Source organism: Mytilus trossulus, chromosome 4, assembly GCF_036588685.1.
Source record: "Mytilus trossulus isolate FHL-02 chromosome 4, PNRI_Mtr1.1.1.hap1, whole genome shotgun sequence".
In the NCBI taxonomy this organism is placed as follows: domain Eukaryota; kingdom Metazoa; phylum Mollusca; class Bivalvia; order Mytilida; family Mytilidae; genus Mytilus; species Mytilus trossulus.
Window position 1 is genome coordinate 24,176,670 of NC_086376.1, and position 56,475 is coordinate 24,233,144.

The window sequence follows — 56,475 nt, forward strand, 5'->3', positions numbered from 1 at the left end:
TTTAAAATTATTGATAAAGTAAATTTTCAAATTATTATTCCAAAATTAACAAGAGAGAAAGAAGTACTACTCTTCAAATTAAGAACAGGATATATTGGTCTAAATAAGCACCTGAATAAAATCGGAGTAGTAACCTCTAATCTATGTACAAACTGTTACCAGATCGAAAGTGTAGAGCATTATATGTTAAATTGTAAATTATTCAATTTAGAAAGAAAAATTTTATTTGAAAAACTAAAAAAATCAAACGTTACTGATTTTTCACTTAAAAATCTACTAAAAAGTTATATTTTGCACCCATTTATGAATATGTGTTGAGTACCAAAAGACTACATTATGTCAACAATACGTAACAATTTTATTTTTTTTCCCCTATTTTTTTAGATTTTATTAGTTTTTATCTGAACTAAAATCAAATGCTGTATTTTGTTTTACCTTTTACATATACATGTAATTCAAATAAAAAAATAGGGGTCTACCTATATTAGGGAGAATTTATTTTCTCCCCCAGGATAAAAATTGTTAAATTTGTTAAATACTTTTAATAGTTAAAGACTTTTTATCATGCTATATTCACCTACATCAAAACACCAGAATAGCTACCTTCCCTATATATCTTCAAACTTTCAACTCGACCTCGATTAAGAATTCACTACTTACGTAGCACTACATAGTTAATTTTCATTTCATTCATTTTCATATTTAAGCTGCTCAATTTATTACACCTTTTTTCATTATAATTCATGATAAGTCATCGACACAACATATATACAAGTAGATTAGCGGTGCCAACCAGTGTTCACCCCCTGACATGGTAGTCGTGATATACAGGGTATGAAATTATGTAAAATATTTAACCAGATTGTCGTGTATGTAGCTTGTTTAACAATGGCGTCAGCACAAGTACTTCGCATGTACTTACTGGAAAAACAAGCAAGTACAATTCAAACTGGAATCCTTGAGCATCCTAGTATATTAATATAGAAGCATATAAAGTCCAGTATTTTATTATAGAAATAAGTTAACATATTTTTCTTTTTATATATATATATATATATATACAGTGCAGGCGATTTGGTGTCACGATATCACAGAAGCATGGGTTCGAATCCCGGCGAGGGAAGAACCAAAAATTTGCGAAAGCAAATTTACAGATCTAACATTGTTGGGTTGATGTTTAGACGAGTTGTATATACATTATGTACACAGCCATGTATCACCATCATTAATGGCGATCCGATGGATACATCTGTTGTAGGGTTGTCACTGACTCAGACGTACTTATGAATATAATTATTTTCTGTGACTGTATCTTACATTAATTTGTAGGATCCTTTACTATAGATAATTTAGCTGATCTGTAACAATAACATTTTCATGCCTTATATATCATGTACTGTAGTACGCCGCTAGATTAAAACTGACGTGGAAAGGTAACACATGCCCACCAAAAGCTCTTTTTTTGAGAGCCCAGGTGGTCGTGTGGTCTAGCGGGACGGCTGCAGTGCAGGCGATTTGGTGTCACGATATCACAGAAGCATGGGTTCGAATCCCGGCGAGGGAAGAACCAAAAATTTGCGAAAGCAAATTTACAGATCTAACATTGTTGGGTTGATGTTTAGACGAGTTATATATATACATGTATATATACAATTTGGCATTTTTGGGGGGGTATATCATGAAATAGTATTTTTGCATTTTGGGGTCTGGACAGTGGCGTGTCCTCTGCCTGACTGATCATCAGACAGAGAACAGGTCAATGTCTGGTTCCAGTTTGCAACTAACCTACACTACCATGGTTAGTACCTCCGTGAGATAGTGCGTATACTCGATTCTCACGGGACCACAAAAGAAAAAAAAAAACAAACATTAAGTACATTCTTTTTTTTGTTTTGTCAAAAACAACATTAGGAACATGTAGGGCGCAATTAATTATTTCCAGTAGGAAAGCCGCCCTTAAAACCCCCACATATAATAATAATAAGTTTTCGATCCGAGTTAACAAAGTAGATTTTTTTTTATCCGAAAAAGACGGATTTTCTACATGTTCTACAATAAATTTGTACAACGATTGAATATTGCTTAATGCATCAAATTGTCCAGGTCTAGATCGAACTTGCTTTGCTTCGTCGAAAGTACGAATATAGAAAAATCACAGATTTATATTAAAACTAGAACGTTCAAGAACAGTTTAAGAAATCATCATAGTTATTTTGTACAAATATAACTATAATGCGAACCCGAACTTGTAAAATAGCACGTGAAATCGCAACTAAGCGTGAATTCTTTGGAAAAGCGACGGAATACCAATTGTCAATTTCAAGTTCTGTTTCGACATCATTGTAATATATGTCACTGGACGTTAAAATTCAATCCTTAATTTCGTCTTCGTCAAATAGTGCTGTTCGTTTCTTTTTATTATTATTACATACTAGTATACATGAATACACCCCAAGTTATTCCCATGTAAAGTCATTTACTATATATTTAGTGCAAAGTAAATTTTAAAGAGAAAGTCGTATTAGGTCGATAATGCTTCAAAATAAATATAAACTGAGGATACTTGTATAACTGCCATATTCCGAATTCCCGACATTCATTTATGTAAATGAAGAAAAGATAACTATGATCGGTATCTGTGTGAATCTACGTCTCAATCAAGCTTCATACAGAATATGAATTTTCTTGAATATGATTGCCAATGGAATAAACCATGCAGGAGATTAAACTAGCCCAATTTATTTGTGTGTGAACTATAACAACTGAAATCGTAATTATGCTGTAGTGTACGCTGGTGGTTTCTGTAATATGAAGGCGTATGGCAACCATACTACCATACTTAGTTCAAAAGTACACCACAACCCTTTTCTTTGTCCATAATACGCTCAGGAACATACATCTTACTATTGTGCATGGAATTGGTAGTAAATGTAACTTTTTAACTGTAGTCCATTTGAAATCAAAGTATCATACTACTACGGAGGCTCTCGTGCAATACCCCAATTCCGCATTCTTAATAGTTTAAACATACATAATTTAAATTTTAGAACCTTCCTTTGTGGTTTAGTTCAACCTGCAACACACTTTATTTGATGTTGTCAATGGTAAACATGTAAAATGAAACAATAACTTACTGTAATACTAATATAAATATGTTGTATGGTCATACAAACCGAAATCACTACTAGAATAGCTAGGTGTTGACACGCTCAAATTAACAAAATTGTGTTTCAAAAAACCAATGCACCAAATTGATTTCATAGGATTTAGTCAGTTAACATTTAAACCAGTTCAAGGAATGTATTACTTGACAAGAACAATTAAAATGTAGGACAAATTCGGCTTACAACACGAACTTTGTTCAAATAATAATACCAAACATGTGACAAAATGACGGGTATGTAACAGAAGTATCGCAATCACTGATGGATTGGTGGATAGCTACTGTTTGTTCAACGTTCAGTGACAAGTACCTCATGTGCATATTACAATACCAAATTAAAGTCATAAGAAAAGAGTGACCGGTGAAAAACAATGTTCTTCCAATTCTTGAACCAATGCATACAAACATCATAAACTTAGTCTTCTGTGCTCGAATTTATCATTTTTTTCGTGTAAATTTCGTATAATTGTTTTTTTTTTTTTAATCGGTCAGTGTTGTTGTGAAAATATGGCAGGTAATTAAAGTTCGTGTTTTGACGCCGAAGTTTAACGATTGTCACCTGTTTGTCAACAATTGACGAAAAATAAACAAAAAATCATGGAAATAGAGCACGTGTTAAACATGTAAATTCAGATAATAGTTTATTTAAAGGACATCTATGCGTATTGTGGTCACCGGATTTTTACGAGATGGGTCACACTGAGGTCACCTTGCATACGGAAAATATGTCGGGGGAATTGCTTGCTGGAAGGAAGCTATTCAAATAAAGTAAACTTCTTCTAAATATGAATAAATCAAAGAATTTTCTTCAGAAAAAAGTATATATACATAAGTTTTATAATGAAAACTATCCATTGAGTTATATAGATTTGAGGTTTCTTATGACTTTAAACTAACTTGAGCAGACGACAAAAGCGAAATTGTGACAAATTTTATTTCCTAGTGTTATTTAGGAAGTCAAACATGTATATGGAAAGTAAATTTTACTATTTTTTATTGAACAAGATAAGAAGATTACTATTATTTATTGAACAAAACAAGAAGTTCAAAACCGGTAAAAGAAATTAAACCCGGTGAATGACACTCCTTATTGCTGAATTTGGGTTTGGCTGACCTTTATTTCTATTACGTTTTAAAACAATTATTCAAATTAAATATACAATTATTTTACTACTACTTTTTTTTGGGGGGGGGGGGGGGGGGGGGGAGTCATTGACCCTAAAAAAAATAACAACAATACAGGCCTATAGCATTTTGAAGCATTTTTTGAAGTATTCAAATAAAATGAAACTTCTTATATTTTTTACAAATACAAGGAAAAAGCAAGCCTGTCCAAAAAGGATTGATATTTCAGAAAAATGTATAGTGTATTCTTTGTAAACGTAAACCAGAATGCATATAGTTGTCTATACTTATTACACGTAACAGTCACAACCCATGTCTAGAAATAAAAATCAGCAGTTTACCATCCATGCAATCATATTTTGTCGACAGTGATCGAGATAACTTTATCAGATAATTCAAATTATCGGACACTTAATTTTTTTCAGAACATTTTATTGTTAATATCCGAGCCATAAAATACATGTATTATATCTGGCATAGTCCCAGATTATATTCTCTGGTAATATACATCCTTCATTTAAAGTCTTGTTTTTCTTAAACACTTTATATCAGGGGCACTGCCGAAAATAATCTTTCAAAAAGCAAATTCAAGTTGTAACCTTTAGAACTTGTATGTCTGATAATTTGCTCACATGACAAGAAATTGTACAATAAACATTGGTCACGCACGATAGATTCTGATGTAAGACATGTGCCGTTACAAAAGCCAGTTTGACGCATCAGCGCACACATGTTTGTCGAATAGGCCAGTTGATTGGAGGAAAGTTACCGAAAACCACGCCTACCTTTAACTAATATCCAATCAAACGCCTTTAACATAAACATAAATAATACATGGGTAAAATTACAGAGATTTTGTTGCGTATTCAATATTTGAAAAAAAATAAACTCTTTATAGTTCAAACTTAAAATTATAGAATATGCTCGTAATGCATTTTCGCAATTTACAATAGTTTTACATTTAATGCTATAAGATAAGATATTTTATTTCCAATTATGGGCCCCAAAGGGCATAAACATTACAACATCAATAAAAAAAATTTTCATAATACAATACAAACAATGAGATGAAAAAAAAAAAAAAAGTTAAACGAGAACTATTTAAGTTCTTAAAGAATACGTAGATAAAGAATCTATAGTATGTTGTCTTTTTTAATACTAATGCATTTTATTGCAAGTGTGGTTAATTGATATAGATAACAAACAAGCAGCCCACAAAGAAAAAAAGAAAAATACATAATTTCACATATAATACAAGAGATTGGCAACTCGTAGTAGAGTCTATAAAACGGCCAAGGAAATCACTTGGCCACCGGAAGTGCTTTGGATTATGATGTGACCTGGGATGAAGGAGGATCGAGATGAGAAAATTTCGCCATTGTTGTAAAGAGAGACGATACGCTTACAGATTTGATTTCTCGTTTATGTCAATTGCTTTCACAGCTTAAGCATGTAAGTATATTCAAAAGATACATCTAACTAGTTCCACCGATTTTTTTATACTATAATGTCCTGAGATGATGATAATAATCCAATGCAGACCTATTTAAATTCGGTCCATTCAGCTTCCCCTCTTTCAATGCTGTCGAACCGGTGTGGCCCACCATTTTATTTTCATAAAACTTAGAAATTTACGATAATATATGCAATTTTATAGTGTTATTCTACTCCCGATTGTTATCCCGTTAAAATGATACTATTTTCGTTTATTTTGATCAAATAGTGTTTTCATAAAATACCATCAGAGGTGTTTATTTATTTTTCACATTAATACTCAAATCCAGCTATGCGAGAACTATCTTTTTTTCATAAAACTTAGAAATTTACGATTATACATGCAATTCCATAGTGTTATTCTTTTCTCGATTGTTATCTTGTTAAAATGATACTATTTTCGTATACTTTGATTAAATAGTGTTTTTCTAAAATACCTTCAAAGGTGATTTATTTTGTTCACATTGATACCCAAACCCGGCTATGCGGGACTTACCTTTTTTCATAAAACTTAGAAATTATAGAATAAATATGCATTTAAATGAGCCTGTATTTATTCCAAATGTTTTCTTGTTAAAATAAGATCAGCGGGGCATATATTTGTATAACCATGGACATGTAGACATTCCCAATTTATTTCTCTTTTCTTTGTTAATTTTCCCAATCATTCTCTATTCTTTATTTATTTTAGCACCCCATCATTATCCAATCTTGATATTTTGATAAGATGTTTCCTCTTGTCCTTACTTCTCTGATTTCAAATATGCAGTTATTCCGATACTCTTTTGTATGAATGAAGGACACTGCCAGAAAGCCACAGGACAAAATGTCACAATTAATCCCTTTTTTATTATTTTCCTTGAACAAAAAACACTTAGTTCTATTCTTGAACTATTGTATACAAAAATTATCACAACATATCAAAGATGATCAAATGATTGTAACCAAAAACAAAATGTCAAACTGGTTTGGCACTTAAATGGCTTCATGGTGCCAATAAGTCTTTCTTTTGTATTATCAAAATTTAATAAATCTTCATTTTTGAAATATAATAACACATTTCGTAACTTTAATATGAATATATGTTTTAAAGATATTTCTCTTATATATATACAAACAATTATCAAAAGATTATTTGGGATTTTTTTGTCTTGTGACTTTTTGTTCTACTAAATTTGTGACTTCATGTCCTTTCAACTTTCAGTCCGTTATGCTTTTGTAAACCCCTTCTAGACCCTCATGAGACCTACAAAATATGTAGAAGCAGAGACTAAGTAAAGTTAAAGTTGATGTCAGCAACTTACATTGTATGTTCACGGTACCATGTTTAACAATTGACAAACATGATCAATAATGTGTACCTATAGCAAGCTTGAAAGGTCTATACATGACAAAATGAAATTTAAAATAGATTTAGCCAGAGACATATAATACAATATTTGTCTCTGATTTATAGTCTATTCAACTCTATCTTTTTTTTTTAAATTTAGAATGCCAAAGAGGAAAAGATGTAGAAATTAACAAATGGAGTTAAAAAGAGAGTAATCCTCGACCATGAACAGCTATTGGTACCAGTATGGAGGAGACATCTGTTCCAGTTGCAATCCACACTGAAGATGGAAAGAGAATGAAAAAACATGAACGCTTAAATTTGATTGTCATGCTGTTTCTTTTTCTAGCACCAGTGAAAGGCACAGAGCAACTGATTGCACAAGAAATTGAGATATTTGCAGTGAATGAGACACACAATAAAGATGAAGAATCTTGCCATTTGCCTTTCACTGTATACAATTTATTACAAGTTACCATCGCTGATACATGTATATATCCTTAGCTGTACAGATACCGAAATTTGCATAGTTGAACTGTACCAGATCAGTTGCAGGGAAATGATCATAAAACTCTTAGTTATCATTGACAGTAACATTATGAATAAATGTTTGATAATAAAAATATTATTTATACTTGGAATTGTTTTTGTCCTCTCACATTTTGGTTTAGTTATTGAAAAAGGATGGAATAATGTGTAGTGATATTCTAGATATATGGTATACATAAATACATGTACATGTTCTGATTCTCAGTCTGACTGGTCCTTTTCATTTCAGAATACTGTGATGTATGTAGGTGTTTTTTTTTACAGATGTAATTTGGTTTATTCAAACGCCACATCACATTGATTGGTTTATAGGTTTTATTAATATGATTACTGTGGGGGAAAAAACAACAAACAAGAACATAAAATTGTACGGCTTGTGATTATGGTTAAATCTGTTATCATGCCTTTATTATGTATGTGCTTTCCCAAAGTAAGGAGCCTGTAATTCACTGGTGTGTTGCTGTATATATCATATTTGGATTTTTTTCTTAATTTGTTCATAAATAAGACAGTGAGTTTTCTTGTTTGATGTGTTAAACCTTTTTCTTAAATCGACCTTGTATAGTTGACAGTGCAATATGAATTTTACGCATTGCTTAGAGCCTTTTGGTAACCTTAAAATGTTGATGTCTGTATCATTTGGTTTCTTGTGGAGAGTTCACCATTATATTGCATATACTGTACAGAAAAAAATGAATGTCATACACTCGCACATCAATATGTAAAAAAGAATATGAAATAGTTGCCACTTGACGTTAAGCAACCATCAATTAAATCAACCTGATCAACAACAACAAAAATGAAATATTTGCCACTGGACGTTAAGCAAACATCAATTAAATCAGCCTGATCAACAACAAAGGAAGACACATTTTCGTGCAGTTTGTATAAAGTAAAACAAAAAAGGGTTTTAACTAACAATCAAGTCAAAATGTTGTTTAACTATTCACACATGTCCATGTCTGTTTCAAAATTAAAAGGAGATTTTAACTAGTCTAAAAGTTAAAAAAAAGAAGGGAAACATGTACATTACGCTTACAATATGGTTAATCCCTTTATATTCGAGGTCAAACGTGAGACTTATATTGCAATTTTCTATTAAATGATCATTAAATGTAATTAGTCCTAACTAAATACACAATCCGTGAAAAGGAGAAACCATAAATTTACCGACAATCATAAAAACAACTGAATGCAAGCTCATAATATTTCGAAAAACACAATTAGAAAACAATTTACAGATAATCATAAAAAAATCAACCCAATACAAGCCAAATTAATAATGAACCCAGAAAGTAATCATTTTTTAATGATCTATACAAATCATAAATATAAGACAAAGTCGATCATGATAAACGATATTTTTCAAACAAATTAATTTTTTTTTCTACACTTCATTTAATTTTATAATTTGTAAATAATATTTTCGGAAGGAGTGTGTACACCTGTGGTGTAACTACTTCGTGTGTACCAGGTGTCAAATAAAACTCATTTTAACAGGTTGTGATTTACCTGACCATCGGATAATTCAAGCTGAATATACATGTCACACTGTGACATTATGTCTCCGAGACAGGTGTATATTTAATAGAAACCCATTATGAAACAATCAAATAAAATTAACTCTGATACAAGACATACAATTTATTTCGTATTAATTATTTAATATCGTATTTTTAATACAATATCAAATAATGTCTCTTTTTCAATAATACAAATATCCAAAATTAAAATGACATTGAAATACATAATTGCGTATGAACTAAAATTATTCAATTAATTATCATGTTAAATTTAACACTGAAACAGTTAATTCATGCTTCAACTTTACCATTTCTTCGAGTACCTTTAATACTTTGATAAAGACTCTATTTACCACAGAAATCTCGCGAGATTTAAATCTGGCCGAGTGAAATCACGGGATTTCGCCGAGTTGCCAATCTCTTGTATTATATGTCTCTGATTTCACCTACCTAGTGAGGAAAAATTACATATAAAAATTGCAAATTACAACCAGGTTCAATGTTCAGTGTTAAGTATTTCATATATGCGCAGGTCCTGAGGCAGAAAATCGAATTATTCATTCACTTATATGATCTTCAAAAATAACGATTGCGGGATATTGGACAGGAAGACTTCAAACGTAAGAGTGTGAACTATAGCTGTCAGTAACTTAAGTACTCTTATAGCTAGTGTCTTTTTGTTGTTCTGGTAAGGGACAGTGGCGGATCCAGAGGGGGGGGGGGGGGGGGGGGTCCGGGGGTTCGCACCCCCCTTTATTTTGGCCGATCAATGCATTTGTATCGGGACATATGTTTTGCACCCCCCTTTGCCCTGGGATAGCACCCCCTTGGAAAATTCCTGCATCCGCCCCTGAGGGACGACATCAAAAGTTCAATGAAGGATACAAAACTGAATTCACATAGGTTTTTTACTGACCTCCACCCCCCTCTTAACTTAATTTGGTACTTGACCAATAGGGATATATGTAAAATCGATTTTAGATTAACAAAACTTGCAGCAAAGTTGATCCCCCCCCCCAAAAAAACTATTTGATTTAAGTTTTTTTTTTTTATCCTACATCGATCTTTTGATGTCATCCCGAAACAAGTGAATCTTTCATTGTTGAAGACACTTTAGGGAATATAAAGATGAACAGGAATAAAAAAGCTGACCATTGATTATTTGTATTTTTGTTAAGCATTGACTTTGTGTGCGATTACTGGTCCCGTGTACGTTTACTCCTTTCGTTCCTGACGTTATCGAATAACGTTCACACATACAAGCCAATGCAGCAGGTTCTGCAATCACAAAGTGATTAAATAATAAACAAAAATATTTTTGGAAACTATTTAAGAAATAATTCCTTCATGTCATGCTCTATGCTCATTTTAACATGGGTAGGCATTATATTTGTCTATATTTTACACTGAGCGTAAGACAAAACGACTGAGAGAGCATTAACATAGTTGCCTTTCTAGGCCATGAGGGACATATTGCTCATAATATACCCTCATTGTCCAGTGTCAGTCCAAATTTTTCTCAAATATCTTCCCGGATCGGCTCTATTACAAAACCTACCTAGTATTGTATTCAAGTTAGTGTTAACTTGTTCTCGTCCTGAACATGCATGCAATACTTGCCACTGGACGTTAAGCAACCAACAATCAATCCTACAATTTACACCCGTCACTTGAAACTTTAGTTGTTAAAATTTAAATCATTGCCTCTAATTTTTTCAAAGAAATCGACAAATTTTACGAACGTTTAGACAAAAAGAAATATATACGTTACCGCTTGCTAATTATGAAAATGGGGTTACATGAGACTTTATTTATAAAAAGTACAAGTACTAATAAAATAAAATATATATATATGTAACATGTTATTTGTACACCAGTCTGCTGTTAGAATGACGAATAGAGATATGGGATATGCAATTTATAAGATAGCTACTGTTGGACATTTAACTGCATCAAAACCAAATACACCAAGCAAATTGTGACTAATGCTAATTGGACGAGTAGCTTTTTAATTCTAATTTGCATGTAGTCAGTTTACTAAACGACGGTTCCCTTAAAAGGAAAGTATAATTATCACAGTAACATTTCAGTCTCCTAGTACATATTTGTTTAAGTCCTAACACTTTTGTTCTTCTGGAGAAAATTCCAACCATAATGAAATAAGGAGGTGCCAATTAATCAACTTTCTACCAAATACAAAATGACGGAAATGTTAGCTTGCTTACATTGCTACTTCATTTTATATCTCAAAATTACCATTCCATTATATGAACTGCATATTCAAAAATATGTTTTGTCACCAATATCCTAAAAGAGCACGTATCTTCATACTGTTTCATCCGTGTCCGTTCTAACGTCAATCGCGCACTTGGTGTATACATATAGGGTTTATACGGCTTATTATTAAGGAATGAGTGCTTTCTTTTTGCTTCAAGTTTAAATTATGTACCTGGTGTTACTAAAGTGTACTCATATTAAAGGTGCGCATATCGTCTTGGATTCCTTTATTTTTTTTTCATGACAGGTTGCTGGATTATACGTTTTGATAAAATATAAAAGACACGCAGACTCCTACATGTCGAATTTCAAACTGGACCTTTTACATTTCGCATTTGCAGTTTGGTTTACTTAAAGAATGCATGTATGATCTCATGATTTGTTTCGTAAATAATTTTCCACAAATGACACGGTTGAACTTTGTGTGAAATTTTGCATACAATTTGCAATGTTTGTCCGACTTGCTGAGCTTGTATTGTATCGTCCCGAATATGCATGCACTATTTGCCACTGACCGTAAAACAACCATCGAAAACCGAGCAATTATAAAACTTTTTACTGAATCATATTTTTAAAGTACTCTATTTCTGCATGGATGAAGCAACGACACCACCATTGCCTTAAATGATGGAGTAAAAAACTCAGTAATTCAAATGAATCACACGTGAAATTTTTCATGTTATTTTCACGTGAACTTTGCAAAAATATGAAGGTATTTTTAATGATTTCAATTAAATTTTAGAAAAAAGATATTATTTTAATAATGTAATTTTTAAAAATTACGTGCATTTTACGTGTACCAAATTCCGGTGATTTATGCATGAACTATTATCATAAGATAAATGTGGAACCAACCAGTATAGTAAGCAAGTTTAAAGTATTTCAAATGACAATTAACACTAAGACTATAGTCATACAGTAGGACAGTAAATGAAGAAAAGACAAATAAATCAGAAACATGCATGGATCACGCAAAAACATGCAGGGGCGACACTGAAGTAATGGGAGTTTGCTTCTTGCAAGAAATTCGCCGTGAAAACAATTTGATATGAAGACAAGCCTGTTTCAACTTTGTTTTAAAATTTCCAACATAAGGCTGTTACGGCCCAGGTCAATGCTCTTAAAAATCACACATTTTTCTTTCATCTTATTGTTAGCTTTCTTAAATAAATATTTACATATTATAGGCTATATTTTTTATTATTTCTTTTTAGTTCAATTTCAGTTTAAAATTCTTTTTATTATTATTATTATTATTGATGTTTTGGGAGGCGGCTTTCCTGCTATGGAACTTGCGCCCTAATTTCACTTATCGTTACTGTTTTTAAAGAAAAAAAGAAATCGTTCAAACTTTTGTTTCGTTGCATGGCTAATTACATAGATTGCTTTGATTTGTATGGTAGTAGTAGCTAATTAATATACATGAGTGTATAAAATGAATCTGAATGTCCATCGCTGAAGATAGAGATTAGATAATGCTTCCCGATAGCCCGGTGTTAATTATTTAATGAAAAATTGACAAATATATGTATGCGCCAGGTAAAAAAAGACTGTCGCATACTTATGTCACCTACTTTGGGATTAATAAAAGAATTAAATAAAAAATAATTATATGTTAAATCCCCTAGATACCAATTAAAGAGACCAGTTTGAGTCATGGTCCCCTTGTTCAGTGAGGATTGTCGTGGTCTGTGTATTGACCCCGACTGCCCTCACTGACCATGAGACCACCGAATAATCAATCTGGTAATTAAATTTTGAACTGTAACCCACTATTGACACCGTGACTACGGGAACTACTACTACCATACTGTTTGGACCCAGAGATTGGCGTCCTGTGGCCAATGAGGCATAGTGTGTGCAACTTTGCAGTATAATGTATAATGAAAGATACATGTGCGACCAGCAGTATTATTTTCATTTGTTATGCAGCATTTTAATTTTAAAATCTAAAATAAGTTTAACAAACATTTTATCCATTAACAAATTTTCTTTGTTGTTTTTTGTTTTTTGTTTTTTTTGTGGGGACAGATCTCAATGAGTTCTTCCTAATATAGGTAGACCCAAATTATTTTATGTAAAAGATAAAATCCATTTCCTGTACAAGTATTATAAAAGTAATACTTTTAGAGTATCATTCTATTCGTGCTCTTTACGTATGTATCAATTGGTAAAAAATATATCCTGTTAGGATATTTTTTAATTGAAAGTTCTGTATTTGTAACTTTCTTAAACTGTCAAATAAAATAGATCGTTCTGCGTTATATAATTTGCAGTGTAATAAGAAATGTTCTACTGTTTCTTCAACACGACACTCCTCACACAATTTAGTGTCAGATATGCATATTTTATAAAGATGTTTGTTCAATGGTATATAACCAGTTCTTAATTTAAAAAACAGTCTTTCTTTGTATCTGGACATTTTTGGTATTTTTATGTCAAAATTAATTTTTGGACTTATTTGATACAATGCTCCATCTTTCTCTTTATCCCATTCTTCTTGCCACATTTTTTTCACTAAATTTTTACACAATGTTTTAAAATCATCTTTGAACAACGGTACAAAGATATAGATATTTTGAAAACTTAATGCCTGTTTAGCATGAAAATCAGCCAACTCATTGCCTTGTATTCCTACATGACTTGGTATCCATTCAAAAATTATATTTGTACCTGAATGATACAATGATCTTAGTAAAAAATGAATGTCAAGTAAGAATTGATTTCTTATCTTGTTTAAAGGTATTTTCAGTGCTTGAAGCGCTGATAGAGAGTCTACAAAAATCACAACGTTAAAAGGTAGAAAGTCTTGTAACCATGATATACATAAATAAATTGCTGTCAATTCACACATAAAAATAGAAAGGTGATTGTTCAACTTAAATCCCTTATTGATTTTTAACTCTGGAATGACAAAGGCACAACCAGCATTGCTATTTGGATCTTTTGACCCGTCAGTGAATACTTTTAAATGGTGTTTATATTGAATATCTATCATAATATTGGCTTCACTTTTAATTAAATGTGGTAAATCCTTTTTAGAAATGTAATCTTTTAAATACATGTTTACTATAGGTACTGTAAAATGCCATGGGGGGATTGGACTTTCTCTATATATAACTACATTATTTTCTGAAAAATCATTTCCTTTTAGAGTATCTTTTGCAATTAATGTAAATGGTTTACGTTTAACAGTTTTACTATAAAATTCAAAAGTAGCAGTATCTTGAATTGATTTTTTGGCTGGCTGGTTGTTTTCGAAAGTAGAAATATTTAAATATGATTTTGTTATTAACGCTTTTCTTCTGATTTCGTAAGGAGGGTCTCCCATTTCCACATGAAGTGCTTTTAATGATGCTGACTTCATGGAACCTGTACATAGACGTAAAGATTGTGTTTGTACCTTATCTAAAATTTTCTTAATAGATGCAGAGGCTGTATTGTAAACCTCACAACCATAGTCAATTTTTGATCTTATTAAAGCAATATAAATTTTTCTTAGAGTATAACTTGTTGCTCCCCATTTCGTTCCCGTTAAAAGTTTCATACAGTTTAAAATTTTTGTACATCTTGTATTAATATACTGAACATGACTATTCCATGTAAGATATCTATCAAAAATAATTCCAAGAAATTTAACTTCTTTAACAACTTCTAAAATGTGATTTCCTATTTTTTAATATAATATTATTACAATTTGATTTCCTAGAAAAAATAACTGTGACTGTTTTTGAAGGTTGAAGTAAAAAAACCCAATTTGAGCACCATTTGCTTATACTATTCAAGTCTTCTTGAATTTTTTTCTGTAAAAATTTTAATGATGGTCCAGATTTCCAAATTGCCCCATCATCTGCAAATTGTGACATTTCACAATTTTTTAAACAGTCTGACATGTCATTAACCATAATATTAAAAAGTGTTGGACTTATACAACTTCCCTGGGGGGTACCATTTTCTAAAACAAAAATATCTGAAAAAGTGTTGTTTATCTTAACCTGCAATACTCTATCTGAGAGAAAATTATTAACATAAGCAAGCATGTTGCCTTTAAGACCCATTTTTTTCATTTTTTTTAATAAACCATGTTTCCATAGCATATCGAAAGCTTTTTGGAAATCAATAAATATTCCAACTAATATGTGTTTTTTAGCAAAAGATTTCTGTATTGCATTTTCTAGGCGTATACATTGCTGTATCGTACTTTTATTTTTTCTATAACCGTTTTGATTCGGGTTAAATATATTATTTTTTTCCAGAAACCATGTTAATCTATTGTTAACCATTTTTTCCATAATCTTATTAAAATTAGAAGTTAATGCAATAGGTCTATATGATGATGGATCACCGGGATCTTTACCATGTTTAAAACTAGGAATAATTGTTGAATGTTTCCATTCCTTTGGAAGTTCTTGTAACATCCAAATTTTATTAATAAATATTAAAAATATGCTTAAGGTTTTATTAGATAAATGTCGAAACATACTATAAGTTGTTCTATCTTTTCCCGGCGAGCTATCATTAGTATCAGCTATTGCATCTTTAAATTCTTGCAATGTAAATTTTTCATTAAAACAATCTGTATTAATTTTGTAATATTCAATAAAATCACTTATCTCTTCTTTTTCAGTTTTAGTCTTAAATTCTTTGAAGTCGTTATTGTAATTTGATGTACTACTGACTTTGCAGTAATTTTCTGCAAATACGTTTGCTTTTTCTTTCGTATCTGTAATAAATCTATTAAAATATTTCAGAATAGGAATGTTTGTCCTAGTACTTATCTTCCCTAACATCTTTTTTACATTATGCCATAGATCTAAAATATTATTATTACAATTGAGACTAGTACAGTAATTTGACCAATGGTTGTCCTGTGTATCTTTTAATACTTTTTTACAAAATCTTTCTTTATCTTTATAAATTTTAAAATCATTGCCATTTCCAGTATGTCTTGCTCTATTTCTAGCTTTGTTTCTAGCTTTTATAGCTGAAGTACATTCCTTTGTCCACCAAGGAACACAAGGTTTGTTTGTTTTATGAAATTTCTTAATAGGAATATGGGTACATGCTATATTAATCAATTCAGTGGTTAAAGTATTGTTAGTTTGCTGTATATCATCTGTAATTAAATTCTCTGTAAATTTAATGTCACATTCTTTCGTGAAGCTTTTCCAATTTGCCCTCTTAAAATTCCATTTAGGGGAGAAATCACTGTTGTAATCACCAATATATATATTAGAATCAATGTACACACAAAAATGATCACTTCCAAAGGTGGAATGTTGATCTACCAACCAATTAATTTTTTGTCCAATATTAGGACTACAAAAAGTCAGGTCTAAACATGATGTTTCTAAATTAATCGGATTCAGTCTAGTTCCTGATCCTTCGTTTAAAAGACATATATTATTATCTTGAATACACTTAAAAAGTTCTCTACCTTTAGTATCGATTCTTTTCCCCCATAATGTATGGTGAGCATTAAAGTCACCACATAATATGTATTCTGTTGTAATTTGACTAAGAAGAGTATCATAGTCTTCATATTTAGTGTCTAATTTAGGGTCATATAAATTAAGTATCAGTAATTTCTTACTATTATGTATAATATAAATTGCAGAAGTTTCAAATGTACTCTGAAAATCAACTGTACTATAGTTAATATATTGTTTAACATAAATGGCTGTTCCACCTCTGTTAACACCTCGACTTGAGAGTGTTGCGAGTGTGTAACCTGGTATTTCAGGGTAATCTTTTTCGAGATTACAAAAAGTTTCTTGAAAACATAAAATATTTGGCGTATCTTTAATATTGTTTAAGTGCCATATAAACTCTGGTATGTGTGACCGAATTCCCTGACAGTTCCAATGTGCCAAACTAAGTTGTAAAGCCATGAATATGATTAAAGTATACATTATAATTGACATGAATGTAAATAATATATTTTTCATTATTAAATACAAGTATAAATAAAAACTTAGTTTATTAATGTAAGTTTATCTAGTATATATTCTTGGTTAACGTGTACACCAAGCAATTCTAATACCATGTCAGCTACAACACTGACTTTTTGTTCATTATCAGATAATGTTGGAACCTGTATTGCTGTCATAATTATTAAGAGAATAAAATTGTCAAACTCTGTGAGCTGTTGAAATAAGCCCTTTGTTAGAGAAATCTTTTCATGCTCTTTAGGAAGTTTTTCCTTTTCACCCTGTAAAGGATGTTGTTTTGACTCTTTAAGAACATGTGTTCTTGCTTCTTTAACTGATCATTTTTCTTTACACACTCTTTTTATTATTTTTTCATTTTGTATTTCTTTGGGCAATCTTTACTCGTAGCTGGGTGGTCACCGTTGCAATTTGCACATTTAGCCTTAACTTTACACTCCCTATCTTTATGGTCTTCCCCACACCTTACACATTTTACACTATTTCTACATTCTCTTTGCATATGTCCAAAACCCTGACTTTTAAAACATTGAGTTGGTTTTGGAACAAAGAGTTTTGTTTTGTGACTCTTAAAACCTATCAACACTCTGGGTGGTAACTCTGTTGTGTTAAAAAACAGTTTTAGAGTTTTTGACGGAACCCTAGTTTTAGTATTAATGTCATAATATGTTAGTCTCTGAAATCGACTGACCTGTTGTTTCTCTAGAATGTCCTGTAAATCTGATTCTTCTATATCAAGTGAAACATTGTAAATACAACCTATAGTAGTGTTCAGCGATTTAGGCTGAAACACATTTACTGACCATTGTCCTAGATGTGTAAGTTTGGACAATTGATTGAACTGGTGTTTATCAAAACAAACAACCATTAAATGACCAGTTCTTGTTGCCACGAGCTCTTTTACCATACCTACAGAAGAACTCATTAGTTTTTGTATTTGTATTGGATTTTTTAATCCAAGTTTTTCGTCTCTATTAGAAACTATTAACACATATTTTTTAGGCTGTTTTGGACTATTAATTAGTCTTTTAACGGGGGCCCTTTTTACAGTATCCTGTAACACACTACTATAAGAGTCGTGCTGTTGACTGTTAACACGTTTCCTTTTACTTTTTTGATATCGCCATATTGGACTTCTTAATGAGTATTGAATTGAAACACGAACGCGGACCTCGATGAGAACACCAGTTCAGTTCAGTTCAGTTTCTTGTATATTCCTCCATTAAATGTGGAGCACTACCCAAAGGGTATAGTTTGAGCAACTATTTACATCTTAAAACATAGGGAAACAATTAATTAAATTATATACAGATGACTGAATTAGGTTATAATGATCACTAAATAATAGATATCATAATTAATTCATAGGATTGTCATCATAAAGTTTTTAAAAAATATATAATAATTTATATGTGCTAGGGTGTAGGAAAGTGTTAAAAGAAACAACAACTGCATATACATGTATTTACAAGAATTAAAATGGATTGAAAGTTTGCAAATGTTCCGACCAATGAAATTCGTTTTACTATGTAACGCGAACTTCAACGAAAGCACCTAGATGAAATATTGTGTATTGAATTGAAAAATGAACGCGGACCTCGATGAGAACACCTGGATTGAAAGTTTGCAAACGTTCCGACCAATGACATTCATTTTGATATGTAACGCGAACTTCAACGAAAGCACCTCGATAAATTATTTTATGTACGACAATTAGTTTTTAATTTGAACATTACCGCTAAAATATAGTTAATAAAAATTATATCAGAGCAACAGTGCATAATTGTTTCTTTTCCATTCTTGTTTATTTTAATAATGTTTATGTTGATTTCAATTTGGTAGGAAGACTTATATAATATGCCCTAAACGTAAATAAAATGCATAAGACGTAAGAGAATGTCGACTTAGAGCAAGTCAAGGTCGTAAAACTTAAATCAACCAACCCATCGTTATCGCAGACTAAAATTTATCTCATATATACAGAATATATGTTTTTTTATAGCAAGACTTTTTTGTACGTCACGGTGAATGACAGCACACTAATCCCTTTACAGAATCGGAACCACAATTCACAATTACCGTAATGTGCTGCTTGTCTGCAATTAACGCCCGTTTCGCGTCAGTGACCGATATTACAATTTGACACAGTTTTAAAAGTTTATTGAGCTGTTCCTTTATTTACAATGTTGTGCAAGACTTAACTGTTTATTAAATTCAACAAATGTTAACATTATGTTCATTCATTTTATTATTTAACACAACATTGTTTTTATTACAAGCTATTTCATATATCAATATACAGCTAGGGAATATTTGTTGTTGACCGAAAATATAAGATACATCGATTTAAACTATGTGAGAAATAAATATTTTTTGTAATTTAATTTCCCAGTCTTTATTTAATTAACGAGTACACTATAGTAAGACAGAAAAAGAGAAACGAAAATATACAGGAATACCTAAAATTGCAATGGACCATACGTTACTTACATTCACAAGTTTTCATAGCACTCAGCCAGTTTTGAAACGAATATGTGAGATAAAGATCTACTGCATTCGGGCAAATTAAAAATATGTTAAACATCTAACTATTTTATTTTTAACAGATTCACAAGTTTTGAATTTTTTAAACCGTGCACAAATATTATTTTTTTTATTTAAATTCCATATATGTTACGTGTATTGATCATTCATTTGTTTAAATTGTGAAGTATATTACTTTAATAAGAATACACGCATTTATATATATAAGTCGATAAAGTTTGAAACAAATAAACGAAAGATACATCGATGTTGTTTTGCTTGAGTGATTTACCTGTTAAAAGCTCGGGTCGCAACACGGTTTAAAACGAATTGATACCAGTTTGAAATAGTTTAACGGGGGCGTGGCCTATTTGTTTGACGTAACTTACCGCCAACTTGAATTAAATTGAACGACTGCAAGCGAAGCTATTTGACTGGCATTAAAATGATTTGATATGCATTGAAATAAATTAAAAATGATTTTTAATTTTTGTCAATCTTTATCAAATGACGATTAATTTCATTTAAACAGGATTAATGCGTTTTTGTCCGATCAAGTTAAATTCGGTATACTAGTGAAAATATGTCTGAACATAACAGTGACCCATGTGGTCGAATGGGATCAGACTGTTTAGCTTTTAAATGGTGCTCATCATGCCAGGAACTCCTATGTGCACGTTGTTATAACTACCATAGAGTACTCGGTGTAACTAAATACCATACTTTTATTACCGTTGACGAGTATGAAGCAATACTACCGTTTATAGCATCAGTTCAAATGAAATGTGGAGAACATTCAAATAAAGAATACAAGTATTATTGCAAGACACACGATTGTTCTTGTTGTGCAATATGCAAACGAAAGTATCACTTTGAATGCAATAATATTCAGAAAATAGATGAAATCATTGAAGACATAAATACACAAGAATCATTTCATGGGTTTAATAATAGGAGTCAACAAATAGAACAAAAATTAAAAAAACTAACATATATTACCGATACGAACATTTCAATATTGGATAAAAAAAGGAAAGAACTTTTTACGCAGCTACATGCCAATCGTTTGAAAATCAATAATGCGTTTGATAGTTTTGAAGTAGAAATAAAGCGCGAACTAAACCAGAATTTTGACTCAGAGAGAAAGAGACTTTTGGAAAGACGAAACGAATATTTACAGAAAATGGACGAGCTTAAGAAAGAAAAACACATCATTGGTAACGTGGCAAGTATTGAAATCAAATCAAACAAACAATTGTTTCTACTTCAAGAACAAATGAATGATGAGCTGAAATTGAAAGAAAGTGCAGTCAAAGATTTGATCTCTTCACTTGAAGATGTTAGTTCAGAATGCAATGTTGATTTTGACATTGATAAGCACTCAGGTTGCCTAATGTTGACGAGAACAGTCGCGTTTCACAGAAGTCCATCTGAAATAGATTTAGAAGTATTGCATATTGAGAGTGAAACTGAAACGATAGAAGTTATGGAAGAAGATGAAATGCAATAGTGTTGATGGGACAATTGTCGATCTTGAATTAAGTAAACTTATGATACTTGTATTTATAAGGTAGATTAAGAGAGGGAAAACAAATTCACAAAAATGTAAACTTGAACAGTAAAGTCATTGAAAGTCGTCATGAAAACTTTATTTCTTCAATCAAAATTTGTCTGGACTTATGTCAGCTTGATATATGACCCTAAGATCAAGTCTATTTGGTAAGACTGTTAACTCTAGATGTCTGTTGATGTTTTGGGGTTGCTGTCATATTAACACATTCCCTTAAACAAAAATACTTATTCTTACCTGTCATACGTTGAATTCATGAAGTACTAAGTATATTTACAACATTTGCTTTCTTGAAACAGGATCTGCCTAATTTTCCAAAGCACCTGCGATCGCCCCCATTTTGTGGTGGAGTTCGTGTTACTTAGTCTTTAGTTTTCTACCATGTGACGTTTGTACCAAATATTTGTCTGTTTGTCTTTTTCTTTTTTTCGCCATGGCTCTGTATGTTAATTTTTCTAGTTTGAATGTCCCTCATATCTTTTGCCACTGTTATGGCTATCTTCTCTATAAACCTGTTTGTTGAACATACCAGGGATCAAATAAAGAAGTAGAATGCACCTCCTATGTAATAACTGTTCAAAGTAAATAAAACATTAATTGTATCTTATAGAAACAACAGGAATCATTGTAACAGATCCAGAAGCTATTTATTTGTAAAAATGTATATGCAGCAGTTGCAATATTTAATGTTACGAAGGTAAAATAAAAGAAACACTGGGAAAAAAGTCAGTTATTATTTATCTAGTGGGAGAACACATCAATAAGGCTTATGATTCGACAACTGTCTCCACATGTATCTTTTTAGTTACATGTAGCTATAAAACGAGGTATAATTCACCATTTTATACTTGAGAAAATGTTTGTACCAATTAAGGAATATGACAGTTGTTGTTCTTTTGCTTGATGTGTTAGACCTTTTGGTTATGCCATTTGATTAGGGACTTTCTTTTTTTTAATTTCCCTCGGAGTGTAGTATTTTTGTAATTTTATTTTTACGACATAAAGGCCGAATTATGTCTCAGATAGTTTCTTTTTTATTTGCACACATCTGTGTTATGTTATATATATGCATATATATATATATATCCATTTCCTTTTCTGAATATTATCATATTAATTCTTTCAAAATAGAAACCCATTTGTAGATAAAGCTCATTATATTGGTGAAAACCCTTTAAGTTGTTGAAATTGTATTAAATCATATTTATTATCCATGCAGCACCCAAACTTATAAATAACACGGATTTTAAGATGGAGCCTTTGCTCACATCGAACAGCAAGCTATAAAGGGTACCCTCATTATGAGTGTAAAACAATTCAAACAGGAGCACCAACGGTCGAAGAAATATAAACAAAAAGAAACTGCAAAGACTTATAAACCACATCAACAAACGACAATCATTTACCAACAGGCTCCTGACTTCAGACAGGTGCATGCTTAAAAACGCAGCGGGTTTTAACGTTAGATTAAAACTAGAACAGGATCCAACCTTTATCATTACCTGTGGCAATAGTGTAACATTACATCATAAAGAACACGCTATAAAGTATAAATTGAATTGGCTAAACTAGATCAAAAAGACGTTTGAATAATAACTAGTAAACATACATTGAACGAATAAGTTTGATCTATGACCCACTACAATAGATAATATTAGTTTGATTAACATGCGGGGAAATCCGTTTTATGTTGGTGCATTTTAAGCACCCGACTATTCGGTATGATTTTTTCTTATTATTCATTTTAATAACATATGGTTGAAATTGAGAAAGGAAATGGGGAATGTGTCAAAGCGACAACAACCCGACCACAAAGCAGACAACAGCCGAAGGGCACCAATGGGTCTTCAATGTAATGAGAAACTCCCGCACCCGGAGGAGTCCTTCAGCTGGCCCCTTAAAAATATGTATACTGGTAAAGTGATAATAGACGTCATACTAAACTCCGAATTATTCTCAAGAGACTAAAATTAAAAATCATACAAGACTAACAAAGGGCAGAGGCTTCTAACTTGGGAAAGGAGCAACATTGCGGCGGGGTTAAACATGTTGATCTCAACCCCCAATACCTCTAGCCAATGTAGAAAAGTAAACGCATAACAATACGCACATTAAAATTCAGTTCAAGAGAAGTCCGAGTCCGATGTCAGAAGATGTAACAAAAAAAAAACAAAAAATGACAATGAAAAACATAAATAACAACAGACTACTAGCAGTTAACTGACATGCCAGCTACAGACCTCAATTAAACTGATTGAAAGATTATGTCTTCATCATATGAATATCAGGCACAATCCCCCCGTTAAGGGTTTAGTATCATACTACCATACAATATATGAGAAGAACATAACCCGTGTCATGCCAACAACAGTTTTTTTTTAATAAATGTGTTTAGTTCCGATGCAAAGGCAAAGACCCTATAAGTGAATCAATATTAAAGCCAAACTATGCAATCTTTAATGACCTGACAACAAAATCGTAACTATATCCCTTCTTAATAAGTCTGTTAAAAGGTTTTGTAAGCTTTTGATATGAATTCTGGCATTTTTGTGCTTGGTAAAGAATATTACCATAAAAGATTGTATGTGAAATACCTGAATGTATAAGATGTCTGCATGTTGAGTTACATTTACGAATTATTTTTGGTTGCCTATAATTGCTTACATCCACTTCATTTGTAGTTTGGTGGACTTTTATCTCATTGGCAATCATATCCCATCTGTAATCTGTAATCTGTATAATAAATTCTACCAGTCAAGGCACACCTACAATTATAGCTGGAGTGATATCCACCACCACCAGGAATATATATAATTATCACTCAAATACTAGTTCCATCCACCAGAATATTATATTCACAAACTGTCAGTTTATAATATACGCAATAGGTTAGTTTGATTCTTCTTATTTTTATGTTATTCATGCAAACAAAATACATATATTAAACATGTAATGCATTAACATAATTATATTTGTATTCATTCTTTAAAAAGCATAATAATGACAATTGTATATTATAGTCATCTGTATTAATTTATAAATAACAAGGAAATTTTGTTAAACACAATTCGAATAATAGATAATAGTTCAATGACGTTATAGTTATTTATGATTATGTTTCATGGTTATTATATAGTTTGTTTAAATACACGAATAATTTAGCAATACAGATATCATGACCTCAAAATAAAATGTTCACCCTTTATACAAATGCAAACAATTTAATCAATAATGAATGACGTAAAAAGCATGCATTTAACTTCCCGTGATAACATTTTTGTTGAATTGAATAATCTTAGATGGTAAGTTTTAAATCCATATTTGATATTTATATATTTCCGACTGGAACTTGTTTCTATACCGATAACAAAAAAAGATAAAGATAAACAATCAACGGCAGCAAATAAAAATCCATAATTATGGTTTTTTTATATATACTCTATAACATATCACGTAATATATCCGGGTAAATAATTGTTAAGAATAAAGCAGAAAGGTAAAGAAACATGTGCACAAATCACAGAAGTATGCAGGACCGTGTGCATCCTTTAAAAAATTTGCAAATAATCGCCAGCAAAAAAAAACCGTAAACATCATCACAAAAAGCAAACACTCACATGTAGAAATTCGACATTATAGCCAAAATTCTAACGGTAAGTTTAAGAAGATAAGATACCTTTGAACCAATGGTCCTTCGTTAGATAAACTACTTTACTTCAGTGAAAGAAAGAATTGTTAGACTGATTATAGCGAAAGGGGCACTGCAATATGGTTGATTGTTTTTTGATATACGTAAAGTTGCAGATAAATTGGGCATATGCAGGACGAGATTAGATAATAAAAGTCAACCACGTGGACTGTACATTATATACTGAGCCAAAAAAGTAAACTGACAAAATGTGAAATTTTATTTTATTACAAAATCATAACAACATAAAATTTTGATAATAGCACCGAGTGCACACACTGAAATGACTCGCCTACTTTACTAATCGATGATATTATGTGGATAGTCCTAAATATAAAGCTTTATTACAAATGTAACATTAACTTAACATTAATCGAGATAACTAAACAAAGGCAAATGAACAATGAACATGAGGTCAAGGTCAGATGAACAATGCCAGGCAGACATGTTCAGCTAACAATGATTCCATACAACAAATATAGTTGACCTATTGCTTATAGTTTAAGAAAAATAGACCAAAACGCAAAATTTATCACTGAGCAATGAACCGTGAAAATGAGGTCAAGGTCAAATAAAACCTGCATGACTGACAAATACCGGTAGATCATAAAATATTTCCATACATCAAATATAGTTGACCTATGGCATATAGTATATTAAGAAAAATAGACCAAAACTCAAAAACTTAACCTTGACCACTGAACCATAAAAATGAGGTCAAGGTCAGATGACACCTGCTAGTTGGACATATACACCTTACAGTCCTTCCATACACCGAATATACTAGACATATTACTTATAGTAACTGAGATATGAACTTGACCACCAAAACTTAACCTTGTTCACTGATTCATGAAATGAGGTCGAGGTCAAGTGAAAACTATCTGACGGGCATGAGGACCTTGCAAGGTACACACACACCAAATATAATTATCCTATTACTTATAAGAGAGAATTCAACATTATAAAAAAATGAAAATATCCAACGTAAGTGGTCACAGAACCATGAAAATGAGATCAAGGACAGTGGACATGCTACTGACGGAAACTTCGAAACATGAGACATCTATATACAAAGTATTCAACATCCAGGTCTTCTACCTTCTAAAATATAAAGCTTTTAAGAAGTTAACTAACGCCGCCGCTGGATCACTATCCTAATGTCGAGATTTCAGACTCGACAAAAATAGAATTATGACATGTCAGAAGCAACATGAATGTTTATCACTCACATTCATTAGGATTTTCTTTGTATGGAACGTGGAGGGTCAAAGTGCGGAATTGAATATAGTGTTATTCAAAACCAATTTCTCGGCTATGCCCTTAGTGAACCAATGAAGGATTGTCAGGCACACCTGCAGCTGCCCTTAGTCAATGTACTTCTCTTGTGGCCGGAAAAAAACTTGTCACGTGTTGACGTAAAGCGATAGTAGCACTCCTCCCTTGACGATAGTTTTTTTTTGTCTAAGAGGTATCGACCTATCCTGGGCATTTGCAATTTGTCGATATCTGTTTGTTAGTCTCTAAACTGTTGCATTATGCACATTAAATCGAGCCACAATGTCAGCAACAGTCATTCCGGCATCAAACTTTCGAAGAGCTTTCCGACAGTCATTTTTAGGAAGGCCTAGTTGACGCCCCATGCAATTTTTTCAAAGGTGTATGTGTTTTTCTTTCCAATGGTTTCTGAAAGTTAGTGAAAAACAAATTTTTGATATCGTTTTAAAAGTACAGGTACAAAAGGTAAATTAAAAACATCAATTACACGTGGAAAGCTTAAATGGCGCGAAATCAATCACCAGGAAAAAAGTACGACTGTTTTAAATAACAGGTAACATTAAGGATAATATCATTGATGTTTAATTTGGTGTTTTTTTTTTTCCAAAAACAACAAAAATAGAATTTAAAAAATAATGATGCTAAACTTTTTTGGCTCAGTATAGTTTGTAGTAATATCGGTTTCAGAGATTTTTTTGTTTGAATCAGAGTGATTCTTTACAAAGTAGGATTTATCCCTCCCTAAGACAAGATACTTGTATCTACGTTGGCCATTCTTTTTTTATGAAGCAAAGTAATACCAACTCTTCCAATTTGTCTTTTAGTTTGAAATGTGGAATACTTGTGTAAAGAGTAGAAAAGTCAAATGTTTTAATACGTGTTACAAGATAAAAGAGAGTTAGATTGTATGTACTCTAAAAGATCTTTGGAATTTTTAAGTATCCACATCTGATTCACGCCACCTCTAGAATAGGCAGTTTCACAATAAATTTGAAGCCCGTCTTTGATTGTTGATGAAATAGATGTTAATAATTCAGAAAGAGGTTTCGTGGAGCACTTGGAAGACCCAGCAATATACCGTTGTTTGTAAGAACACTTATGTAGTTTAGGTATCCAATACAGTGATGGAAGATCCAGTTCTTCATCTTTGGTTGAAACACCAAAGGAACAAAGAACAGACCTATGATTATCCAGGATTTCCTCTTTGGTAAGTGTCGTGAGGGTATATGTTGAGTTTCCAAGTGAATTGTCTATATCAATGTCAAGCAATTAATGTAATGAATTTTACAGACAAAAACGATGTTATTTGGGGCTTTGTCTGCGTGGACGACAACATCTTTAACATGGAGGTTGGATAGGTGTTTAGCAACATTTGGGTCTTTGAAGATTGACGTAGCATGGGCATTGATGGACCCATCCAGTTTCTTAATTCTGATTTGTATTAACGACCTCACTGCCTTAATCCATTCGGATAGAGTGTCTACGTCTTCCTTCTCGCGCTTAGCCCATTGCCTGGCATAATCCTCGACTGAATCCATCAAAATTTTAAAGTTGTATTTCCAATTGATGGATTTAGGCTCACGATATTTTGGACCTTTCGATAACACATTTCGTAGAGAAGTGTTATTAACAATGTTAAGGTCACCGGTAATAACGTGGCCAGCAGGATTAAGGTGCGAAACACGGTGTAATTTTCATTCAATAGCACCGAGCCTATAAAATTGCTGGTAGACTAATAGTTTCCAGGTCAGGAGTTAGCGTTTTGGTACTTTCACGAGTTGTACGCTTTATTTAAAGTAACCGTTTATTATTTCAATCAAGGTCGACCTCAGGTAATTCAGTTATTATTTGAGGTGCGTTTTGGTCAAACAGATAAACGACAAGTTTACCTCTGACAAAACATAGTGTTTCGAAAGGCTGTTTTGTTTCACTCGGAAATAATTTATTATGATATTTCAAAGAAATAATGCAATTAGTTCCTGCTTTGCAAATCAATATATTAACAAATAAACTGGATAATATATACATGTATCTAAAATTCTAAATTAAAAAAAAGGACGACTATAATTTAATATATCACCAATTCAACACTGTAATTGTTGAATAGTGTTTTTATAGTGTAAATATCAATAAATTAAACTATTCTAAAAAAAAATACACATATACAACTTCACGATACTTTAATCTGTAGATACCTATAGTTTAACATTGCACATGGTCATGTTTTTCTTCGATTGTTAATGACGTCTCCATAGTTAATATATTGGATGTTGGATTTGAATTGATTGTTATTTTTATCTTTGATACATGGTTATTTTAATCAGTTATTATTGGCTTTGAACTACATGTGAGTATTCTCAGATCTGTACTTAATGGGGTTTTTCGAAAGGGGTGGGGTATGTATTATTATACAGCCACGTCTAATTTGCGTATTTGTTAGATGTATTTCTATTTGTATCCATCTGATGAGTTCAGCCATCTTTAACTGGTTTTTTTATAGTTTGTTCTAATTACACCAATATTTTATGTAAGGAGAGGGTTAAGCGCTCACAAACATATTTAAGCTGACTATATGCGGTATGGGCTTTGCTCATTGTTGAAGGCCGTACTGTGACCTATAATTGTTAATGTTTGTGTCATTTTGGTCTTTTGTGGATAGTTGTCTCATTGGCAATGATACCACATCTTCTTTTTTATATTAACCACGCCACATTCTTTATATGCCTATCTCAAGTCAGGAGCCAGTAATTCAATGGTTGACGTTTGTTGCTGTGGTACATATTGTTGTTTTGGTTCATTATTTCGATCCGACTTTTCTGTCCTGTTCCTCGCTTAAGTGCTATATTTATGGCACACATACCAGTTATATCCTTCCTCTGTGACAATTCTCCTTTCAAAGCCCTGTTCGTATATATTTTCTCTTGTGTGCCTCTTTTGTGCCTTTGATGCTAGTTTTTTTTAATTTCAACAATTTCAATACATCTATCTGTTTTAGTTATATGGCATAGAAATTTCCTTGTCACCATGATCGTCTTCTGACTATTCCCCAGGGTAAAAAAATAATGACGATCGGCCATTTGAGTCAATGACAACAAATCAGGGAGATACGATCATAATTTATAAATGTTTATGGTACGGTACAGAAAAAAAAACCTGACCACCTCTACGAAGAAAAAAAGGTTGACCCTAAAAAGAAGTGGTAGGCTTAAATGTCGAAATGTCAACTCAAAGAAATAAGGTACCTTGACAGTAGTAAACTGTCAAGGTACCTCATTTCTTTACTCCAGGCAACCCTCAAAGTCTTACTATGATTTGCTTCGTATACTTATAATTGTACGCATAGAAAGTATTGGTTTAACAGAGAAATAACATCAATCTCTTAAATTTCTAATTTTTTTTTTAGACAAAATGGATAAAAGCACTTGCGAGCCGTGTAAACGATTGGGTAAAACTAACCTGGCCTGTCAGTGGTGTGTGTCATGTCAGGATCTTTTATGTTCTGAATGTTGTAATTACCACAAAGCTCTCACCGCCACAAAAAATCACATTCTGATAACAAATGTAAAATACAAGGCATTATTACCATATATGCCTTCCACGAAATGCACAAATCACCCGGAAAAAGATTTGGAATATTTTTGCAGTGACCATGATTGTTCCTGTTGTATTTTGTGTAAACGAAGTGAACATATTGGATGCCAAAGAATTGAGAAAATAGAGGAAAAAAATGCTGACATAAGTCTACAAGATCAATTTATAAACTTAAAAATGAAAACAAAACGTGATACTAAGGATCTAAATATTCTTTCTAATACCACGGATGAAAACATTTCGAAACTTAATGAAGATAAAGAATCGTTATTAGAACAAATGAAAACAACTCGTCAAGAAGTTCTCAAGGCATTAGAAGCATTTGAAACTAATACTATATCTGATATAGAGGAACAATTTGACAAAGAATGTGAAGAGTTGCGAAAACGCAAAGATACATATTCACAAAAATTGACTGAACTTGAGAAGTTTCAACACATGCTACATACCATTGTGGACATTAACATGGAACATAATACATCATTATTTTTACTTTACGAAAAGAGTAAACAACAAATAAAACAAGACCAATCCGTGGTAGAAAAATTCATATCCTCTTACAAGAATACTGTAACAGAATCTAAAGTTGGATGCGAAATTGATATTGAAACGCTATGTATAAGGATGGTGAAAACAATATCCTTTCACAAAGATGAAAGTCCTAAATTAAACTTGCACTCAACAGAATTTGAAGAAAGTGAGACGAATGCATCTTCAACAGTAGAAGAGGAAGAAATGCTTAGTGGAAACGACTCTAATGATGCGGTTAAAGACGATAAAGTCGTTTTACCAACAACGGATAAGGTTATGCGGCGACCGAAATACAAGCTCATGTACAAGACCAAATTGGCCTTGCTCCCTATGGATGCAAAGTCGACTAGTTTTCGCTTTGTAAATGTGATCTCAAAAAATATCGTTGTAGTTGGAGGATCATCAGAAAAACAATTGACTATCTATAATAGAAATGGAACCAAGGAAGGAGAATTTGGCCTGAAATATCCTGCAAATTCTATTGCGTCCAAAGGCAGCATGATCGCTGTTTCTGCATACAAGGCAATAGTTCTACTTGATGCCATTACGTTTAGGTTCATTGATTTGATTCAAATGGGAGATAATTGTTTTGGTATAGCATTGATAAAAAACAAACTAATCGTAAATTGTGAGAAAAAAGGACTTACACTAATGGATCAATATGGAGTTGTCAGTCAAACATTTAAGGACATAGTTGGTAATCTTCAGCTCTGTGTAGTAGGCGCTGAGTGTGTTGCAGTAGCTGGGAGAGAGTTACATAAAGTACTTTACTTGAACATTAAAACTTCAGCAGTACAAAGTGTTCCTTTGCCAGGATACAGTTTGATGAAATTCCTTACTCCTTTCAGTAATGATAGCGTTTTATTAAGTATTTGTGGTGAAAATAAAATCTATAAGATCAATTTTGCATTGGAAGAATACGGAGTATGTGATACCAGTGTTCCGCTTCAAAAACCAATGGGACTTGATTATGACACAACTAGCAACGAGCTATTTTTGGTTAATTCGAATGGTCGATATGTGAATGTTTTTAGTATGGAATAGTATAATAACTAAATATCAATAGACTTTTCCTTAAAAACTTGTAGCTCATATAAATCATCTGAAATGTTTTTGTTTGTTTTTTTATACGTAAACAGTGATTACTTGTTTTGGCTTTCGAACTTTTTTCATCTGAGCCTCACTGGTTAGTCTTGTGTGCACGAAATGCGCGTCTGGTGTATCAAAATCTAAACAAAGTAGCTTTTGTTAGCTATTATTTGTTTGTTCTCGTCCTTATATGTTCTCCAATGACTTTGTACTGTAGTCCTTTTATGTAATATTGTCATTTTAATGTTATATTTAACGGTTGCAATAAAAGCGCGAGGTTTGGCATTACACAAAACCAGGTTCAACCCACCATTTTTTCTTAAAATGTCCTGTACCAAGTCAGGAAAATGGCCATTGTTATATTACAGTTCGTTTCTGTGTGTTTTATATTTTAATGTTGTGTTTCTGTTGTGTCGTAGATCTCCTCTTATATTTGATGTTTTTCCCTTGAGATGAAGTTTTAATTTGTAACCCGGATTTGTTTTCTTCTCATTCGATTTATGAATTTCGAACAGCAGTATACTACTGTTGCCTTTATTTATCAAATACTCAACTCAAAATTATCACCGAATGTAGAAATGATGTGTATGAATATTGTTGAGACTTATTTTTGTTTTGAATAAAGAAAAAGGTGAACTTTTAAACCAAACACGACCACTTGACAAACAAAACTCACCAACACGATGTTTATTTTGAATAGACAGTTACATTTACGAAAAGCGTATAAGTTGTATGGATGTCGAATGATGTACTTGTGCCGATAATTAAACTCCGTAAATGTTTTGACAAGTTTATGAAATCGAAAACCCTGGTCTAGTATAAATATTTTAGTTATACGGAGATTTATTTTGTCAAAATCAAATACGCTGAACATGTAACATACATATTAAAAAATGTTAATGCACTATCAATTCTCATATAGACATTTAAAAGCATTCACAAAAGATGACTTCAGTTTACAACCCACTGAACTACTAGTATGTTAAGATAATTCAATAAGATGGAAAAATGTAAATTCTCAAACATTCTTAACTCCGAGGGGAATTAAAAACGGTTCCTAAATAAATGGCAAAATCCAACGCTCAACCACATCAAACGAATGGATTACAACTGTCATATTTCTGACTTGGAGTAGAATATGTAGAAAAAGGTGAAGTAAACCGGTAGTTATAGCTAGCTAACTCACTCACTTGTGTGAAAAAGGATGAATGCCAATGTTGAACTGAAAAAGAAACTATATTCGTCTTTGTTGTATAATCACTACTTGAAAAAAGAAATAGTTTATGTAATTCCTTAATGTTTTTTCTCTGACTTGAGTGTTCTTGTATTCACTTATACTGTATAATATATTTTATGATGCCATTTTAGAAGTATAAGAAACATTGCCATTAAAACGCGAGCCTACTATTAAATCTTTAAAATGTCATGTACCTAGTTAGGACTATGGCTTTTGTTTTTTAATAGTTCGTTTCTATATATATTGCATTGTCGTTTTTTTTTGCACTACAGTGTTCTGTTGTTTCGTTGTTATCCTATTATATATAGTTAATGCAGTTCCCTTAGTTATAGTTTCTATCCGGATTTGTTTTCTCTCCATCGGTTGATGACTTTTGAACAGCGATATACTATTGTTGCTTTTATTTGCAGTATTTTAATTTCAAGAACAAAATTAATTACAAAAAAGAAGATGCGGTATGATTTCCAATGAGACAACTATCCACAAAAGACCAAAAATGACACAAACATTAACAACTATAGGTCACCGTACGGCCTTCAACAATGAGCAAAGCCAATACCGCATAGTCAGCTATAAAAGGTCCCGATACGACAATGTAAAACAATTCAAACCATTTCATAGCATTAAGGATAATTTAAGATTTCTGATGAGGTTAATAATATAAAGAGATTGGTTTCATCAAATTTGAAAACAGATTAAGACCAGATAGATATAAAATGTAGATATATATAAATATATACAAAATTCTACTTATTTCATATGTAACACGTACATTGTGCAAATACTGAAAGCATTTCGTGAGTGCACCGGTGATTTCACACTGATTAGTCCTCTGTAGGAAACAGGAACTGTATTTAATAAAAATGTGATTAAAATATCCTTTCTGTCGCTTTAAAAACACTCTATCAAGCAATGACCTGTGTTAACAATTAAAATAAAATCAATACATGGACATTTCTAAAAAAAGATATTCTTTGTACAGATATAATTGACTGCATCCAAGCGTCTAAATGCACGCGAAAAAAAGAAACGATTAGTTTGAAAAGACATTTTTGTTGGTGTTTTTTCTCTCTTCAGTTTATTATAACACAGTTTTAACCTCTCACAACTGATTCCCATATCGAATGCATATGGTATCAGCAAAGAAAAATAACGACGATTGTGTACACAGCACATTTGTATCACATGTGTGTTTGTGATCTTCATCTTTTAAACCAATTTCAAAAGCTTCATTTCCTTAAACAATAATATTTGATTGCAAGTACTAAATATAAGTAATGCACTGTAGATTCCTCGGTGTAATCATAGAAATGAAAATGTTAAAAGTACAGGTTCCAAGCCCGTTTGGAAGGAAATAAATATTAATATCTACTCTGACATTATAATATTGATTTTCTAGGCACTTTATTCTAACGCTTTTTATTTTTTAATTGAAAGAAATCAGATGAACAGGGCAATATTTGCAGTTGTCAATACACATACACATACATATCTTAATGAAAATCACAGTCAGTGTAAACTGAAACAAAATCGCATCTTGAAGTTATACTACAAAGATGATAAGATGATAATCCATGTACACTTCAATCTGATTAAAATATAGATATATGGTGTCGGTATACTTCATGCATTGTGTTTAGTTGTCCTTTTATAATACCAACAAGAACGTAACACCACTGAAATCAAAGCTGATTTTAATCACCTATAGTTAAAAAAGATGATACGTTTGTGTATTGCTTGTTAATGTTGACCAAGAAATGAGAAGTAGTAAAATTACAGGTTCTTGCCCGGTTGGAGAGGTAGTGAATGGTCAGATCTACTCTGACATTGTTTGGTTGATTTTCTATTAAACTGAGACTGCAAATGGGGAATATGTCAAAGACACAACAACCCGCACAAAGAGCAGACAACGCCTATTAATAGTATGCCTATTATATAGTTATATAGTATAGGTGTTCAAGTGGTTAGAGCGTGTACATGGTGTTGTCTCGATATCCAAGTAGTCGGAGTTCGAATCAAAGCTAGGAAAGAACGCCTTTTTGTAATGATAATTAGATCATGTTTATATATTCATCAATAAATTGTGTTTAAAACTTGCTTAAAAACAAATTATTCCAATACATATAAATGTGATTTAAAGAAATCAATATTTTGTAAAAAAAAAAGAAATTAAAAAAATACCTCAAGTTTATAAAGAAGGACATGTCGTATCACTTCCAATGAGACTGTGTAGTGTACACCAAAGTTCAAATGATGTGAATGTAAACCATGCATCACATGAAGCAAAGATTCGTGCTATACAAATCATTGGGTGAAGTTCTAATTTTTGTCTTGAAGCTTTCTGTCCTACATTAGAACAGCCCGAATAAATTAAAATAACTTTATATGTACCAATAAATTTTTGAATACAATGTTCAATATTTTCTATTTTATTCTTCTTGATTACTTTTTAAAGATTGGCACGATAATAAATCTAATTAACTAGGTTTGTGCAACACATACATATATTAGTATTTAAACTGATTGTATCTAATGTCAAGAATCCTCATCCTGTTGCAATAAGGATAACATAAATGTCGGACATGTTTATAAAGCCTGTTTCTGAGAAAATCAGAAATGAAAAATTGCTATACATCGAAATACTAAAAACAGTTTTTTTCCGGATTGACAAAAACGGATTGTTAAGAGGCATCCTTATTCCTATATATATCTTTATTCTCAACAAACCATATACATAGGTATAGAGAAGACATGCAATTATGTACAATATTTACAACAAGACAGAGCAAATAAAATAGTTGCTAATAAAATATCTGAAGTCCATTTTAGCCAGGAGCACATACACCTGTGTTAATAATCTTTATGAATTTACATAATTTAATCAATACTGATTTTTTTTTTGAAGACATAATCTCTTTGTATTTGACAATATTTGCATTTTGTAAAATTTAACACTGGACACTTTTAATTTGCAAAACACTCATTTGCAAATCCGCCGCCGCCTCAAACAAGAGCTACAATATCATGTATATAACCAAAATGTGCGGAATTACATGGGATTCAATAATTTCATTGGTTTTATACTGTTACTTTCATATTTATTTTGCAATTTGAATTATAAAAACATGGGATTTTCAATATCCCATGGGACAGGGCCAAATCCCATGGGATTTACCATTATCCCATGGGATTTTGGTTAAATCCCATGGGATTTTTTTTGGTCCCATGGGATTATTGTAGTCCCATGGGATATTTGTTGTCCCATGGGACAAAACAAAATCCCATGGGACTATAATTATCCCATGGGATTTTTAATATCCCATGGGACAATATAAAATCCTATAGGATGAAAATTATAAATATATATATAAATATAAAGTTATGTGTATGTTACAGTGAATGCTGTTTGGTAGTAAAATGTCTTAAATGTATACAAGTTTTTTTTATATTTTTTATAAATACATATATATAAAAAAATATTTTTTGTCAAAAACATGTTTTTTATTTGTTTATATGACAATAAAGATTATTCTTATTTTGGAATGTATAATAATAATATTTTACAGTCAAAGAATAAAGTCCTTTCACTGAAACAAAATGATGAAATTTCTAAATAAATGAAAAAATATTATTTTGAAATCTTTGTCTTGTTTATTCTATTATGAAAAATAGAACTGAAAACATATTTCATATTTTGACTGAATAGTTCACTCTTTTCATGAGGTAAGATTTTCTTTGTTATAGGTTCATTGCAATACTTGTATAGGCAAACAATTTGAATTATATATACCTTTGTGGTGTACATAGTATGCTTATATTTGCAAATTTATAATATAAACACTTTTTGTTAAAGTTTTTGCTTTCTTTATTCCCAACTTGCTATGTACATTTATTCAGTCCACTATATAAGAGTGAAGTCAATAAATAATTTCATTCACTAGAATATTCCTGCAATTCTTAGACAAAACATTTTTTCAATCTGTTCTTCAAAGATCTTCCTCTGTACATCTTTATTGAATGGAGAGATTCAAATGAGAAGACAAAGCAAGTTTATTTGGACAACAACATTCTAATATCTAGTTCATTCGTTCTTTCAATTGATAATTACATTGTTGTATTATATGATCAAGTTCTTGTGCATCAATGATCGTGATGATATGGCTCCTTTTTGTTTATAGTCATCATGTTGAAATTTCTTCTTTCAAATAAATGTAGGAAAAAACATGTTCCATTTCAAATTAATAAAAAAGTCACACTATGGAGAAAAATATCAGCTTTAAGTTTTCCTTTCAGTATTGATCTGTGAATGATGACCATGAAAATCAAGATGTCTGACCTACAAATACACAAACTCAAAAATTATCAGTGAAGAGATCAATAAAATGGCTATTTTATCATGTTTATGATTATCATGATAAACTTTCATTTAAATATTCAAGTACTAAATTACAGAAATCGCTTAAATTTTATAATAGTTTAGTAAAGTACAGCTTATTTAAAATTATAATAAAAAATATAGGCCACCTATGAGTTAAATAAGATATTACATTTCTAATGCCAAAAAATGGCATTTTTGCACCAAAGGGAGATAATTTGGAGCTCTTTCAATGATATATGCATTTTAAAAGTCTTCTGGGGCCAAACCGAATTGATTGTTTTGAATGATTTGGTGTACCATATGATAAAGTTATAAATAAAATGAGTTATGAAAAAAAATATTAAACATTTTTCTGAAATTGTTATACGCTAGAGCCTCCTTAAATGTCATTTGATCTCTATTGGAGAAATGTCTCATTGGAAATCAGACTGCTAAGTGTTTCTTATTTTTATATCAACCCAGCCATATTATACCTGTCTAATATCAGGAGCTTGTACATAGTTCAGTGGTTGACGTTGGTTCATATAAGTCATTTTTATTTTTCATAATTTTTTGTTTTTATAAATTAGTCTGGTATATTTGACGTTTGAATTGATGCTCTGTTTCAAATTTGGTTAGTGTTGACTTTTATAGATTACTATAACATGTATAGGGTATGGGTTTTCTCATTACTTACAGGTCATCAATGGCCTCTAATAAGTAATTACAATGCTTACATCCACTAAATTGAACTCTGATGGATAGTTTTCTCTTTCATCATACCACATCTTATTTTAATAAATATTTAATCATTATTCAAGGACAAAAACTTTTATAACAGTGGACTTACCATTTAGGCTTTGTTGACCTCTGTAAATCTTATTTTGTTGATAATTTCTTCTGTTTATAGTTTCCCCTTTACCTTTCATGTTCTTGCCCTACACATAAAAGAGTAAATATCATTTAATGACAAAAATAACTACTACATGTATTACATAATTAGTAGGCAACTGAAAATTTTGTCTTATTTGTATATAACATCAACTTACTCATCATTCTTGCTGTTCAATATCATGAATATTATCATTATTCTATGAATATGAGCTCACAGTAAAATTAACCTTGGCAGGCAGACATCTTTTTTTCATATGATACCTTGTAGTCATTCCATACAACAAGTAGACCTATGCTTAAAAAATCTAAGGCCAAAATTAAAAATATGTTTGTTTCCCCTCCCCCCAAATGGGTCAAAAATAAGCGCCCGGGTCAAAAAATTATTTTCCACAAAAAAATCGAAATAATTTTTTTCCTGAAAATAATTTGTTTCTATTTTTGGAAAGTGCTTGAAAGCAGAAGGATTGATAATCTAAATAAATACACTCAAATTGAGCACAAACAACTGATAAGTGGCCTGGACTGGACAAGTCAAACCATTCATGTGACCATGCTATGACAATCACATCCTGTTAAAAAAAATGGAGGCTTTCAAGAGCCTGTGTCGCTCATCTGTTAATGTGTTTACTGATGTCGGCCATCTTCGTTGGTAGGCGGGGTCATTAGAATTTTTTTTTTTAAATAGATACCCTAGTATTATGATTGTGGCCAAGTTTGGTTAAATTTGGCTAAGTAGTTTTAGAAATGATTTTTATACAAGTTACAAAAATGACGAAAAGTTGTTCAATATTGACTATAAAGGGCAATAACTCCTTAAGGGGTCCTTTAACAATTTTGATCATGCTGACTTATTTGTAGATCTTACTTTGCTGAACATTATTGCTGTCTACAGTTTATCTATAATAGTATTCAAGATAATAACTAAAGATATAAAGCAAAACCTGCATTTTACCACTATGTGCTAATTTTAGCCATGTTGACCATTTTGTTTGGTAGGCTGGGTCATCAGACACATTTTTTAAACTACAAACCACAATGATAATTGTGGCCAAGTTTGGTTAAATTTGGCAAAGTAGTTTCAGAGAAGTAGATTTTTAAAAAAAGTTACAAAAATGATGAAAAGTTGTTAAAAATTGACTATAAAGGGCAATAACTCCTAAAGGGGTCAACTGACAATTCTGGTCATGTTGACTTATTTGTAGTTCTTACTTTGCTGAACATTATTGCTTTTACAGTTTATCACTATCTATAATAGTATTCAAGATAATAACCAAAAACTGCAAAATTTCCTTAAAATAACCATTTCACAGGCAGCAACCCATCAACAGGTTGTCCAATTCGTCTGAAAATATCTAGACAGATAGATCTTGACCTGATCAACATTTTTACCCCATGTCAGATTTGCTGTAAATGCTTTGGTTTTTGAGTTATAAGCTAAAAACTGCATTTTACCCCTATGTTCTATTTTTAGCCATGGCAGCCATCTTGGTTGGTTTGACCGGTCATGCTACACATTTTTTAAACAAGATACCCCAAGGATGATTGTGGCCAAGTAGAATTTGGCCAAGTAGTTTCAGAGGAGAAGATTATGTAAAAGTTTACGGACGACGGATAACAGATGCAGGACAAAAGACGACGGACGCCAAGTGATGAGAATAGCTCACTTGACCTTTCAGGTCAGGTGAGCTAACAAGAACCTGCCTTCCTGGTCTGTTTACAAAGAGTAGACCTGGGGGATGGGAAACAGACATTCTTTTAAATGTGGCCTGATAAAATGACAAAACCAAGAAAACTTATCATTGACCAAAGAACAATAAAATGCGGTCATGGTTTATATATGAATCTGCCATTCAGACATGCACACCTCACAATTGTTTCATATCTACCAAATAGAATCTACCTGTAACTTTAAATATATGATAAACTGACAAAACAATGCAGTGTTTCATTGACCAATGAACCATGAAAATGAGGTCAAGTTCATATAAAATATGACAGACAGCTAAGTGCATCTTACAATTATTTCATTCACTAAATAAAGGGGCCTTATTGCTTACAGTATCCGGAAAATAGACCAAACCACAAAAACTAAATATTTTCAAAGTTCCTTATACCCTGCCAATTTGTTATGGTTATGCCTGTTCCAAGTCAGGATCCGATAATTCAGTGATTGTCGTTTGTTTCTATGTAACATATCTGTTTTTCAATTTTTTTATACATAAATTAGGTTGTTAGTTTTCAACTTTCAACCTGGCTATCATGTGTAAAATCATACAAGTGTTGGGAAAACAGGAAGTTGTCGAGTGATGAAACTGACAATGCATCAGACGGTATAGCCGACTTATTTAACCCTGAAACCAAATTTCAGAAATCCTTCTATTGTATTTCCTAAGGAAAATGGGACGAAAAATATTCATCGGACGGACTGACTGACGCAAGGATGGATGGACAGACAGGGGTAAAACAGAATACACCCCCCCTTTTTTTTTAAATGGGGGCATAATTTTAATACGGGGCTATAAAAACCCATGCAAGATGTCAAAACAAAAAGAAGTAACCTAATTCTTACTTGTTAGGGGCTATTTATTTATTGTCGGTTATACATATAAATACAACATATTAACATGATTAAAGGTCTGTAGAGCTTTTATCCGACATACATATATGACAAGCACAATACATTTGTACATGAAACATAAAGCTCATCACTGAGATAGTAGTCTCAGATAGAGGGAGGCGGGGTCAACCAAACACCCCTATTCATTCTGAATGTAGGACAGAAAGTCACAGTCAAAAAGTCACACACTGTCACAGGACAAAAAGTCACAATTTTGTTTTGAGAATATTTTTCTTTTTGTATTTTTCTTGAAGCTTTATACATGAACATGATGTAGCAACTTTAAAATTAAAATTTATTTAAAACAAATAAATCAGTGCATTAGGTTTGCGCACATTACCCTTACATTTGCGCACAAAAATCATTACGTTTGTGTGCAGCTTTTGATTACATTTGCACACATTTTTTAACATGTAAATATAAAAAAAGACTATGCGGTATGGGCTTTACCTTGGGCTTTGCTCATTGTTGAAGACTGTATGATGACCTATGGTTTAATTTAAACATATTTATTTATAGTGGATTGGGAAACAAGTTTTGCAACTTATATTAATCCCTTTCCACTTTGCGGGTGCGAGTGTTGCCTTGTAGCGGCATTAGCCTACTCTTTTTCGAAATCTACAAGGGTGTCTTAAACGTGCAAGAGATATGGCTCTCTCTTAACACGGGCCAGCCATTTATCGTCCCGTCCGACAGACTATCATCGTTTTCTCAAGACCATACTCGCAAATGGTGTCAAGGGAGAGCCGAAAATTGAGTTCCTGAAATTTTCATCCCAAACGGGAATCGAACCAGGAACCTTTGTGTTAGTAGTCCGATGCACTAACCACTATGGTTGTTAATGTCTGTGTCATTTTGGTCTCTTGTGGACAGTTGTCTCATTGGCAATCATACCATATCTTCTTTATATTGGCTTATTATTGAAGGCCGTAAAGACCTCTAGTTGATAATGTCTGTGTCATTTTGGTCTCTTGTGGACAGTTGTCTCATTGGCAATCATACCACATCTTCTTTTTTATATTATGAACAATTTCCTAAAATTAAAAATGAATATATGTAATAAAAAGAAGATATTTCAAAATCTTTTTTCATTTATATTCAATCAATTGTCAACAAATTGTTTTTGACTTTTTGTCCTATCAACTTTGTTACTTTATGCCTGAGTTTGACATGTGTTTGACTTTTTGTCTTTTGACTATTTGTCGGAATGTCCTGTGACTTTCTGTTCGTTTACCTTCCATCTTAATCAGTGAACTGAATAATTGTTCTTTGCAGAAGTCCGGGGAGTGTTAAAAAATCACATGTGCAAGTTGAGAGTCAACACTTACACAGGGACTACACAATACTTTTTCAGAATGTCAGCAAAAAAAAGAATCACTGGGGACAGGGGAGTGTAACCGATGAATTGATCCTGAATCAGATAAGATTTTCCCGGTACGTCAAACACCGCCCAGGAGGACCTCCTGAGTGCACACATGCAGGGCATACAAAGTGCACTCATGGCAGTCCCTATGTAGTCGCCGTCGTATCTGCACACATGATGGATGTATATATTCGTTATAGATCGTCATACACTTCTCATTTTAGAGTTAAATTTGCAAGCAACCTCTTAAGATTTTAAAATAAAAATGCTACTTAAAATCAGAGACCATATGATAAATGTATTATATGTCTCTGTTAAAATATATTGTTTCCCCCAATTTTCGCAATTTTTCGCAATATAAAATATTTAGGCGACTGTGCTTTAAGCAGAGACATATATACATGTCTCTGCTTTTAGTGAATAAAATTTTCGTGTGTGACGTTTGTTTGGTAAGGATCGTTGTAAAATTATACCAAAATCTTTGTTAAAATGCGATTTTAAATTGTTCAATTCTTTCTATTTCATAATTTTGTCAAAGTCTACTTTTTAAAGTTTAAAATTTTACAGAAAAAATGAATATTCAATTTTGATTTGAAGAAAATCTTTTTGAACTGTCATGACATGGTGTTGCAAAGCTGATTACAGGTAACTATAACATACAGTAATTTTCCATTACGACAGTGCGTGTATTCTCGGGTGTGTATAACGTATAGTTTTCTAGAGAACATCCTGTCTACGTGTAATATACAGATTGGTGACATTACACAACATTTCTTTGGTTAAATGTAATAAGGTATCTGTGTCCATTCCCTATTTCAACACCACTAATTTTTCGAAGAAAAAAAATCAAAAAAAATTATATGATATTAAGAAGAAAAGTAGCAAATATAAACTTCAGTAATTGCGCATTGAGTAAACATAATTTCAATATTGCATGAACAAATCCGTAAGAAAACGTACATATACATGTATGAATAAAGATGTGTTTAAAAAGACCTATTGGCTTTATTTCACACTAGGACCTAAGATAACTAGAACTAAGCAATGATTGATCCAGAAATTTTCATAAGTGGGGACTCATTGACTGCCTTAGAGGGGTCACGTCCAGTCATGCTTCCGTGATTCCCTATATAATCTACCATTTGTTTCCCAAGATTTAGGAGGGGGCTGGTACACACACATATACTAGTATATAAATATACCTCTGCGGCGGAGCCAGCCATTTGAAAAGGAGGGGGTCCCAACCCAGGACAAAAGGGGTGGTTCCTACCATATGTCCCAATTCAAATGCATTGATCGTTCAAAAAAAGGGGTGGTTCAAACCCCCGAAACCCTCCCCCTGGATCCGCCACTGATACCTAGTATGCATATAATTAAGAACAGCTTTGAATATTTGCATATAAAATAATGGTATGTTTAAAGACCGTTCAGGATCTCCTGGTTGCACACAGGACATTAAGTAACTTAGGACATGTATATATAATAGCAGAGACATATAATACAATTGTATTATATGTCTCTGATAATAGTAAGAGTTCAGGGTATACATTCGATAACTAACATATTTTATAATTTTGTAATTTTTGTTTTGATAAAATCAGAGACATATAATACATGTATCGAGACATATATAATACATGTGTCTCTGAAAAAATCAAACCATCTTTAAAGAAGTTATTTCAGTTTGAATCGACTGTCTTTTGCATTAGAATTCCAAAACGTTAATGTTATTTACAAATGCGAAAACCTGCAAGAAAGAAACATTTATATTCGGTGATTTTTACATTAAACGTTTTCGTAATTTGTTTTAAAAATATTAAAAAGTACATGTGCATCGTTTTTTCAAGATTTGTATAGTAACTGGTTTAATTAAGTCCCCTTGATGAAATTTAAATTGCGAGACGCTAATTAATAAACTATGATCTATCTATCGGCATGCGTCGTTATTTGGGATACGTCACGGATGACCGATGGTCATATTCAATACGATATACCAATCATCACTTGAATTTGGTCAATTGATCTTCAATAATTAGGACTAATTGGTGATGGCAGAAAATAAGTCGCTGGTGATGGTTAAAAACATATAGAAGTAAACTTTGCAAAAAAAAGGTTTCCTTGGAAAAAATTATGAAAATATATGAATATGCTAAAAAATTTTTTTCCGAAATAATAATTAAAGACGTTTAGAAATAACAAATTTTCACATTTGGGAAATTTTCAATTCAAGTTATTTCATTTTGAAAACGTCGAAAAATATAGATCTTATTATATGTACAATGTGGGCCGCTTGGAGATCAACTTGTGAAACCCTGCATAATTAGGGTTTGTCTACTTTCGTCTTTTTATATTGCCAAACATTCTATAATCAAGGATTCGTACAAGGCCTTGTTACAATGAATATTATCGCCAATATCACCATAATTACATAAAGAACAGATAAAGTATTCTCCTAAAGAGTTTGCCATCTAACAATTCAAAATGAGATGTTGAGTCGAAACTGAGGTACCAAATCTATAAAAAGAATCACTATTTTAGTCGAAATTAAACTGTATATATATTCTTTTTTTCAAAACTCCGGAAATAATTTAACATTATCTATAGAGAGCTATTATGCTCTATATATCTATATATATCTGTATTCTCATAAAGCCAATGCATTACATCGGTACAGAGATAACAAATACAACAATAAATATTAACAATATGAACAAAACAAGCGAGAGAGGTTACAAAAGTTACAAGCCAGGAGTACAAACACTAGTATTTATATTTTTTATAAAAGAACAAAGCTTCTTCAGAACTGGTTTTCTTGTACTTGACATAAGTTCAGAGAATTTAACTGTATTTTGCCGTTTTGTAAAATATGCAGTTAAAAACTCTTTTCGTTTTTGATGGAAAAAATTGCATTCAAATATAAAATGCTATTCGTCACCTATTTGTCGATTGTTACATAGACAGCAAAAGCGGTTTTCTCTGATCACGTTTTGCCATCTTCCTGTTTCAATCGGCAGCTTAGTATTAGTCGTTCTAAATCGACAAAAAAACAATAGCGTCTTTGAAGTCCAAAATATTAAAATATTCTTCGTATTTCAAGTTTTTCTTAAATTTTTTTTTGGCAAATGCAAATCTGTTTGGAAGTATGTGAGCGTACATAAAATTTGTTTATTACCCCCCCCCCCCCCCCCCCCCCTTCCCCCGTTTTTTTCCTTCTATAAAATTTAATTGTAAACGATTTTCTTTCTTAATTTGTGTTTGCTCATTAACTGGGGTTCATGCTGTCAAAAAACAAAAATTTCTCCTTGTGTAAAAGTTATTGATAAAACAATTTTTGAAGCTTCCAGAAGAATAACGGTACGTCTAAACACCGCTTGAAGGACCTCCTGATTGCACTTATGACATACGAAGTGCACTCAGGACCCTTTATAGTCATCGCACACAGGATGGATGCATATATTCTTTATACGCTTCTTATTTTAGAGTTAAATTTGGCAGAATTTGAAATCGAACTTAGATAGATATGTTACATTTGTAATTCTTAGTAAATAATAAGGGCACGTGTCACTGATTACACAACTACTGAGCCATGAATTATCCAATCAACAAAATTAATTGGATTATCTTTATTGTTGTTTTATATATTGTGTTGTAAGTACAGGGTGACCATGCGGGAAGTAATATTGTGACGTTTAGAATGATGAATATCACGATGTTTTAAGATTTTCGTCTTTTATTAAAATTTCGTTCCATAAATTTTTAAGTTTTATTCTTAATTGTATTATCATGTCCTGGACCAGTAATTCATTCTTTGCACGAGTTTGAAAAGGGAAATAAATGTTCATACTTTAAAAGAATTTATATTAATTAAAGTTTTGTATATGGAAAAGCCGTACTTTTCAAACGATCAAACTCATATACATGTAGTTAGATGTTATTTCTCATTTTTATCGAACTTGTCCAGGAATTTTATTTTTGAGTTATACGAATATTTTAAGAAATCCGTTTTTATTAAGTTTTGTTTTCTCTAATTAAAGTCGTTTTGTCCAGTTTCACAAGCCTGAAACGAATTTCAATGCGAAAATAAATTCTGAAAATGAACTTGTCTCCGTTTTCGTTTCTGTTTTTTTGAAAATTATGATATTTTGGGTATAATTATTTCTAGAAAATATGCAAGTTAGATTGTAGTAGCGAGAAATTATAAAAAAAGAAGATGTGGTATGATTGCTAATGAGACAACTATCCACACAAGACCAAAATGACACAAACATTAACAAAGAAAGACTATTTCGAAGACAGTTTATTGACACGAAATCCGTTCAAACCACGACTAAGTCTTCGTGCACAGATTTCCGTTATGGTTAAACTGAATATTGTACATAATTGTCTTCTCTTGTATAATGGTTTGTTGAGAATAAAGATATACAAATGTAATAAAATTTGATATTCAGTCAACATTGTGTTTGTTTAAAAACTTGATTTAGAGAGAGAGAGAGAAAAGAATCACACTGAAAAACAAAAATCGAACTTGTTACAGAAAAACACTATAAAATAATTTTCTTTATTCGTGAACTGAAAAACACAACAAATTAATTTACCCGTCATCATGAAAAATAAACTGAAAAAGCACATCGAATGAGATATATAATTTATTTTTTTCTATATGCAAATTCATGTTAAAGGTAAAACTGAACTAAACAATACAATTCCTAAAAAACAATAAAGATAATCCAATCAATTTTGTTGATTGGATAATTCATGGCTCAGTAGTTGTGTAATCAGTGACACGTGCCCTCATTATTTTATAAGAATTAACATATCTATCTAAGTTCGATTCAGGCGCGGATCCAGAGGGGGACGGGGGTTCCGGGGGGTTGGAACCCCCCTTTTTTGGCTGATCAATGCATTTGAATGGGAACATGTAGATGACCCCCCTTTTAAAATGGCTGGATCCGCCCCAGCGATTTCAACTTCTACCAAAATTTAACTCTAAAATAAGAAGCGTATAAAGAATATAAACATCCATCATGTGTCAAATATGATTACGGTAATGGGTCCTGAGTGCACTTTGTGGAGCGGCCGGTTGTTTAGACGTACCCGAAGAATAAATCATTTCCTGAACTTAAAAATTAAAGAAAATTCGCCTAAAACATTCTCTCATATATTTAAACAATTAATTGTAAAATAATTAATTCAACGTCGGACTTTCTGTCTGTTTACTGAGACAACTATAACAGTCTCAGCTGTTTACTAATACTTTTCTTGTTCAGTTTAGTTTATACCCATCATGATAGATGAACGGAAATAAGTACTTTTTTAGGAAAATTTACAACTAGATGAACGGAATAAAGTACTTTTTAGGAAAATTTACAACTCAAATTTTCAAAAACAAAATTCTACACTTTTTACCTGGATGTTTTTCTCTGTCTCGAAGCCGCAACCGTTGACCCCGTATCAAACGTAGCGACCAACACCTCACATGACGTATTCTCGATGTTGAGGTATTGACAATATACAATCACATTTATCAATATACAGCAAGTAAGTAATTTGGTGTTGAATGCCAGTAGATCAGAATTTGTTAATTGAACTTTACCTGTTTAAGGGGCACTAGCTGCCAAGTTGATGTTCTTCGTCGATTTTAATAAAATTCACATAACGTGTATAGTATTGAATTGTTTATTTTAAAAATGTTGCCCACAATCTTGGCTGATATGCATAAAACCATTATATTTCATGACACTGCATGAAAAAGAAATTGACTTATCGCATTATACCAGAACCAGAGACATATATATTGTATCTAATATCTCTGCCAGAACTAAAAAATAAACTACAGTAAGTCCACATACACATAAGAGGGTATGGATGTGAATTAACAGAATAGAGAACAAAGGAAAAAGAAAAAAAGGAATAAAGAATAGTGAAAGAAAGAGAATAATGGAAAGAAAGTCTAAGTTATTATAAATATAACTAAAAAAAGAAGACAGAAAAAAAGACACCCCTCCGAGACGAGCCTTACATGCACTGTTATAACCCAAGGTTAATTTTACGGCGGCCCATTTTATTTTGGCTTAGAAATAAACATAATTGACAAGTTTCCTTCCCCTGCATTCTCGACCCCACATGTAAATAGCAGGGTGATTTCAAAAAGACATTGATACATCATTACAACACTTGCCGTCAGTGTTTGAATATATTGATTAAGAAGGTATAGAAGATGAATGCACGCACACTATTATCCAACACTGGCCTAAATAGTTAGTCCGCAAACAACGAGGGTCATAAAAACCCAGCACTTTGAACACAGCCACCGGCATGATGTGAATCTGAAAGCTTCCCACTATCCATTTCTACCCATAGAAAACTTTTGCCTTTCATTTATCAAAAAATCGGTGGGCCCCACTTATGATAAATTCTGGATCCACCACTGTGGTCATGGTAGTCTTCAGTTGTATTATCTTTTTAAAAAAAAATTACACCTGTATAGTGTATATTCTTTAGTGTAAACCAAGGGAAAATACTGTGAATTATCTGTGCATTGGGGCTTATTTAAAGGTATTTCTTGGGGAAGAAAGAAAGGAGGGTGAGTCCATGGGAGGTAATCCCCACCCCTTTCAATTTGAGAATATGCTATTATCTTGTAAACGGTCCAGATCCCCATCCAGTGGCGGATCCAGAAAAAAATTTGGGGGTGGTCCCAAATAAATATTGAATGGTATGAAAAAGGTTAAAAAATACCTTCGACATTATGGAAGATCATGAATTTGGACAACACCATGCGATGCACATATTTCTAGGTAAAGGAATTTAAAGACATGTAAAACTGATTTTTATTTAAGACTCTATACCATATCTTGCAATCTAAAATAGCACAACATACAACTGTCATCTGAATAAGGCAAGCTGTAGCCTTAGGTTTAGCTAAAATGTTCCGAATCGGTAAAAATAGTTTTACGTAAAATTGTTCAAAATTTACTAATTTAACAAACTTAAGAGTCGTTTATCAGGTCATTCAACATCATGCTTCGCGGGGTTTCCTTGCAAAGTTATCTACAATTTGTTTTATGTTTAGTTCCAAACTGTAGTGCACATGCATCAACGCAAGTCCGTTTAAACTCGATTGTCCCATAGTTGTTCTCAGGTAGGTTTTTGGAAGTGATAACTCACTGTTGGATCACTCACATTCGCAACTCTTCACCCCCATGGTAGCTATGATTTTTAAAATAACAGAAATAATTGGAAAGTCGGTTTTGCATCATTCTTTCAGAGCACCGGCTACAGTTTCTGGTTTTGAAAGCATTGACTCGCAAGTTTTTTGCCACAAACGCAGCACGAAAGGCATTGTAGATGGACAAAGTCTACAAAATGTTTAATTTCATCAAATGTTGTGCTTTGTACAAATGCCGGTACCAACTTCAGTGCTTGAATTGCTGTTGATGTTGGGGGGGCTCAAAGAGATAGATAAACAAATTTAATTTAATTCATTCATAATGATTGTTTTTTTCAAATTGTACATAAATGAAATTTAAAACCGAGACTCCGTTAGTTCGAGAATGCAATTATATATGGTAATTTCACTTAAAAATACAAAAATAATTTGTATTTACCTTTCAAAATAAGAAGTCAACTTTTTCATATTGACGAGCTGTTTTGACAATTTAATTACATGTATACAGGTGAAACGCATTGATCCGTATTCTATCATTGTGACACCTCCAGGTATCCAGGTAATCCATAACCAATTAGTGCGATGAAAGGATTAATCTTAAGTGTTAATTTGTTAATTAGCTATGTATTGAAAAAAATAGACACTTTAAATAAATTTGAGGTTCGTCATGGGGGTGGTCCGGTGCGCTGTGGGACCACCCCCTGGATCCGCCACTGCCATCCCTAAACCATATATATATTCTTGAATGGGACGATAAAACAAATCAAATGAAATTAAAGGGAGGTCTTTGGGGGTTACCCCACCCTGTTCAATTTGAGAATATGCTATTATCTTGTGAACGATCCAGATCCCCACCCCTAAACCATATATATTCTTCTCGGGGACAATAAAATTAATAATGAAATAAAATAAAAGTGAAGTCCCACCCCCTCTAGTTTGAAAACTTGTAAACGGTCAAGATCCCCACCCCTAAACCATATTTATATATTCTTATATAGAACAATAAAACAAATCAAAGGAAATATAGGGAGAGTCCATGGGGTTCACCCCCACCCCCACATGTTTGAGAAACTTTTAAATGGTTGAGATCCCCTGTCATCCAGTGGTTAGGTAAAAAAATTTCAGGATCCCTGATCCCCACCCTCAAACCATATATATTATTGTATGAGACAATAAAACAAATCAAATGAATATAGGACCATCCCCTTTGTCTTGGGTTGGGAACGCCCCCCCCCCTCCTTTTTAAAATGGCTGGATCCGCCTCGGCATACCATCTAGCTAGCTATAAAGGCTTTAAAAATATGAAATCAAACAAGGAAATTAACAGTGTAGGCAACTGTTTTGAATTTAAAAAAAAGTCTTTTACATATATATAACAATGTTAAATTTTTTGTGCATTTATTTTTGCTTATCGTATTTTCAATAATGGACAAAATTGCATGATTGAATATTGTAATTTAAGAAAAATCAGCATACATGATATAAAATGGGAAGTGGAAACTGGGAATTTGACAAAGAGACAACAACCCAATCAAAGAGCAGACAACGGCCGAAGGTCACCTATATATATGGGTCTTCACTGCAGTGAGAAAAATTCGGCACTCAGGTCTTCAGCTCATAAATATGTATCAGAAATGAAAACGAGATACAGCTTTCAGTTGTATTAATAAAAACCTCACAATAAGTTCAGAATATCAGAATATACAGTATTGCAAGATTCTCTCAAAATGTACACATAGAGCTGAAAAACTGTCAGTGACTGTAAAATTAATCATGCTTACATTAAAGTCCATGGAGTCCATCTTAATATGCACACTCACGTACAAAGGAATATAAGTATGCAATAGACATCAAGTTTTCAAAAATAAGAGTATCTATGCCATTAATTTACGACAAGATATTAATCAATCTTAAGTAATTATTTCGGTTTGTTTAAATATTTCTGAGGTTAGTATGACCTCCTCTTAGGTGATGATGTTTTCGTTTTAAAGTTGGGAAAATTGTTTGTACATGTACCAACAAAAATAAAAACACAAAGTCAATCTAGAATTATGTTTTTATCATTTTTTTATGTTTAGGTTGTCAGCAAGATGAAAAGGACAAGTATGCAGTTCAAAATTCAAATGTGGATAAGTTACCTTTGCAGATTTTCATACTTTGCATGAATGAATTGAAAGGTTATATGATGGACAGCAGAGAAAGAAAAAAACAACTTTTCAATTATCCTGCTCCTGGATAAATGTAAAACATCTTGTTCTTCAGTAAGTTTTATGCTCTGTTTCGATAGTGTTAGTGCATTCATCTTTCCATTCTTTCCTCTAAATTGTAAGTTTTTGGTGAGTGTTCACCATGAATTTCAGTAAGTAACTGGTGGATTTACATGTATATACTCAAAATTTAGTACTAATATTAATGGGATTTTAGCATGACATCCTGCCAAATGCTTATTAATCATGTTTATGTTCCAGACCATACAAGTCTTTGGACTGGACGCATACAGTCTGCCCAATTTTAAGAAGTTGGTCAAGTTTATTACAAACAAATGTACAGTACAGATCAACATAACTGAAATCTTTAATAGATTAATACAAAATGTTTAATTGCAGTTAAAATAAAAACACAGGTTTGGTCGATCTGGTACCAGACAGTACAAGTATACTTAAATAGTCTGACTGTACACATATGGTGGGACTGGAAGTTCTGGACCGTAAAAGTAAGATCCGAATACTAATATGGTCTGGAACATTTATACATGTCTTAAAATTAATATCAAACACATTGGTGTTTTTGAACTTGGTAATAAGTTATTTGATAGAACTATAATGTTTTGGGATATCAAAATCAAAAATATCCCATTTTTACTTTTAATAAAGAAGAAGATTATTGATGTATGTTTAAATGTATATTAAAATGACTCAGCAAGCCAACAACACAAAAAATAAGGATAAAACATACATATTTTTTTGTATCAATGTTATAATTTCCAATATGTTTAAAGAGTTCAAGGTATTTTTTCATTGAAATAAAACACAAATTGAAATCTGTCTGAACTTCAAAAGCTTAAAGAAATATTGTTTCTGTTGTCTGCATTTTGTATAATATATTGCAAATTCTTGTGAATAATGGAATGTTATTATAGTTGTCTAAAGTTTCAAAATTGATCTTTATACTTTTAATTCATAAATTATTGCGTGCATTTATTATTGCGATTCTGTCATTTTAGACTTAAATGCGATTTTAAATTTTACGCTTTTGAGAAAAATCCTGTTTAATCCATATAAAATATTTCATAATGCGAGTTTAAATTATTGCATTTACAACTCTGTTGCATTTTTCGCAAAAAAAAAAAAATCGCATTAATTTCCAATTTTCAGTATATATATATGTTATGCATATAACTTGGGAAAATACCCAAATGTTATAAAGAAGAATAAATTAATTGATTGGTATATGGTATTAGGATAGGAAGATGTGGTATATTGCTAATTTGACAACCCTCCATCAGAGACCAAAGGATGTAGGCCGTTAGCAACTGATGACACTGGACAACCTTTAACAATCAGTAAAATCCATACCGCATAGCTATTTTTATTGAAAATCATATTATTGCTACATGTATGAAAACAATTTTGTATTATCCATTGCTTTAGATTTTATTGGTTCTTTTTCAGAAGGATTGAAATTCACCACCTAGAATACATGGAAAAACATAGAAACAAGACCAGAATAAATTAAAGACAAAAGTTGGATCAGTTATTATTTTCATCACTCTGTCAATGATTTGAAGTTCTTTTAAATTCAAAAAAATATTGAAACCACAATAATGTCAAAGTTTTGTGCTGAATGTCCAAAAAGTGGACTATACCATCAAACAATGCTGGATGATAAGAAACTATTAATGTTTTGTGTTGAGGGATATTGTGAAAAAAATAGATTTACTTAAATAGCTACTAGTATGTTAAGCCTAACAATATAGTTTTTATTGATTTCAAATGGCAAATAATTGTGTTTCAAGAAAATATTCTATAATTCATGAATAAACATATATTGATACTTACCCTATCTGCTTTGTTGTTTAAAAGTTTAGTTTTGAACAGTTAAAGAACAATATGCTAAATTAACATTTCCCAAGAAAAAAAGATATTCAATTAAAAAGATTCATCTTATAATAATTTACTACCAAATAGAACACATTGTAACATACACATTACTGTTTATTTATATCTATATATTTACAATTAGAATCCCATAGGATTTTAATTTGTCCCATGGGATATTAAAAATCCCATGGGATTTTTTTTGTCCCATGGGACAACAAATATCCCATGGGACTACAATAATCCCATGGGACAAAAAAAAATCCCATGGGATTTCACCAAAATCCCATGGGATAATGGTATATCCCATGGGATTTTGCCTTGTCCCATGGGATATTGAAAATCCCATGTTTTTATAATTCAAATTGCAAAATAAATATGAAAGTAACTGTAGAAAACCAATGAAATTATTGAATCCCATGTAATTCTGCACATTTTGGTTATATACATGATATTGTAGCTCTTGTTTGAGGCGGCGGCGGATTTGCAAATGAGTGTTTTGCAAATTAAAAGTGTCCAGTGTTTAAATAATAATGTGACAGATAATGTTTCCTGTTTTCTTTAAAGTATTTACATTCTAATATATAATGCATTTCATCACCAATATCATTTTTATTACATAGAAGACAAATTCTATTGTTTCTGACTATATTGTTCCATCTACCCTGTTCAATAGGGAGCTTGTGATTTGTGGTCCTAAATCTACACAAATCAATAGACAGTTTGTTCCCAAGAATTTCAAAATAATCTTCTTTTCCAAAAAAATCTTTAAAAAGTTTGTAATTTAGTGCTTTTGGCGAGTTTTCTAGTAAAGAATGCCAGACTTGTACATACTGATCTTTAAGTCTAAGTTTGATGAATGAAACTAACCACTTGCAATTTATAAAAGATTGCGTTTCCCATACATTTGGGATACCACATTCGTTCAGAATAGTCTTTATTCTGTTTAACCATGAAAAATTCACATTGTCATTAATAGACATGTGATAACACAATTTATATAAAATATATGATAGTTTTGTCTCTTTACCAGAGTTTAATCTTCCCCAAAATGAAATCAATCTAGTTTTTATGTCCAAGTCTATAGGATATCTCCCAAGCTCCCCATAAATCATAAAAGAGGGTGTAGATGTTTTCAGACTTAATAACAATTTACAAAATTTTAGATGTACCCTTTCAATCATGTCGTTATTGCCAATACCCCATACTTCACAACCGTACAGTAGTATTGGCTTTACCATTTTATCAAATAAATCTAGCTGGCTATATATAGAAAGATTATGTAGACGACCTAGTCTTAACACTTCGTAAAGACCCTTGGTAGCTTTTTCTACATTAAACTGTTTTGTTTTATTAAAATTGCCTGTTCTTGTTAGAACTATTCCTAAGTAGTTAAATTCATCAACAACATCAAGTCTGTTGCCATTAAATAAAAATTGAAAATCACATGATGGTCGTCTCCTTGAAAAAACCACGACCTTTGTTTTATCAACATTAACTTTAAGCTTCCATACATCTGTGTAATCTTGGAAACAATCTAAAAGTTTTTGGAGTTCAGTTTCTGATTCGGCCATCAAAACAGTATCATCAGCGTACAGAATGATAAAAAGTTTAAAAAAAATATCAAGTTTTTCCTCAAGCTCTTTTGACACTGATTTAAGGCCATCAAGGTTACAGTTTTGCAAAAAAGAATCAAGATCATTTAAAAATAAAGAAAAAAGAAAAGGCGATAAATTTTCGCCTTGTCTTACCCCGTTACTACATGGGAAGAAATCAGATAAGGCATTGTTATATGAAATACATGACTTTGTACCTTGATACATATTTACAATTACATTATACATACATCCATTCATATTATTTAAAAGCATTTTGTACCATAGTGCATCTCGCCATATCGTGTCAAAAGCCTTTTCGAAATCGACGAATGCACAAAATAGTTTTTTCTTTTTTAACTTTAAAATTTCAAACAATGTATGAATCACAAATAAATTATCGGTGGTTGAATAACCCTTTCTAAAACCACATTGGTTTTCGTTTAAAATCATGAATTCTTCAGAGAAAAGATTTAGTCTCTCGCATAAAATTGCGGTAAAAAGTTTCCCCATACAACTTAAAATGGTAATTGGTCTAAAATTTTTGGGGTCCAACTTGCTACCTTTATTTTTATAAACAGGCTTAATGTAACCAACTAGCCAACTGTCTGGTATAATACCAGTGCGAAATATAACGTTAAATAATTTTTCGTATAATTCAATGAATAAACTAGCTGTAGACTTGATATATTCGTTTATTATACGATCATCCCCAAATGCTTTATCATTTTTCAGGTTTTTGATGCCCTTAAGAATTTCGTCTTTAGAAATTCCTCTGTTTAAATTTTCATTAAGCCTATCGACATCATTCGGGTTTAGAGTTGGAATATTTGTATTTTCTTCAATTTCTGGGGCGGCGTTCAGATTTTTGAAAAAATCGAATAATTTGTTGATAGGGATGTCAGGTTGGGCTCTCTTTTTTCTACTGTTAAGTAATTTCCAATACTCTTTTGAGTTATTGGATCTCAATGTGTTTATTTTTTTGGCCATTTTCTTTCTATGAGCAATAATTGCTTTATCTAAAGTTTTTTTGTATCGTTTCTCCGAAGATTTCATGATTTGACGATTTTCATCAGTACTACTGTTCTTAAATTTTCTTTTGAGTTTGCGATAATTTTGGCGAGCAAATTTACAATCATAATCAAACCATTCTTTATTCAATTTTACAGGCTTGTTTTTATACTTCTTTAACCCACTAGTTTTGGTTACCCCAAATGTTGCCCTAGCAGAATCCAAAAATAAATCACACATGTTATTAACAATCAGGTTCATTTCATTTTTGTCCATATTTGATTCAACTTTATTAATATCTTCAATTAGAGCGTGAATCTCTTCTACATCTATCCCATTTTGAAAATCCCCAATTTTATCATTATCCCATTTTTTAATATTTTCTGGACGATTACATGTATCTGTTCCAGTATTTAAACACTGATTGTTTACAACATCTTGTTTAGTGCTTGCCAAA

The 56,475-nt window shown here is 31.9% G+C and overlaps 2 protein-coding genes and 1 long non-coding RNA gene across 4 annotated transcripts; 2 read left to right on the forward strand and 1 right to left on the reverse strand.

Moving 5' to 3' along the window:
* The first annotated feature begins 20,515 nt into the window (after positions 1–20,515).
* LOC134716514 (uncharacterized) lies at positions 20,516–21,442 on the forward strand. Its single transcript, XM_063579522.1, has one exon. The coding sequence runs from the start codon at positions 20,516–20,518 to the stop codon at positions 21,440–21,442; it is 927 nt and encodes a 308-aa protein (XP_063435592.1).
* Positions 21,443–24,741: 3,299 nt separating this feature from the next.
* On the forward strand, positions 24,742–31,634 carry LOC134716515 (uncharacterized). The gene is made up of 2 exons (XM_063579523.1): positions 24,742–24,804; positions 29,872–31,634. Exon 2 carries the CDS (start codon positions 29,877–29,879, stop codon positions 31,632–31,634), a length of 1,758 nt encoding a protein of 585 aa, XP_063435593.1. The 5' UTR covers positions 24,742–24,804; positions 29,872–29,876.
* A 4,985-nt stretch (positions 31,635–36,619) lies between these two features.
* Positions 36,620–42,165, reverse strand: LOC134713824 (uncharacterized). 2 transcript variants are annotated; one of them, XR_010106398.1, is made up of 3 exons: positions 42,113–42,165; positions 38,124–38,211; positions 36,620–37,252 (listed from the first exon to the last, which is right to left on the reverse strand). It is a non-coding gene; the product is annotated as an uncharacterized LOC134713824 (long non-coding RNA). The 2 variants fall into 2 exon arrangements; XR_010106397.1 differs by having other exon boundaries at positions 42,019–42,158.
* Between the last annotated feature and the right edge of the window lie 14,310 nt (positions 42,166–56,475).

Bases quoted from the DNA above. Each gene is read 5' to 3' on its own strand.
- LOC134716514 (XM_063579522.1), top strand. From the start codon at position 20,516: ATGTCTGAACATAACAGTGACCCATGTGGTCGAATGGGATCAGACTGT.
- LOC134716515 (XM_063579523.1), top strand. From the start codon at position 29,877: ATGGATAAAAGCACTTGCGAGCCGTGTAAACGATTGGGTAAAACTAAC.